The 70101-nt window shown below is 41.5% G+C and overlaps 6 protein-coding genes and 2 pseudogenes across 9 annotated transcripts; 5 read left to right on the top strand and 3 right to left on the bottom strand.

Moving 5' to 3' along the window:
* Positions 1 to 471: 471 nt before the first annotated feature.
* Positions 472 to 4347, bottom strand: gskip (gsk3b interacting protein). The gene is made up of 4 exons (XM_064928240.1): positions 4132 to 4347; positions 3918 to 3966; positions 3014 to 3259; positions 472 to 2901 (listed from the first exon to the last, which is right to left on the bottom strand). Exons 3-4 carry the CDS (start codon positions 3248 to 3250, stop codon positions 2743 to 2745), a joined length of 396 nt encoding a protein of 131 aa, XP_064784312.1. The 5' UTR covers positions 3251 to 3259; positions 3918 to 3966; positions 4132 to 4347; the 3' UTR covers positions 472 to 2742.
* Positions 3718 to 24874, top strand: LOC135507495 (autophagy-related protein 2 homolog B-like; annotated as a pseudogene).
* A 3367-nt stretch (positions 24875 to 28241) lies between these two features.
* Positions 28242 to 30046, top strand: noxred1 (NADP-dependent oxidoreductase domain containing 1). The gene is made up of 5 exons (XM_064928238.1): positions 28242 to 28548; positions 28642 to 28822; positions 29061 to 29215; positions 29328 to 29526; positions 29722 to 30046. The coding sequence occupies exons 1-5, from the start codon at positions 28386 to 28388 to the stop codon at positions 29936 to 29938; spliced, it is 915 nt and encodes a 304-aa protein (XP_064784310.1). The 5' UTR covers positions 28242 to 28385; the 3' UTR covers positions 29939 to 30046.
* Positions 30047 to 30137: 91 nt separating this feature from the next.
* Positions 30138 to 34024, top strand: tmed8 (transmembrane p24 trafficking protein 8). Its single transcript, XM_064928239.1, has 6 exons — positions 30138 to 30258; positions 31261 to 31372; positions 31600 to 31699; positions 31804 to 31900; positions 32146 to 32439; positions 32593 to 34024. The coding sequence occupies exons 2-6, from the start codon at positions 31263 to 31265 to the stop codon at positions 32808 to 32810; spliced, it is 819 nt and encodes a 272-aa protein (XP_064784311.1). The 5' UTR covers positions 30138 to 30258; positions 31261 to 31262; the 3' UTR covers positions 32811 to 34024.
* A 6831-nt stretch (positions 34025 to 40855) lies between these two features.
* On the top strand, positions 40856 to 43046 carry LOC135507494 (uncharacterized; annotated as a pseudogene).
* A 68-nt stretch (positions 43047 to 43114) lies between these two features.
* On the bottom strand, positions 43115 to 46914 carry gstz1 (glutathione S-transferase zeta 1). 2 transcript variants are annotated; one of them, XM_064928237.1, is made up of 10 exons: positions 46658 to 46912; positions 46419 to 46481; positions 46285 to 46336; positions 46115 to 46182; positions 45930 to 46010; positions 45650 to 45775; positions 45324 to 45399; positions 45175 to 45227; positions 43432 to 43481; positions 43115 to 43315 (listed from the first exon to the last, which is right to left on the bottom strand). In XM_064928237.1, exons 2-10 carry the CDS (start codon positions 46434 to 46436, stop codon positions 43189 to 43191), a joined length of 651 nt encoding a protein of 216 aa, XP_064784309.1. In that variant the 5' UTR covers positions 46437 to 46481; positions 46658 to 46912; the 3' UTR covers positions 43115 to 43188. The 2 variants fall into 2 exon arrangements, with proteins under 2 accessions (XP_064784309.1, XP_064784308.1); XM_064928236.1 differs by lacking the exon at positions 46419 to 46481 and having other exon boundaries at positions 46658 to 46914.
* Positions 46915 to 47168: 254 nt separating this feature from the next.
* aldh6a1 (aldehyde dehydrogenase 6 family, member A1) lies at positions 47169 to 59420 on the top strand. 2 transcript variants are annotated; one of them, XM_064928231.1, is made up of 12 exons: positions 47169 to 47327; positions 48015 to 48059; positions 48201 to 48275; positions 50461 to 50622; positions 53650 to 53728; positions 53977 to 54279; positions 54485 to 54606; positions 55337 to 55526; positions 56001 to 56182; positions 56294 to 56473; positions 58362 to 58460; positions 58748 to 59420. In XM_064928231.1, exons 1-12 carry the CDS (start codon positions 47289 to 47291, stop codon positions 58850 to 58852), a joined length of 1581 nt encoding a protein of 526 aa, XP_064784303.1. In that variant the 5' UTR covers positions 47169 to 47288; the 3' UTR covers positions 58853 to 59420. The 2 variants fall into 2 exon arrangements, with proteins under 2 accessions (XP_064784303.1, XP_064784304.1); XM_064928232.1 differs by having other exon boundaries at positions 47172 to 47327; positions 48018 to 48059.
* A 5-nt stretch (positions 59421 to 59425) lies between these two features.
* On the bottom strand, positions 59426 to 69899 carry LOC135508200 (basal body-orientation factor 1-like). Of its 2 annotated transcripts, none has more exons than XM_064928233.1 (11): positions 69727 to 69899; positions 69334 to 69586; positions 69165 to 69230; positions 64918 to 65061; positions 64734 to 64814; positions 64459 to 64529; positions 61995 to 62139; positions 60883 to 61376; positions 60669 to 60773; positions 59788 to 59856; positions 59426 to 59706 (listed from the first exon to the last, which is right to left on the bottom strand). In XM_064928233.1, exons 1-11 carry the CDS (start codon positions 69765 to 69767, stop codon positions 59607 to 59609), a joined length of 1569 nt encoding a protein of 522 aa, XP_064784305.1. In that variant the 5' UTR covers positions 69768 to 69899; the 3' UTR covers positions 59426 to 59606. The 2 variants fall into 2 exon arrangements, with proteins under 2 accessions (XP_064784305.1, XP_064784306.1); XM_064928234.1 differs by having other exon boundaries at positions 59788 to 59853.
* Positions 69900 to 70101: the final 202 nt, after the last annotated feature.

Below are 70101 nucleotides of genomic sequence, written 5' to 3'. Positions count from 1 at the left end.
ATGGGCACTTACTATAGTCATATACTTTATTTAACCTTTTGAGATGGGGAAAAACTTGATTTATTAAGTTGAACATGTGCTCTTCATGACAGAATGTTAAAATTAGATGAAAGAATATATATAGAGTATATTACGCTACCCAAAAGGTACTGATTTGATGGAATGACTCAAGTATTGCTAAATTCTACTCAGTCATCTCCCAAATAGTGTCAATGATTGATCAGAATGAGTCTGTTAATGTTCCTGTGGACAATCAATTCCTAGACTTTATTTACATTGCAGTGCTGTGCAACTTTCTAGATATTTGCTTATTTTTTACTGGCTGCTGTGTTGTCTGAAAAGCTATTAGGCATGTACTGTATTTCCTTTTGGCTGCTAAATATGTTGTAACTCAGTACTTTGGGAGGGGATTCTTTCTTCTTCTGTACTGTCAAACAGCAATGGCTAGATATTAAAACCAAGATGTCTAAATAGTTACATATAATAGTCTTTATTTAATCTTACATTTTGTAGTATTATAGTTTTACCTTTTTGGTAATTTGCCTTCACATCTGATTAACAGTAAGGACAAGCAAATGTCTCAAAATAAAATGCTGTTGTGTGCTGTTAAACTTTCAAAGCTCATAACCAAATAAAAGAACATAACACATGCCTCAGCATTCTCAAGATCCTAAGAATTTATTACACGAGATAACTGGGTTTACTCATTCACCTTGGTAAAACCGATGCACACACATCACTCATTTCAAAAGCAATAAGTGCAACAAAATTGTAGATTACAAGGAAATGAAATGTATTTAACTAGCTTTTGTTGGTCTGCAATCATGTCAGCATCAAACAATGACAGTAAAAATTCTAATGACATTCACAGGGTAAACTGATTTGATATTAAGTAAATTTAAATTACACTACAATGGACGATCATTTATTTCACACACAACTAAATTCTCAACACAAATTACGATAACTGTGGAAAATTACCAGAACTGTAGAACTGATAGGACTTGGAGCCAACATCCTCAAGCATCTTCACAAAATCTGAATTAATTAAAATACTGTTGACTCTCAGTTGTGGAAACAGTAGTAAACACTCATATCTTCTGTGCTTTTTTACTGAGGAACTAAAAGCAGTTTGTTTATCAATGATACATCCTCTTCAACTCATCTTCAGGTGCTTTAATTGTTTGCCTAAAAAGTATGATGGCTTGGGGTACTTAACAGAGAAACATAAATGAGAATATACTATATGACAGACACCAGGAAGTCCTCAATTCAACCACACAAAACTGTAGCTCACATATTTTTCATAAAATGTCTCCCTCATCTGACCTCTTTTCAAACTATCAGGTCAATACCAACATCTGTATTTAGTATTCATAACAGTAATGTGAATAGTAAATGAAAATGTTGTTTGAAATGCATAAATTAGATTTGCCCAAATAACAAAAGCAGACCTTGAAACCCTTCTAATAATGGCCACTTGACTGTTTTGAATAATATTTGACCCTTCTCAATGTTATTCAGAACTCAGGAGTGTTAAATGAAAAGTGACAAAGAAATGTTTAACTACCATGACAACAATGAACACTTCAGTAACTAAGACATGGGTTATGTAAATGATTTGTACTTTACATTATTTTGCCAAAGAGCATACCATGGTCAATCGTTAAGGCAGTTTATGAGTCATAACATCAGAGGGGGTGGTTGATGGATTTTGAAAACAATCCCCACATCTTCTTTCTCTCTCTTTGGCTGTTTCAATGAGAAATGCACTCGCTGATGTACATAAAAGGCCAAATATACTTGTTTCAGTTGACGGCAGAGGACAACTTCATTAAGTAACATACATTTTGAATTTGTATATATTTTTGGTACTTTTTCTCCCCAATTAGTAGTTACAGTCTTGTCCCATCGCTGCAACTCCCATACGGACCCAGGAGAGGCGAAGGTCGAGAGCCATGCATTCTCCGAAACACAACCCTGCCAAGCCGGACTGCTCGCTTAACCCGGCCGCACCGTACAACTGGCGATGGTAATCAGCGTGCATGCGCCTGGCCGGCTGCGACACAGCCTGGGATCGAACCCGGGTCTGTAGTGACACCTCTAGCACAGTGATGAAGTGCCTTAGACATTGGGTGGCCCGTAAGTAACATACTTAAAGTATAATCTACCTATGCAGAAGTAAAGCAGGGTTAATGAAGTGTGAGAGTTCCGGTTCCGGGGGGGGGAGGGTAAACACTGCGACATATTGTCAAACTTGACAGACAGTTCTTTACAAGAGCCAGGAAACCTGAATGTGAATGATGACAGAAGATAATCCTGGTCACAGACTGACACAGCAGGTCTAAATCATTGTTGTGAATAACATGAATATGAAACACCATGCGGAGGGCTCCATATAGCTCCACATTGACATAATTGGTTGATGGTAGGTGGGGGCGGGAGGTCCTGTATATACACAAACTCACTTCCTTCAAAACAGCTCTGCTCTACTCCTCTAAGCGCAAGAAGTATAAATGCCCTGACTTTTGCAGAGGCCGTATCGCAATAAATGCAGTATGGTCACTGCAGACGTCGGATTGACCATGCAGATCCTTTTAGTAGTACATTAGTACTGTAGTAGTAGCTAGATGTCTGGTCAATAACCTGATGAGAAAGGTTGTTATGTTTGTATTCATATAGTACAATTGATGTCCCTACAACCCTTGTTTCACTTCAACATCATTAGCTCCATTTGGTCTTTCATTGTCCATTTTGCTGCAGCCTCTCCAATCGCTGAAGCAGGGCATTCCCAAAAGCTTCTCTGTAGCCTGGGCTGAGGGTATCCAGCAGTGAATAAATAGTCTCAAAGTATTGGGTGCTCAAGCTCTCATCCACCTGGTCAAAGGCGTAGCCAACCACCTGTAAGATAAAAATAGAGTGTCAATCATATACCAGCAGGTCTACACAGAATAACAGTTGAACAGCACAAATTAAATAATGGCACAAATTAAATACTGTTGATATCCCTCACCCTTAGTCCAGCTTCATTGAGCTCAAGGCAATAGCGATTGCCCTCTCTTGTTTCCACATTGATGTAGGCCACAGCCAAAGCACTGTCCAAATTTGAGGACACATACATTTCGGACACGGCGAATAACACATCGCTGACCACTGCCTCTGCTTCCAACCTCATGTCCTTCACGTGATCAATACAGTCTTCATCGAATAAGGAGACAGGCGAGTCCTCTGGTTGGTAGTCTATCTCCATCTTCTTTACCTGACACACACAAAAACACCAGACACAACTGTGAGGTTAAAGGTGCAATTAGAAAATGAAGTATAGTAGCTATATGCTAGATAAGAACAACTGTTTTAACTACAAGTGTTTTATCATACAATAATACATGTGTTTTTGTGGTCATCGGATACATTGTAAACTAAGATGTAAAGCTTCAAATGAACGTTCCTCGCACTATGTCCAAGGAGGTAGATGATACAAGCAGGTTCCACCATCATGGAATCCACCTAACGTTAGCTCAAGGGTTTACTATTTTTGGTGGGTGGGCCCAGTCCGTGATTTTTAACAAACATTAGTAGGGCTTTGAAGGCTGGTGTGTTGTGATTGTTTTGAATTAATTAATGAATAATGTGAAAACTATTGTGATGAGTTAGAGTATGACTAGCGCTAGTATCCAATAACACAGTTATTACTGTTTACCACTTATCATTCAGTGACAAGACAGTCCACCATCAACACCATGTTAGCTTGCTAGCTAGCTTACGGTCAATAGCAGCCATTATCCGTGGCTATGGGTTCTCTTTTTGGTAGGAATTGTTTTTACAATGACATAATCATGAATATATGTAAACGTCAACAGTATCAGGAAATATTGTCATTTTTGTCAAATTAGTTTTTCTAGCTGCGTTATACTCACCTCCTCCGTGGTTGTTTTTACTGTACTTCCGGGTGATCAACAAAGATTTCTGTCATGAAGATTTCAATTTATATTGCTTTATCAGCATGACTTAACAATGTAGATATTGCCAAAGCGTACTTTGGAAATTATTCATTAACAATATCAATAACAAAATAATGTAAAATAATAATAATCAAGATTGTCACAAACAGGACAATCAGTAACGACTCACAATTCCAGTTATCAAAATATTCTGATCAATGCCAGTTGTTCTGTTTGAACACCACCGTAGTTAAACATTGTGATAACACCTTCTCTTTCAACATTGCAATTATTCAGAAGTCATGCGAAAAAGTTAAAGTGGAATGGCTTGTGGATGAAAATGCTTTGCTCGAAGCATAATGCGCAGTAAACAATTTTAGTTGATTTACCCAGAAAGGGTGTGGAGTTTGAATGTGTACTTCCGTCTGCCTTTTTACGTACAGCGGAACGTGGAAAGACTCAACGTTGCGGAGTCATGAAACTGTTTGTAAACAATTCATACAGAAGGTGAGAAATTAAAACTATTATGTGATTAAATTGCTATATAGAACCGATTATATGATATGTAACATACTGCCTTACCATGTCAGTTGAGCTATATTCAAGATGTCAAAGAGGTTCATGCTAGCTCGGTGCTAACTAATAAACAATCACAGACGAGAAACAACAAGTCGATGCTGTGGGGATTTAATTTGATAGCCATTGACATACCCTCCAAGCCTGTCGTACTAACTATATCCTTGATATCAAACTGTAAGATTATTTGGGGGCTAGCAGTATTGTCAAACCATTAAAAGAAACATATATGTCGGATTTTTTCAGTTATTGGTATGGACAGGATTATCAAGTGAGCAGACACCCGGCGTTAGCAAGCAATGACGTGATGCCAGAGACCGTTTTGGCTAGCTGATAATGCCACGCATTCGGTTTTGATTTTAGCCGAAGCTTAGAATTAAGAGTTAGGGTGGTGTAACTAACATGCAGCTGCTAACAGTAATGCTGTCTACCTCTCCTAGGAGTGACAATAATATTGCTACTGTACATGGTAATTTACTGGTACTGAATAACTTGTCATCTAGTGTGGTGATCAAATGTATAGTTGAGCGTTTAAATGTTATGTTCCATCTCATTGGCAGGTACGGCAAACTGAAGTTGAAATTATTGCCACGTATCTCCTTCTCTCTGTGTGTAAAAGGATGTTTTCCTGTCTTTTGGAAGTCATCAGAATGACAAGACTGATACTACCGATGCTAAATGATTTATAGATAAATGTATAGTTATCCAACATCCCTTTTCTCCATACAACATATTTGTTGAATACTGAATTCAACAGCCATTTGGAAGCCACCACAATTATCAGACCAACATGACTTGGCCATTTTCTGGATCTATAAAGAAGCGGGCATGCAGATACCTTTTGCATCGGTATTTGGGCAATTTCCTACAAGAGAAGCTGAGCTTAGATCAGCTTAGTTTAGACCTCTATCAAGGCACTGGATCACTGGCACAAGTGCCGTTGGACAAGTGGGTAAGTTCAACCTTTGTTATGTAACTAAGCAAATATTAATAATGGGATTTGTATTGACATACATACTGACAGTGTACCTTTGCCTGAGAGCTTTTTCTCCCCCCTCAGTCTTTAAATGAGATCCTTGATTCAGTGGATGCCCCCTTCAAGGTAATAGAGGGCTTCATCCAGACCATCTCTCTCCCGTACCATGGGCGTCCCTGCTGCAGGAGAACTGTGCCCTGGAGGTCAAGGGGTGGGAGATGGTGTTCAGACCCAGACCACGTATGGGTGAGGGGACACCTCAATCAAGAGACCCCCTCAATCGCCTCCATCTCTGTCTCTTCATCATCATCATTGCATTATGGCAGCTACTAGTGCACACACAGCTAACTAGCTAGCGATTTCACATCGACTACAGATAAATAAACCATGTTGACCCTTGTGTGCCACTAGCCTCAGGTATGGAAACCATGTATTGGTCCAGCTTCATGACGAGCAGCATGCAGCTTGCCAAAGAGTGTCTGAGCCAGAGACTAACAGATGACTTGGGGGAGAGCTTCCAGCCATTGGAGGGATTGGAGAAGTTTGCAGAGACCATAGAGGCGGGTGTAGTAGATCATTACCATAAAACAACACTTGAGTGGGCTTTCTTTCCAAGCATCAGAGGATTGATAACAATGTCTTATTTGTCATTTCTTTAGTTCTGAGAAGGGTCAAGGTGACTTTTTTGGACACTGTTCTCAGAATCTAACATTTTCCAGAAAATTCCAAAACAGGAATCGGTCTTGTTGCACATCAACAAGTAAGTTGAGGTTACAAGTAGGGAACTACTTGCACATTTTATCTTGAACTAGTGCCTAATACCTTTAACTTGGGTATTTCTGATTTTATTTAGTATTTTCCATACATTTACACTCTACATGAGCTCTTACATCCTTATCTGTGTTGTGTTGTTCAGGATTGTTTACTGTGATGAGACTGGTGAAAGCTCCAGTGTAAATGTGCACCAACCCACCACATATGCACATAAAAATTTGCAGCTGGAGGGAGTCACCGTCTTCTGGGACGAGTTTTCAGAGGAGGCCAGAGCCGGCTTCAAGTCCTCACCCACCCCAACAGTGAGTCTACATTAAAATAATCCTCTGTGTAGTTTGGAAGCAAAGAGAATCTATACTAACGCACCCCCTTTTTGCACCCCCCCCCAGGAGACAGGGGCCAAGCTATCCCCCAGCTGGAACCCTAGAATCATCTGTGAACCACACCCCCAGTGCTCAGAGCCTGTTTCCTCAGCAACACTCTTTAAACTCATGTAGATCGGTCACCTTAGTGGCAGAATTGAACTGTCCCTTGTCCTGAAACAGAACTAAACCATGCCTGGAGCAAAGGTTAGTACAGCATTCTCACATGATTGAAATGGCACAGCAACTGTGAAACTTGGACACACTGAAATGCACAACATGTCTATTGTCTTGGTCAGTATTAAACAGTATTTTTGTTTTTCAGTTGGATGTTGATGGACAGGCAAGTTCACCTACTCTTGGACATGTTTGGGTTTTTTTCAGGCTCAGGTTGGTTTAATTATGGTAATTGAATGATGATATCTTAAAGGGAGTTGCGTCAGACGTTGGTGAGTGAAACACTAAAATCGTCTGCTTTTGTGTGCGAAGCTGGGCCGGAGTGGGGGAAGGACAAGAGGAACCGTCCCATGCAGCAGGAGGATGAGTATCGGCTCCATATGGAGTCCGACCCTGACCTCTTCTTGAGCCAGACCACCAGAACTGTGTCCAGCCGAGGTTCGGATGAACTGTTACCAGCAACTACTATGTTTAATAACCTGGTGATTTGGATTGAGCTTTTTGTTTTTGTAGGCCCATATCTTGATATCATTTACAATTGTTTGATCTAGCTTCTTTGTTGTTGGCACAGAGGATGTCTTCTTCTCCATGGCTGACATGAACATGGCTCATAGCCTGTCGTCCCTCCCTCCCCTGGGGGAACCGCCCACAGTGGACTTGGACCTGTCACTCAACAGTAACTACTCCCCCTCCCTAGGAGAGTCTACTGGCAATACCACGGTATGCCTCAATATACAGTATTTATTGTCCATTGACTTGTTAAGCAGCATAACCTAACCTAATGGTATGAGGATTGTAACATAGTACATTTCTTTGTTCTTTTGTCCTCTAAGATCCTCTGGGACGATTACCTGGATGTGCCCAGACAGAGGGAGAAGCAATCCCAGGAAAGCCCATTCCTGACACGGGACTCACCACTCCAACACAAACTGCTGAGACAGACCTGTAATACTGCATTCACACAGGCAGCCCAATTGTGATATTTTTTTTCACTGATTGGTGTTTTGACCAATCAGATCTGAAAAAGAGCTGATGTGAAAGTTCTGATGTGATTGTTCAAAAGAAAAATCGGTGGAAAAAAGGTCAGAATTGGGCCTAAGAACCAGCATCATGTACTCTCACTCACTACCATTTAGAATACATTGAGCAGATGGATAAACATTCTTTTTTTAATGGAAGAAAGCTGTTTGAGTCGGTATTCCTATTCAGACAGTAACTTCTTAATCTAACATTGTTTGACGCCGGAGAAAACAGAAATGTCATGGTAGTGTTTATGTTTACAAGTCATTAATTCACACATTTTGTCTTGTGTGTCAGCCCACCCAACCAAAGCCCACAGTGATGAGTCCAGGCCAGAGCTGATCTTCAGGCTGACACTGGGGAACCTGGCTGTATGTGTTCTCCACATTGACCCCCTGCCCCCGCCGGATGCTGTCCCAGCCCCCTTCTCCCTATGGCTGCTGACTTCTTTAGGATTGTCTGCTCTCACCAGCTCCATGCAGACGGATTCATCCAGTTTAGGGCAGCTTTTGATGAAGCCTGCCCCTACGACCACCTCGGGTGATCTTATTGACATTGTCTGTTAATATGTTTGAATCTCCTTTACCTCCTTAGTAACTTGACTGATTCAACCCCATTTTGCATATGTCAAATCAAATTTTATTACACATGCGCCGAATACAACCGATGTAGACCTTAGTGAAATGCTTACTTACAAGCCCCTAACCAACAATGCAGTTTAAAATAAATACATTTAAGATTACATTAAAGAGCAGCAGTGAAATAACAATAGCGAGACTATATACAGGACGAGTACCGGTTATTTTAGGTAGTGTGTACATGTAGGTAGAGTTATTAAAGTGACTGCATAGATGACAACAGAGAGTAGCAGTGGTGTAAAGAGGGGGTGGGGGCAATGCAAATAGTCTGGGTAGCCATTTGACTAGATGTTCAGGAGTCTTATGGCTTGGGGGTAAAAGCTGTTTAGAAGCCTCTTGGCCCTAGACTTGGCGCTCTGGTACCGCTTGCCGTGCAGTAACAGAGAGAACAGTCTATGACTAGCGGGGCTGGAGTCATTGATAATTTTTAGGGCCTTTCCCGGACACCGCCTGGTATAGAGGTCCTGGATGGCAAGAAGCTTGGCCCCAGTGATGTACGGGGCCGTTCGCTCTACCCTCTGTCGTGCCTTGCGGTCGGAGACTGAGCAGTTGCCATACCAGGTGGTGATGCAACCCGTCAAGATGTTCTCGATCTCATATGTGTCCTCTATCTCTCCAGGTTTGTGGCTCTCCAGTTTTCGCCGAAAGAGATCAGGGTGCCTTGTGAGGATCAGGCGACGAGTGGCTAATCTGCCCTTGCCTTCTGACCTGCTAGCTAACGTTCAATCGCTGGAAAATAAATGGGATGAACTGAAAGCACGTATATCCTACCAACGGGACATTAAAAACTGTAAAATCTTATGTTTCACTGAGTCGTGGCTGAATGACGACATTAAGAACATACAGCTGGCGGGTTATACACTCTATCGGCAGGATAGAACAGCAGCCTCTGTTAAGATACGGGGCTGGGGCCTATGCATTTATGTAAACAACAGCTGGTGCACGATATCTAAGGAAGCCTCAAGGTTTTGCTCGTCTGAGGTAGTGTGGTCTACAGCTTATCATGAGATACTCTATCTAGCTAGAGAGTTTCTGTATTTTTCGTAGCTGTCTAGATACCACCACAGACCGAGGCTGGCACTAAAACCGCACTCAATGAGTTGTATACCGCCATAAGCAAACAGGAAAACGCTCATCCAGAGGCGGTGCCCTAGTGGCCGGGAACTTTAATGCAGGGAAACTTTAATCCGTTTGACCTAATTTCTATCAGCATGTTAAATGTGCAACCAGAGGGAAAAAAATCTAGACCACCTTTACTCCACACACAGAGACACATACAAAGCTCTCCCTTGCCCTCCATTTGGCAAATCTGACCATAATTCTATCCTCCTGATTCCTGTTTACAAGGAACAATTTAAAGCAGGAAGCACCAGTGACTCAGTCTATAAAAAGTGGTCAGATGATGCAGATGCTAAACTACAGGACTGTTTTGCTAGCACAGACTGGGATATGTTCCGGGATTCTTCCGATGGCATTGAGGAATACACCACATCAGTCACTGGCTTTATCAATAAGTGCATCGAGGACGTCGTCCCCACAGTGACTGTACATACATACACCAACCAGGCAACATTCGCACTGAGCTAGAGTCCCGGTTTCAAGGAGCAGGACTCTAACCTGGAAGCTTATAAGAAAAGCATCAATACAGGACTAAGATCGAATCGTACTACACCGGCTCCAACACTCGTTGGATGTGGCAGGGTCTGCAAACTATTACAGACTACAAAGGGAAGCACAGCCGAGAGCTGCCCAGGGACACGAGCCTACCAGACGAGATAAACTACTTTTAATGCTAATTATTGCTTTGAGGCAAGTAACGCTGAAACATGCATGAGAGCATCAGCTGTTCCAGACGACTGTGATTGCGCTCTCCGCAGCCGATGTGAGTAAGACCTTTAAACAGGTCAACATTCAGAAGGCCGCAGGGCCAGACGAATTACCAGGACGTGTACTCAGGGCATGCGCTGACCAACTGGCAAGTGTCTTCATAGACATTTTCAACCTCTCTCTGTCCTAGTCTGTCATACCTACATGTTTCAAGCAGACCACCATAGTCCCTGTGCCCAAGAACACTAAGGTAACCTGCCTAAATGACTACCGACCCGTAGCACTCACGTCTGTAGACATGAAATGCTTTGAAAGGTTGGTCATGGCTCACATAAACACAATTATCCCAGAAACCCTAGACCCACTCCAATTTACATATTGCATCAACAGATCCACAGATGATGCAATCTCTATTGCACTCCACACTGCCCTTTCACACCTGGACAAGAGGAGAATGCTATTCATTGACTACAGCTCATCGTTCAAAACCATAGTGCCCTCCAAGCTCATCACTAAGCTATGGACCCTGGGAATAAACACCTCCCCTGCAACTGGATCCTGGACTTCCTGACGGGCAGCCCCCAGGTGGTAAGGGTAGGTAACAACACATCCGTCACGCTGATCCTCAACACGGGGGCCCCTAAGGGGTGCGTTCTCAGTCCCCTCCTGTACTCCCTGTTCACTCATGAATGCACGGCCAGGCAAGACTCCAACACCATCATTAAGTTTGCTGATGACAACAGTGGTAAGCCTGATCACCGACAACGATGAGACAGCCTATAGGGGGGAGGTCAGAGACCTGATTTTTGTGGTGCAAGGACAACAACCTCTCCCTCAACGTGATCAAGACAAAGGAGATGATCGTGGACTATAGAAAAAGGAGGACCGAGCACGCCCCCATTCTCATCGACAGGGCTGCAGTGGAGCAGGTTGAGAGCTTGAAGTTCCTAACTAACATGGTCCAAGCACACCAAGACAGTTGTGAAGAGGGTATAACAAAATATCTATTCCCCCTCAGGAGACTGAAAAGATTTGGCATGAGTCCTCAGATCCTCAGAAGGTTTTACAGCTGCACAATCGAGAGCATCCTGGCGGGTTGCATCACTGCCTGGTATGGCAACTGCTCGGCCTCCGACCGCAAGGCACTACAGAGGGTAGTGCGTTCGGCCCCAGTACATCACCGGGATCAAGCTTCCTGCCATCCAGGACCTCTATACCAGGCGGTGTCAGGGGAAGGCCCTAAAAATTGTCAGACTCCTGCCACCCTAGTCATAGACTGTTGTCTCTGCTACCGCACAGCAAGCGGTACCGGATCGCCAACTCTAGGTCCAAGAGGCTCCTAAATAGCTTCTTCCCCCAAGCCATAAGACCCCTGAACAGCTAATCAAATGGCTACCCAGACTATTTGCCTTGCCCCCCTCCCCCAGAACGCTGCTGCTTACTCTCTGCAATTATCCATGCATAGTCACTTTAATAACTCTACCCACATGTACATATTACCTCAATTACCTCGACACTGGTGCCCCCGCACATTTACTCTGTACCGGTACCCCCTGTATATAGCCCCACTTTTGTTATTTACTCCTGCTCTTTAATCATTTGTTATTCTTATCTCTTACTTTGTTTGTTCTTGGTATTTTCCTAACTGCATTGTTGGTTAAGGGCTTGTAAGTTAGCATTTCACTGTAAGGTCTCCACCTGTTGTATTCAGCGCATGTGACATACACTTTGATTGGATTTGATATTGTAACTGATGTTCAAATCAATTTTGGGATCTAGGCATACATGTGCATATAGAGATGCATTTATGTTTGCTCTGTCTGTCATACCTCAGCTCCTGACATTTGACACCCCTGTCACCGCTGAGGCACCATCTGCCATCTGCCTCCACCTGCACTACAAACTGTCTGAACGCAGAGGGCCGCAGGTAAGAGCACATCTTAGTGAGATTAGAAGCTACAATGAATGCACTGTGATTGGATTCCCAGTTCAGCAAACCAATTTGCAACACTCAAGTAAATTAAACTTAATTTTGCATCACTTATGCATTAATGTCAAAGGGAGATTTGTGTGGGAATTGAAATTACATGTGTGGATCTCAAGTTAGGATTCGGCCCACATTGTATGTAACTAATTCTGTACAGTGCCTGATACAGTACCCCCTTACACTCCTTTGTCCAGGGTTGACAGGTGCTTTTTTACCATGCCCAGGAAGGCTGACTTTCAGGTGGAGTTGGGGGCGGTCCGCTCTGAAGTGGATATCAGCATTGTGGACCGCCTCAACTCTCTGCTGCAGCCACAGAAGCTGGTCACCGCGGAGATAATGCCCTCTCACATATACACGTCCTATAATAAACATGTCAGCTTGGTGAGGACTGTCTTCACACTACTTTGTCTCAAGGCTCTTTCAGGGTTTTTCATCAGTATTATCAGCACTTTTACATTGTAAAGATTTTTGTAAATAACTACAAGTTGCCTGTTGTTGCAGTAAATATGAAAAACATCACATCAAATGCTGTTTTCTGCTTCCACCCCACAGCACAAGGCCTTTACAGAGGTCTTCCTTGATGACAGCCGTACTCCGGCCAACACCCACTTGTCGATAACAGTCAACGCCCGTGTTGAGCCTGGTGGTGCACTTCCCTATCCCAGACCTGCGCTCGGACCAGGAGAGGGGCCCCTGGTTTAAGAAGTCCTTGCAGAAGAAGGTTCTGTACCTGGAGCTGGAGGACCTGGAGGTGAAGACAGAGTTCACAGGGGGATGCTCCCCTGAGCAGACCAAGATGGAGCTCACCTTCAAGGAGCTAGTCGGTATGAGTCATCCAGCTGCTAACGGACAGAGTAGCCTCAAAACCAGAACCACTTTTGATACACATTTTTCATCAATTTTCACAGGGAAGTTTCAGGAAAAGGAGGACTAGCCTGAATGCAGGTTCCTCAGGGTCTCCCACACTATGGATGGAAACATGACCATCTCTGACAGTGGGAAGTTTGACTGGCCCAGGTACTGTACATCTGTCCATGTAGTACTGTACATCTGTCCATGTTGTACTGTACTGCTTCATGTCATACCTACACCTTAATCCTTAGATGTTGTGAAACTCCTTACTAACCCTCCCCTTCCAGAGTGGTGCTGAAAGTCAACCCACCGCTGTCCACTCCATCCTGGAGCGTGTGACTGCTGAGGAGAACGAGGGGGCTGAAGACCAATCCCCAGGTGAGGAAGAGGAGGTGGGAGGGGGAGCCCACTCACTGAATGATGTCTGTGACTTTGGGAAGGCTGAACCCTCCCCCTTTTCCTCACGCCGGGTTATGTATGAGAATGAGGAGGTAGGAACACATCATTATTGAAACACTCATTTTAACATAATTATTGATCAACAACAAATTTGTCACATGCACTAAATAAATCAGGTGTAGACCTTACTGTGAAAGGCTTACTTACAAGCCCGTAACCAACAATGCAGTTAAGAAAATGGAGAAATGAATAAACTAAAGTAAAAAAATATATTGTAATCACAATAAAATAACAATAATGGATATACAGGATATACAGTTGAAGTCAGAAGTTTACATACACTTAGGTTAGAGTCATTAAAACTCGTTTTTCAACCAATCCACAAATTTCTTGTTAACAAACTATAGTTTTGGCAAGTCAGTTAGGACATCTACTTTGTGCATGACACAAGTAATTTTCCCAACAATTGTTTACAGACAAATTATTTCATGTATAATTCACTGTATCACAGATCCAGCGGGTCAGAAGTTTACATAGACTAAGTTGACTGTACCTTTTAAATAGCTTGGAAAATTCCCTAAAATGATGTCACTTCTTTAGAAGCTTCTGATACGCTAATTAACATAATTTGAGTCAACTGGAGGTGTACCTGTGGATGTATTTCAAGGCCTACCTTCAAACTCAGTGCCTCTTTGCTTGACATCATGGGAAAATCAAAAGAAATCAGCCAAAAATGTCAGGAATTGTGAAAAACTGAGTTTACATGTTTTTGGCTAAGGTGTACAGTTGAACTCCAGTTTTTCACAATTCCTGACATTTAATCCTAGTAAAAATCTCTGTCTTAGGTCAGTTAGGATCACCACTTTATTTTAAGAATGTGAAATGTCAGAACAATAGTAGAGAGTGATTTATTTCAGCTTTCATTTCTTTTATCACATTCACAGTGGGTCAGAAGTGTACATACACTATTAATATCTGGTAGCATTGCCTTTAAATTGTTTAACTTGGGACAAACGTTTAGTGAAGCCTTCCACAACCTTCCCACAATATGTTGGGTGAATGTTGGCCCATTCCTCCTGACAGAGCTGGTGTAACTGAGTCAGGTTTGTAGGCCTCCTTGTTTGCACACGCTTTTTCAGTTCTGCCCGCAAACTTTGTATAGGATTGAGGTCAGGGCTTTGTGATGACCACTCCAATACCTTGACTTTGTTGTCCTTAAGGCATTTTGCCACAACTTTGGAAGTATGCTTGGGGTCATTGTCCATTTGGAAGACCCATTTGCGGGTCAAGTATTAACTTCCTAACTGATGTCTTGAGATGTTGCTTCAATATATCCACATAATTTTCCAGCCTCATGATGCCATCTATTTTGTGAAGTGCAACAGTCTCTCCTGCAGCAAAGCACCCTCACAACATGATACTGCCACCCCCGTGCTTCACGGTTGGGATGGTGTTCTTTGGCTTGCAAGCCTCTCCCTTTCCTCCAAACACAACGATGGCCATAATGGCCAAACAGATAAAAAAAATTGTTTCATCAGACCAGAAGACATTTTGTCCCCATGTGCAGTTGCAAACCGTAGTCTGGCTTTTTTTATGGCGGTTTTGTAGCAGTGGCTTCTTCCTTGAGCGGCCTTTCAGGTTATGTCGATATAGGACTCGTTTTACTGTGGATAAAGATACTTTTGTACCTGTTTCCTCCAGCATCTTCACACGGTCATTTGCTGCTGTTCTGGGATTGATTTGCACTTTCTCTATGAGACAGAACGCGTCTCCTTCCTGAGTGGTATGATGGCTGCGTGGTCCCATGATGTTTATACTTGCGTACTATTGTTCGTACAGATGAACGTGGTACCTTCGGGCGTTTGGAAATTGCTCCCAAGGATGAACCAGACTTGTGGAGGTCTACCATTTTTTTTCCTGAGGTCTTGGCTGATTTCTTTTGAATTTCCCATGATGTCAAGCAAAGAGGCACTGAGTTTGAAGGTAGGCCTTGAAATATATCCACAGGTACACCTATAATTGACTCAAATTGTCAATTAGCCTATCAGAAGCTTCTACTGCCATGACATCATCTTCTGGAATTTTCCAAGCTGTTTAAAGGCACAGTCAACTTAGTGTATGTAAACTTCTGACCCCCTGGCATTGTGATACAGGGAATTAGAAGTGAAATAATCTGTCTGTAAACAATTGTTGGAAAAATGACTTGTGTCGTGCACAAAGTAGATGTTTTAACCGACTTGCCAAAACTATAGTTTGTTAACAAGAAAGTTGTGGAGTGGTAGAAAAACGAGTTTTAATGACTCCAACCTAAGTGTATGTAAAGTTCTGACTTCAACTGTATTTTCTCACTGTTGGTCTGGGTTTCCTCTGCAGGAGTTCCTGATTGCAGTGGGAATGAAAGGGGCCACACTCCAGCACCGTGGTTCCCCCCCAAACTGGGCTGGTATAACCAGGTAAACTCAACACCTGTTAATCAAGGTGTTGTTTGTGTACAGTTCAATGCCACAACTTATCTTAGTCATACATCTTAAGCATCCCTTTGAACAGATTAACCATACTTCTGACTGATCAGTGCTTCTTGGTTGTGTGTAACAGATCATAGACTTCCTGAATGTGTCTGATGAGCCTGTGTTGGGTTACACCCCCCCTGCCTCAGTCACTACCCTTCATCTCCACTTGTGGAGCTGCCCACTAGACTACAGGTGCTGTTGATTGACTACAGTGCATTCGGAAAGTATTCAGAACCCTTGACTTTTTCCTAATTTTGTTACATTACAGACATATTTTTTCCCTCATCAATCTACATAGAGTACCCCAAAATGACAAAGCGATAGTAAAGTTGTAAATATTAAAAATAAAAAGCAGAAATACTTTATTTAAGTATTCAGACACTTTGCTTTAACACTCGACATTGAGCTCAGGTGCATCCTGTTTCCATTGATCATCCTTGAGATGTTTCTACAACTTGAGTGGAGTCCACCTGTAAATTCAATTGATCTGACATGGTTTGAGAAGGCACACACCTGTCTATATAAGGTCCCACAGTTGACAGTGCATGTCAGAGCAAAAACCAAGCCACGAGGTCAAAGGAATTGTCCATAGAGTTCCAATACAGGATTGTGTCGAGGCACAGATCTGGGGAAGGGTACCTAAACATTTCTGCAGCATTGAATGTCCCCAACAACACAGTGGCCTCCGTCATTCTTAAATGTGAGAAGTTTGGAACCTCCAAGACTCTTCCAAAAGCTGGCCTCTGGGCCGAACTGCGCAATCGCGGGAGAAGGGCCTTGGTCAGGATAGTGACCAAGAACCCGATGGTCACTCTGACAGAGCTCCAGAGCACAGAGCTTCCTCTGTGGAAATGGGAGAACTTTCCTTAAGGACAACCATCTCTGCAGCATTCCACCAATCAGGCCTTTCTCTTCAGTAAAAAGCACATGACAGCCCGCTTGAGTTTGCCAAAAGTCACCTAAAGGACTCTCACACCATGAGAATTAAGATTCTCTGGTCTGATGAAACCAAGATTGAACTCTTTGGCCTGAATGCCAAGCGTCACGTCTGGATGAAACCAGGCACCATCCCTACGGTGAAGCATGGTGGTGGCAGCATCATGCTGTGGGGATGTTTGTTAGCGTTAGGGACTGGGACACTAGTCAGGATCGAGGGAAAGATGAATGGAGCAAAGTACAGACAGATCCTTAATGAAAACCTGCTCCAGAACACCTTCCAACAGGACAACGACCCTACACACACCGCCAAGACAACGCAGGAGTGGCTTCGGGACATGTCTCTGAATGTCCTTGAGTGGCCCAGCCAGAGCCCAGACTTGAACCTGATCAAACATCTCTGGAGAGACCTGAAAATATTTGTGCAGCGACGCTCCCCATCCAACCTGACAGAGCTTGAGAGGATCTGCAGAGAATGGGAGAAACTGCCCAAATACAGGTGTGCCAAGCTTGTAGTGTCATACCCAAGAAGACTCAATGCTATACTCACTGCCAAAGTACTGAGTAAAGGGTCTGAATCCTTATGTAAATGTAATATTTCAGTTTATTATTTCTAATAATTTGATAATCTTTAAAACAAATCTGCTTTTTGCTTTGTCGTTATGGGGTAGTGTGTGTAGATTGAGGGGGAAAACAATTGAATTATTTTTAGAATAAGGCTGTAATGTAACAAAATGTGGAAGAAGTCAAGGGGTCTGAAATACTTACCGAATGTACTGCATGTCACGTTCATGACTTAATTCATCATGTATTTTCTATGTATTCAGTGTTTGTATTTTAACATGCTATATTCCCTCTGCAGACCCCTGTATCTCCCACTCAGGTCTCTGATGGTAGTGGAGACATTTAGCATCTCCAGCAGTGTCTCCTTAGACCACTCATCCTCCTCTCTCAGGTACTGTTGCAGCACTGGTCATGTCATTGAAATAAAATCATCAGTGGCGTTTGACTGGATGTTTCTGTATTTTGTGTTGTTTCTAGGATAATTTTGGATGAAGCAGCTTTGTTCCTCTCTGACAAGAGCAATGCCATCTCTGTAAATCTATTGCGAGGTGAGATGATTTCTGTTACATTTTCAATTTGAATGTCAAAGATCCTTTAGACGCTCTGACCAGTAACCCATTTGCGTTATCGCCCAGACTATGTGCAGGTGGTAAACATGGGAACATTAGAGCTGAGGATCACTTCGGTCAAACCTGGAGTGGACAGAGAATTGGTAAGAGCTGACAAACTCTGTTGATCTATGAGAAACCTGTTTCCAACAACAAGACGGCACCGTTGAGCCAATCTTCTCACTGTGTGTTTTGACAGACTGAGCCCAGATTTGAGCTACGCTGTTTCAGTGATGTCATCCACATGAGAACGTGTTCAAGCTCCTGTGCTGCTCTGATAAACCTCATCCAGTATGTGGCCAGCTATGGAGACCTACAGCTCCCTCCTGGGCCGGAGACCAAGAGCACCAGCACCAAGCAGAGCGCAAAGGTCAGCTTTTATACCCCTCGGATACATTTATGACTCATCATAGCCATTACGCTATATCAAACTGTTGCCTTGAGTGATGAGCAGTGAATGGTCAGTGGAGAATTTGTTGTATCTGTATATTGTGAGGCACATTTATGACACAAAAAAAAGCCATTACAATTACAGTATATCAAACTCTTTTGTTGAGAGAGTAGAACAGTCTGAACTGTGATTCTAAATACTGTTGTGAGGATATGGACTCTGCTGTCTGCTGAGTTAAAATGTTGTTTATGTCTGGCCAGCCGGAGGCTCCAAGCCTCAGCATGTTGGATAACTAGTACATTTAGTCTGTCTATTGCATTGGTGTGAAAGGTGTGTTTATTGTCTCAGGATCGGGACGAGGAGCCAGTGGTGAATAAGTTGATCCCAGACTCCATTGAAATCAAAGACAAACACTTTGGCCAGCCCCTGGACAGCAGCGACTCCAGCAGGGGAGCCCTGAAGTTCCCCGTCCCAGAGGTGCGCTACCTCATCAGATCTCTGTCACCTGGCACCTCTACGGAGGGAAGGACTTTGGGAGTGCTACATTCACCTCCTCTCCTGTTAGAAGTCGGGTAGTGAGTGTGTTTGTGCTTTGGACTGTTCAACTGTTCTTTATTACAACAACAATACTAGGAGATGTGATTGAACTGAGATTGTGTCAAACGACAGGATGGGGAAAGAAAGAAAAGGATGTAGAGTAATGGTGAAAAGGTGCAACAGATGATCAAGTGTCCTTTGTTAATGTTTGGGATATGTTGAAGGTGTACTCCACACAGGACCAGCCTAAAGTCCCGGCAGTTGTTCATCATCCAGGACCTGGAGATCAGAGACAGACTGGCCATCTCCCAGATGAACAAGTTCCTGTACCTCTACTCCAGCAAGGAGATGCCCCGCACTGCCCACTCCAACATGGTGAGAGACATTATGCATATAGAGAGACTCTGAATGATTGGCTATGAAAAGCCAACTGACATTTACTCCTGAGGTGCTGACCTGTTGCACCCTCGACAACCACTGTGATTATTATTATTTGACCCTGCTGGTCATCTATGAACATCTTGACCATGTTCTGTTATAATCCACCCGGCACAGCCAGAAGAGGATTGGCCACCCCTCATAGCCTGGTTCCTCTAAGTTTCTTCCTAGGTTCTGGCCTTTCTAAGGAGTTTTTCCTAGCCACCGTGCTTCTACACCCGCATTGCTTGCTGTTTGAGGTTTTATGCTGGGTTTCTGTACAGCACTTTGTGACATCAGCTGATGTAAGAAGGGCTTTATAAATGCATTTGATTGATGTAGAGTAATGTCCATGTGATTGTGGTCACATTAAAGACGTGATAGTGGTTAAGGCATGGTTATGCTGAATGTGTTTGTTTGTGGTTCTCTGTAGCTCAGTTGGTAGAACATGGCTCCAGCAACGCCAGGATAGTGGGTTTTAATCCCAGAACCACTCATACTTTAAAATGTATGCACGCGTGACTGTAAGTCACTTTGGATAAAAACATTTGCTGAATATTATATATTTTTCTTTGTTTTCTTGCAGCTAACAGTTCAGGCTCTGCACATGTGTCCAGAGACAGGTCAAGCACCCCTGGAATGCTGTCTGCGAATCTCACTCTGCGAATCTCACCCCTTCGTCTCAACATCGATCAGGTGAGCCAGAGATAAACGTGATACCGGTTTTATCCAGTTAATCATAACTCTTTCTGAGGTTTCCAAAAGATTTCAAGGCATGGAAATGTAATGCTTTCACATGCTCTCATTTAACACATTTTCAGTTATACCATTGATCCCTTTGAAATTACCTTGGCTTTTTTATTTTCTTGTAGGATGCATTGTTTTTCTTGAAAGACTTCTTTTCCAACTTTGCTGCTGAAGTTGAGATATTTTCTCCACCTGATCAAGAAGGTAAAAGATCCTTGGCTAGAGGCTTGTACATTATGAACAATGTAGCATATTGAGTAGATTTGAATCATTTCATGATTTGTCTCTGAGCAAAATGTTGACCCTCGATGATGCATTTGTTAGTCTGCAGCCCTGTGCGTTTCAATGAAGAAGCCATCTGCCCCAGATTTGTCCTGCAGCTTCACTAAACATGGAGGTGGGAGCCAGGACTCTGCGCCCATCATCTCTGTGCCTGCCCAGAGCCGCTGCAGCATCAACGGCCTGACCTTATCCAGTAACAGCAACACAGGGGAAGCTGTGGCTGCCACTGCATCATCCTTCACTGGCCAGCCCATCTTCTTCAGGTAGGTGTCCCTTACTATGTAGAGGTGGACAGGCACCTGATATCATTTGGGTTAAGGCATAACGTATCTTCATCTTACTATATGTGTTCTACACACAAATAATGAAGTGTTTGAGTTTTGCTAGCAAATTATGAAATATTTGTTTGATTTCCCTCAGTTTTGGTTTACCTCTGAAGTTCCTATTCGCCTGGATTACCATGGAAAACACATTTCAATGGAGCAAGTATGTTGTTTTAACAATCTCTAAAAACATACTGTATACAAACACATTCAGTTTTGTGATCGGGGATTCCAGTGTTGACAGACTTGACAACTGGTGTTGAGCAGCCTACATATTGTGCAATATTTTGGTTAACCAGCGCTGATGTACAGTATTCAAATGCAGAAGCTCCATTTATGAAGAATGTGCATTTCTTACTCTCACAGTAGAATATTTTGCTGATGTTTCTTGCACTGCTCCTCTGTTTCAGGGAACATTTGCTGGGACTGTGATTGGGTTGACACAGTTGAATTGCTCCGAGCTGAATCTAAGGAGATTATGCTACAGACAAGGGTAGGTTTAATCAGTACAGTCCCTTCATATTAGTATGATTTGTTATGACAGGACGTACCAACACTTAATTGGGTTATTCCTGATGTTAAATGATACACAATCGATTACGTCTAGTATAAAAAATACAGTATGCCAAAACCATAAGAACATTCTTGGTTTTCTTCCAGACTGTTGGGAGTGGATAAGCTCTTTTCCTATGCAATAAATGAGTGTCTGAACGACATTAAAGAGAACCAGCTTCCAGGACTGTTGGGTGGCGTGGGACCTATCCACTCGCTGGTACAGTTGGGTAAGTAGGACATGTGTAAGTTGATAAACTGGTGTTGCACTGTAATGTATTTACCTATTAAATCAGACAGTATTTTGCCTGTTCCTAAAATTACTGTTTTTTTGTAAGGAGATTCTGTCTAAGCCTCTCAGAACCACACAATATATTATGACTAAGGGCATGCTTGTTTTGGCCAATTGGTCCACAATGGAAATGAGTCTAAGCTTTTGGTTCAATCTAAAGACTATTGTTATACATAGACTGAGTGTACAAAACATTAGGAACACCTTCCTGATATTGAGTTGCACCTCCCTTTTCCCTCAGAACAGCCTCAATTTGTTGAGGCATGGACTCTACAAGGTGTTGAAAGTGTTCCACAGGGGTGCTGGCCCATGTTGACTCCAATGCTTTCCACAGTTGTCAAGTTGGCTGGTAGCGGATCTCCCCTCCGACTTGCGTGTTCTCTCATCCCACAGCTCAATTGGATTGAGATCTGGTGACTGGGCAGGCCACTGCAGTAAGCTGAATTCACTGTCATGTTCGCGGAACCATTCCTTGACAATCCTAGCATTGTGGCATAATCCTTCTGAATGTTTTGTTATTCGCAGGTGGATACACCGCTGCCATGAAGGGATGCACCGGATTGGCAATGATGTTCCGATATCATGTGGCATTCAAACATTGCTCCACTTTTATCAAGGGGACCAATGTGTGCCATGAAAACAAACCTCAAACCATCTCCACCAGCCTGCAACGTTCACACATGGCATGAAGGATGCATGTACTCATTCTCCATACCCTAGTCCTCCTATTAGTGTGAAACAGCAAGAACCAGGATTCATCAGACCAAGCAAAGTTTTTCAATTTCTCCAGTGTCTTCGTTCCTTAGCCCACTGCAAATACAGTTTCTTGTTTTTTCGCTGAAGGAAGTGAAACTAAGGTCGTCAGCTGCCATATCCCATTCGTGTCAAGGTATGACGAGTTGTGCATTCTTTTATGGGTCTTTGGGCAACAATTTTGTACTGGCCTGTCAGTTGACTAACTGTAGCCCATCAGTTGCTCTGCACAATTCGTGGCAGTCTCCTTTGTCCTCTTTCGTCAAAGGCCCATTTTCGACCACTGGTCGAATGTTTTGTACACCCAGTGTATATCTGAGAGTATGTTAATGTGTAGATGTCTTAATAAACCAAAGTCAAATTAGAAATCCTGATCTAAATCAGCCTTTTTTGCATTAACCAAATAATAACACACTTTTCCTTTTCCACCTCGTGTTTAGTCCAGGGATTTAGGGACCTGGTGTGGCTGCAGATAGAGCAGTACCGGAAGGATGGTCGGGTTGTATTGCGATTGCAGCATGGTACTGCCTCCTTTGGAACCTCCACAGCTATGGCTGCTCTGGAACTTACCAAACAAAATACATGTATAGGTTGTAACTGTCCTGCATCTCTTTTCAACTTGTGTGTTACAAATTTATCAGGCTCCATGTAATGCAAAACAATTTGTTTGCAGGCAGCAGCAGAGACGGCCTATGACATGATATCTCCAGGATCTGATGAGGGAGACAAAGAGAATAAAACAGTTCTCTCATTACAGATTGTCCCATCAGCCAGTTGATCTCCGGGAAGGTGTAGCCAACGCTTAGTGTTGTAAAAGAGGTAACTTGCATGATGCTAACATTTTGCATCTCATCTTCTTGTAGTGCTGCTTGGTGTTACACACTACAAGATTGAATACATGATGAAGTTACCTGTCATGACTGTAATAAATCATGCTCAATATTCATGTTCCTCACAGGGAATCACGGACACTGCTCTGACAATCTATGACACGGCCACGCGTGAGCACGAGCAGCGTGGAATGACCGGGGCAGTGGGTGGGGTCCTTTGACAGCTCCCCCCCATCTGTGGTCAAGCCTCTCATCATGGCCACTGAGGCCACCTCCAATGTGCTGAGGGGGCATGAGGAACCAGATTCACGCCAGGAAGAATCCCAGAAATGGTGGCCGACGGCTTTCCAATGACTGAACTGATGGTTGTTCAGAATGAGGGCAGTGTATTTTCCTTCAAAGAAAACATCCCTCAACTGTTGCAAGGCCCAATGAGTATTACAAGCTGGAAGGATCTGGTTCTGCAGATGTAATTATTTGAGGTAAAATGGAGTGCCGCTGAAAAGTCAGTGCTGGTGTAAATGAAACACAATTAGACTTGTGGCGGTTGGAGCTAGTGTGAATCAGCTTGTTACCTTTTATATCACATTTTCTCTTGCAGTGCCTTCATGGTAATATTATACTGTTGTTAGACAAAGGGACCCGTAGGAGCAGCTAGTGTGCAGAGTCAGAGGTCTCTGTGCCATACTGTATATCATAATTGATTACCTTAGCTATAGGATTAGCTTGTTTTCAATGTCTATAATCTTTCCATAATGGTAACAGTAGTGCATCATATCCTAACATGGTACAGAGATGAGGACAGCACATCTGTAGTTTGTCATATTCAACATTCGCTTATCCTAATTTGTGTCAAATAACACTAATATCTCAACAAGATGCTGTAAGCTATTGAAGTGTATGTCCCCTAACATTTTATACAGTGTACCATGTATATGTGTGGGCTTTATAACTAACTATTCTATGTAACATTTCTTACAGACAGCATCCTAAAATATATTCTCAGTGTTGTGGTTAAAATGTATAGATCTGCATTTTCAATTACAACTGATGTTGTAACTGTGACCAGTAAAATGGGGGTGTTAGACTTTTTGCTGATTATGGCTGTTTAGTGACTCTGAAATACATTATGAGAGCATTGCAGGCTACTGTCCTGTGGCACAATTGTCTATGTAGCCATTTTTTTTGGTCATGTTTAAATTGACATTTTATAAATATAAAATTGAGAAGCAGTCTGTGCCCATCTATATTACACATTTCACATAAATGTCACTATACTTTTCCCTAAATCCTCTTGCGCTGTCTGCTATTTAGTCTTAAATATCATGCCCATGTTTGCAATATTGTTTGTAGGCATCTGTGCTTATTTTGGAGATGGCTGATATAATTGTGATGCAGCCTTTAAATATGCTCTACAACCCTGAGTTGTTTTGGACAGTGGTTCAATACAAAAATGGCTAACTGTTAATGTAATGGGAATTGTAATGTATGTGATAAGAGAATATTGTTTATTGTACATAACTGTACATTTGATCTTCACAATGTATTAAAATCATGTGATATTCTTTAAAAGGGGAAATAAACGATTTAATGTCCACTGAAATATCATGCCTCGAGAAGCCAAACGTTATTCCGTTTATAATAATGCTCATCAGTGGAGGCAAAAAAATAGGACACACCCACAGGTTGGTTACCATAGAAACAGTGGGGAAGCAACAAACGGGACAGAGTTTGTAAGTTTGTTGCACTCGCATACCTTTCTGTAAATAATGATACAATATTGTAACATTACACTGTCATGTCATACAATGCGTCGAGTAAACACTGAAATATTGATGTTATCCTCCACTCTGCAGAACTTTTCCGATGATGTTGGACTTCACTGTAAATCTTAACAGCCTTGGCTTCGAGTGTGGATTAAGTGAAAATGAAAAAAAATTCATATTCCTTCGTGCACGCGCTAATGGATTGACTGTATGTGGATGTGTACATGCAGCATTCTTGTGCAAACTTGCATATTCATTGAGGTATGCTTGGAAACTCACAACACGATATCCCACACAATACAGTACAACACTCTCGGCCAGTGGTCACCAACCTTGTCTGAGTCAAGATCACCTTCGCACCTACTGCGCTCTACTGCTCAGAATTTTTATTTTATTTTTTACATTAACCTCACACACAGTTTTGTAAGAATAAGGTTTGGGTAGTAGGCCTAATACATTATCACAGCATATTGGCTATATGATTGGCCTGCCAATATTGTTAATCAGACCATATTATATTTCAATTCTCGAGCTTTGATACCAAAATAGATAAGTGTAAGCACTGATGCGTGAATTGAAATAATTCGTTTTTTTATTTTACTGGATTTATGGTATCTGCATCTGATGGTCAACGACATCAAATCACGACGTCGGTGATCTTCAGGTCGAAAAGTCGGAGCTCGAGAAAGATGCCCGGGTGTCCGATTTGGAATTCCGAGTTGGATGACCTTTCAAAACGATGTCTCTCCTTTCCTCCGGTGAGACTGACCAGAGAGAGAGGACACCGTCTTCCACCTGATGGCAAAACTCGAGTTGCACCGCATCTGCCTCATGCACAAATTCATGTTGTTCCTATAACCAGATAAAGTTAAATATTCCTTAACATTAAAATCTACACGACGAGCTGCTAATAATAATAAAACGCAGGGCTATCGAAACTTGGCTACTCATTCATTGCAGCTGGAAGTACGGAAGTAGTACGGAGAAGGGCGTTTTGTAATAGTGTTGAATAAAAACAGTGACAGTGCTGAATATAAACATGAACTCACTCATAAAAACAGCAGCTCTTTGCTGTATTCGTTGACAGTCTCTCTGTGTTCATGGTTATAAAAGTTATTAAATCTTACGTAGGCTAGTAGCCTATGTGGCCACGGTGATTTGAGCTATCTGATTGGGCAGAGCATAGATGCGCTCGATTTAGTCACAGATTCGACCGGTCTGTCGGATAGGTGGAGTTTGTTTCATGGGAACACTTTCTACCCGGTGCGCAGGACTTTTGAATCAAGTGCATCTACCATAACAGCTCGACATGATTTTTGAAAAGGAGCGCAAGCCTTTATCGTTCTTTGGCTTTTCTACAGAAATATTTGGTGATTGTCTATGAATGCCTTGAAGATTGACCAGTTGGCGACCACTATGTCTAGGCAATAATTTTGTTAGACCTATTTAGAAAATAATTATATATATATGTATTATATACACAGTTGAAGTTGGAAGTTTACATACACTTAGGTTGGAGTCATTAAAACTCGTTTTTCAACGACCCACTGGGAATGTGATGAAACAAATAAAAACTGAAATAAATAATTATCTCTACTATTATTCTGACATTTCACATTCTTAAAATAGTGGTGATACTAACTGACCTATGACAGGGGATTTTTACTTGGATTAAATGTCAGGAATTGTGACAAACTGAGTTTAAATGTATTTGGCTAAGGTGTATGTAAACTTCCGACTTCAACTGTATATATATACACAGTACCAGTCAAAAGTTTGGACACCTACTCATTCAAGGTTTTTTATTTTACTTTTAAATTTAAACTTTTTTTCTACATTGTAGAATAATAGTGAACACAAACTACGAAACTATGTAACCAAAATAGTGTTAAATAAATCAAAATATATTTATATATGAGATTCTTCAAATAGCCAGCCTTTGCCTTGATGACAGGTTTGCACACTCTTGGTGTTCTCAACCAGCTTCATGAGGTAGTCACCTGGAATGCATTCAATTAACAAGTGTGCCTTGTTAAAAGTTCATTTTGTGGAATTTATTTCCTTAATGTGTTTTGAGCCAATCAGTTGAATTGTGACAAGGTAGTGTGGTATACAGAAGATAGCCCTATTTGGTAAAAGACCAAGTCCATATTATTGCAAGAACACCTCAAATAAGCAAAGAGAAATTACAGTCCATCATTACTTTAAGACATGAAGGTCCGTTAATCTGGAAAATTTCAAGAACTTTTAAAGTTTCTTCAGGTGTAGTCACAAAAACCATCAAGCGCTATGATGAAGCTTGTTCTCATGAGGAACGCCACAGGAAAGGAAGACCCAGAGTTACCTCTGCTGCAGAGGATAAGTTCATTAGAGTTACCAGCCTCAGAAATTACTGCCCAAATAAATGGTTCATAGAGTTCAAGTAATAGACACATCTCAACATCAACTGTTCAGAGGAGACTGTGTGAATCATGCCTTCATGGTCGAATGCTGCAAATAAACCACTACTAAAGGACACCAATAATAAGAAGAGACTTGCTTGGGCCAAGAAACACGAGCAATGGACATTTGACCAGTGGAAATCTGTCCTTTGATCTGATGAGTCCAAATTGGAGATTTTTGATTCCAACCACTGTGTCTTCGTGAGAGACAGAGTATGTGAACGGATGATCTCCACATGTGGTTCCCACCATACAGCATAGAGGAAGAGGTGTTATGTTGTGGGGGTGCTTTGTTGGTGACACTTTCTGTGATTTATTTAGAATTCAAGGTACACTTAACCAGCATGACTACCACAGAATTCTGCAGTGATACGCCATCTCATCTGGTTTGTATTTAGTGGGGCTATCATTAGTTTTTCAACAGGATAATGACCCAACACACCTCCAGGCTATGTAAGGGCTATTTGTCCAAGAAGGAGAGTGATGAAGTGCTGCATCAGATGACCTGGCATCCACAATCACCCGACCTCAACCCAATTGAGATGGTTTGGGATGAGTTGGATCGCAGAGTGAAGGAAAAGCAGCCAAGAAGTCCTCAGCATATGTGGGAACTCCTTCAAGACTGTTGGAAAAGCATTCCTCATGAAGCTGGTTGAGAGAATGCGAAGAGTTTGTAAAGCTGTCATCAACTTACTACTTGATTCCATACGTCTAATTTCATAGTTTTTATGTCTTCACTATTATTCTACAATGTAGAAAATAGTAAAAATAAAGAAAAACCTTTGAATGAGTAGGTGTGTTCAAACTTTTGTCTGGTACTGTATATATGAGATAGTCTAACAGTAAAATCCATTTTATTTTTTGTTGAGAAAGCATTGGCCTACCAAGACAAATTGAAGACATAGATATGGTTTTACTGCCATCAAATATATCAAAAAAAGGAAAAGGTCTGACTGTTGGTGTGCTTGGAGGGGGACACATTGGAAAACAGCTGGTCCAAGTGCTTCTTGAAAAGAATGGCCTAAAACCGTCACAAATCAACATTTCCACAAGGAGGCCTGAAACTCTAGGTAATTGAAAAATAAAATGAAAGGAACAATTGGCATGAACTACAAATATAACAATGTATTGAATGTAATATATTTTCATCTTTTAAATAACAGAGGAATTTGTGAAGAGGGGTATCATGTGTTACTTTGACAACCAGCGATTGGTGGCCTGGGCAGATGTGCTGTTCCTCTGTTGCCTTCCCTCTCACCTACCCAAGGTGTGTGCAGAGCTCCAATCCCACCTACCAAAGCACTGTCTGGTGTACAGCTTCCTCTCTGCCGTACCTTTAAACAGGTAAAAACAAATGTATTAAAATCCCCTAAACCCTTGTGTTATTGGCACTTGTGTTATTGGCACTCGCATTAACATCTGCTAACTATGTGTATGTGACAAATCAAATCTGATCTGATTTTAAGTAATATTACCTGCTATTCAAATCATTGTCCCCCAAAAAAATCCTCAAAAACTCATATTTTTGTATTACTCCATCCACACCCGCTGGATTTTATATTATGTTGCATTTTTTTTAAAGATTGGCACAGCTTCTTGGTCACAGCTTCATTCTCAAACCACAGTATGAGTTTGTGGCTTGTGACTCTGTCAACATGTGGCATTCCCGAGGTCATGTGACCGCGGCTTTGAAAGACCCAGAAGTAATAGATGCATCCTGTCCTCTTGCCATGAGAGGTAGGTAATTCTTGTTGTGAACACTTACTGCATATTTACTGTACGAGATGTAAATGTCTGATGGTGTATTGAGACATGCAAGATAAGATATCTGATACATTTTCATATTGAGGTGGGCTCTGTCTGGATCCAAAGTGGCTGTTTGGGTTGTTGTACAGTCTCTTGAACATGTGCACCGCTGCAAATGTGGGATCCACTGAAGCTCTTGGCCTGATCAATGAGCTGTTCCAGTTAAAAGGTCCAGGCACTGTGGCATTCATCCTGAACAATTTTATCCATTCCTCCTATGCATCTTCCCTGACACCAGATGAGTGAGTTTTCATTTAGCACACATTTTGTACAAAGGGTTTTTCTTATGAGAAAAGTTAACTTACATATTTAATGTAACCTGTGTTGAAACTCAAACACACAGGAATAGAAATACAAACATATATATATTTTTTTAACACAAATTAATGATTAGGCTAACTAACCATACTTTTTAATTTGTCTCCCATGTTGTCAAGGTCTTTCCCCTGGATTAATTTAGTTGATGTTCAGTCTAAGGAGACACCATTATCATGCTTCATATCAAGAAATAACAGTATGCAGGGTTGTCTCTCTGCTCTATACAATTCAGTAATGGTGGATCCACTGAAGGGAAAGAAAGAGCCTGGAAAACCCAAAGATGGAACTCTGTCTGTCATAACACCAAGTCATTGTAAAAAATCTGATTTTGTGTGATGTTGATTTACTCTGTTAACTGTTAACAGAATAAAATAAAGGGATTGAGTATATTTTTTTTATCAGATCAATTAATGTACCCTTCAAAATGTATAACAATCTCAGGTTATCATCAGGGCATAGGAATAAGGATGGGGACCATCCACATCCGCTAATACTCGTTAAATTACGGAAGTACCAAAAATCTGTTATTTTCCCTACGGGGATGTTTCTGCGCAGTCTGAACTGAGTTGACAGATAACGTTAGCTACATTTCCGGAGAAAACCTTGAAACTAGCCAAGCAGGAATCCAAAAACTCATTATCACATGATTATCTGAGGTAGGTTTTTTTATTTACAACTTGTTGACAAGTGACAATGTGTCAAAGAATGTCAGAAGATCATCCGACAAGCTAGCTAGCAATTTTCACGAACGCGATACTAGCTAGGTAGCATACGTCCAGCTCAGCAGGGCGCAGTCATTGCTCCGCAGCTTGCTACTAGCAACCAAATTGGTTTCAAATGTTGAAATTATGTGACCAAAAAAGATAGCTAGCAATGTAACTTTGTAACCGCGCGCGCATTAGTCGGATTTTGACGTTAGCAAGGCAGCATCGTATTAGTGGAAACCGTTCTCAGGGCAGACCTGGTTGTAGCTGAGTCGCGTCGGGGACAATTTTAGCTAACGCTTTTCCTAACCTTAACCTAATTATCATAACCTGCTGTGTATGTTATCCTATCCTGTTACGAAAAGTCACTTCTGCTGGTCAAAACCGGCAGACGCCCAGAGAACAGTCTTGGTTTCCAATGCTATAAAGCATTTTTTTGTATGTTTCATTCTGTATTTGTTTTTCTTTGATGCATGATCTGAATGCCTTCCTGACATTCTCCTCTAATATGATGGTAACCTGCATTTTAGTGCTGAAGACAATAGGGAGGAGGGAATACAGTAAGCGATTTAGGGTGCGTTCCTAAATTCTATGTGGAGTGCCAGGGTGGGTTCAATGTGCCCTCCGCGTTCGCAAATTAACTGGCTAGCTTGCTAACTACTTCCAGACACAGATGAGAGAACACATCACTCTGACCATTTTACTCGCCCTAGATGAGCTGGTTATTCAGAGCGTTGGTGACTAACTGCTGCTAGAAACATTTTTATGACGCATTTTTTTTGCTGATGTTTACTGACACCGGACATAGTCAACGGATGTTGAGCGTTCGTAAATTCGTCAGTTATTCTGAGCTCTGGCACACAGACGAGTGCTCTGAAAAGTGAAGATAGCCAGAGTGCATTTACGAACGCACCCCTAGAGCGAGACTGAAACGTGTTTATGCATTCATTTTAGCGATGGAGAAATTAGAGGCTACATCGGAGCTTCAATCCAGATTGACAGCGTTATCGGTTTCCTCTTTCCCCGGGATAACGTCGAAAAACTGGGAGACCAATCCTCTAGACAGGTAACTCACCTGTTGCTGATATACCTGCTCTGATATTTAGCTTTTTAGCTACTGTACTTCATTCCTGAAACATGTGATATAACTAAATGCAATTGAAATACATTACAAAAATGTTTAACATTTGTAATGCTTTGCCAGTTAAGTTTTTACAATGCTTTGTGAGGCATACATTTTATGTTGAATTGTGATTAAAAGTTTTATTCGCATTGTCATCTGTCTGTGTATAGGCTCCAGAGCACAGATCTCTCAAATAACTCCAACCACCCAATAAGCAACCCTGATATGGATGTAAGGAATGACACAGAGGGGTCCAACCAGCCAGCTGAGGTAAACATCATGTCTGCCTAAAAAATGACATGGCAATTAAATTAATTGGCAATAATGATTATACTGCAAGCACCTATAGACTTGTTGCATGTGTGTGTTTTCAGGTTAATCAGGAGGCTCCTGGTGGGCAGCAGGCCATGGGGGGAGATGTTGAGGAGAACAGCCGAAGTGGGAATAGTCAAAACCCTGGAGAGAGAAAAGGTGACGCACTAATGTTTCACAATTCCTGACACTTAAGATAACTCGTATCTTTCATCCATGTTTTGGAGTCTGTTTGTATCGCAACTTACTGATAAAATAATAATCATGCTGAAAATATACATATTACATATAATATACAAAGAATCTCTAATTGTGTGATACTCTACTATCACACACATTTTGAACACTCTGCTCAGGTTTGGTTCCCATGTTGTCCTCACATATAATCTATGGTTGTGCTCTAGTCCAAATGCCCCCGCTAAAGCCTCCTTCCACGTGGACGTCCATGGCAATGAAGGAGCTTAAGGCCAAGCTGCGACTGGAGAAGGACAGTGTGGTGGCAGTGTACAGAGGAGACATTATGACAGTACATGTGCCAACTGTCCCTGAGGGAAAGCGGGTGTGCTGGGAGTTTGCCACAGATGGCTATGACATAGGCTTTGGAATCTACTTTGACTGGACCCCTGTTACCAGCCGGGCCATCACGGTCCACATCAGCGAATCCAGTGATGATGAAGATGAAGAAGATGAACTAGAAGGTCAGTAAGCATCTCTTTTGGTTTGAAATTTGTTTAGTTACAACACATTTTGTTATGTTTCATAATCTGAAAATTTTGGAATGTGTTTGATAACTGATCTCAGATCTGTAATTTGAGGTTGTTGTCCTGAAGACTATTTGTTGTCTCCTGCAGGACCTGTCAACACAGGGGATGTTGAGAAGGGGTCCAAATCATTGGCCAACTCCAACCTAGGGGAAATCTTACCTGTGTATCGTCAGGACAGTCACATGGCAGTGCAAGGTGGTAGTCATGAGTATCCAGGCGAAGGCACTTACCTTCTGAAGTTTGATAACTCCTACTCATTATGGCGAAATAAGACTCTGTACTACAGGGTGTATTACAGTGCCTGAGGAAACAGTCCACTATTGCATATGAATGTATGACTTCGCTTCAAATAATTGATATCTATTTTTGATTCCATAGAATAATTTAGGGTTAATTATAGGTGCATATATTTTTTATCACAATCAGCTGGTGTTGCTCGCTCTAAGGCTACATTTAATGTGAGAGGACTAGAGAATTATGGAGCACTTTTTTTTGTTTTACTGTGAGCAAGATTTTATGAAGCTTTATGTTTGTGCTATGTTCTGGTGTGTTTAAAAGTTTTGTGCAGTGAGTTCAGGCAAATTGCCCATATTTTCAAGATATATATTCTATATATAGTATAGATTTTTATTCAGACACAATTTCAGTGGTGGCAGCAATCAGGGAACACTGATAGAAAGATGATTTGCTCGGTCAAAGCTTAAGCAGGAGAGGTGCTCCATAGAACTGGGAGGTTTTCTTTTTGTGTCCACACATTGTTTGATGTCATATAATGTTGGTGTGTACTTCATGTATTTCAATTTCTTGCCAAACATTTTTTTTAAATGTCAACTTCAATTGTATGATGATCCAAATGCAGTATCTTAAACAATATTCCTGTACAACAATTCCATTATTTTTCTGCATATTGTGATTGGAATGAGCAATTATGTTGATGGAATGAGTAATTATGTCGATGAAAGTGTATTAGATGCTTCTCTGAGTCCATTCCTAAAGCAAATGGTTACCGCCTGTCTTATTGACAAATAAAAGCCATCCCTGGCACAAAAAGCTCTTATGTAAAATTGGATCAACATTTACATTGCCAAATCCCTATATAGTTAGCAGGTTGTCAGGTGATGGGTTGATCTTGGTGGACAATCACATGAGACTATTGTAGATACAGAAATATTTTGAATCTGTTAGTATGTGTGACTTGGATGGTCCCTTTTTAAAGTAAAATGTTATGTACCAATCTCTGTAAAGTAAGATCATTTTGAGTGTGTGTCGTTTCTGTGTTGTGTAGCGCTGTATGCACCTAATCATGTTCTAAATTTGATTATAGCCGCCCACACGTAATTTCCAAAAATGTTTGTACCTCAAATGTCTGTATTGTGCATGTTTCCAAAGATCATGACTTGTGCTGCTAAAATATAAGGCAACTGAAAATAAGTTTCAGTTTTGTACTATACAGTATGTGTTTCTGTTTGTTATAAGCTTTCCTGAAAAGTTTTCACAATAAAGAGTCTCATTTGCATTACGGTATGTTACATTTCTACAGCTCTGCCACATTTATGTCATGGTACTATGAAGTAGCCACGTATAGAGAGCTTGGTCTCAGCCAATTAATATCCTGATCAAAGCTTTTGGGGTGCATGTGTTTGTTACAGTAATGGCTGGCTTTATGTGAAAGCATTGGTGTTAACCTAAGTGCAACATAACCCTCTGAACTGAAAGCATATACATGACCAAAAGTATGTGGACACTTCGAACATCTCATTCCAAAATTATCGGCATGAGCTGCTATAACAGCCTCCACTCTTCTGTGAAGGCTTTCCACTAGTTGTTGGAACATTGCTGCGGGGACTTGCTTCCATTCAGCCACAAGAGCATTAGTGAGGTTGGGCACTGATTTTCGGTGATTAGGCCTGCTCGCAGTTGGCGTTCCAATTCATCCCAAAGGTGTTCGATTGGGTTGAGGTCATAGCTCTGTGCAGGCCAGTCAAGTTCTTCCATACCAATGTCAACAAACCTTTTCTGTATGGACCTCGCTCCTAAAAACCAATGAGGAGATAGGAGAGGTGGGACTTGTGCGCATGTTGATTTTGTCCACCCACACCAGACACAATCAGGACACGCAGGTTGAAATATCAAAACGAACTCTAAACCAACTATATTAATTTGGGGACAGGTTTAAAAGCATTAAACATTTATGGCAATTTTGCTGCTAGCTAATTTGTCCTAGGATAAAAACATTGGGTTGTTATTTTACCTGAAATGCATCATCTACTCCAATAATGAATCCACAGATAAATGGGTAAAGTTTGTTTCTAGTAATCTCACCTTCAGGCTTCCTCTTTGGACTTTATATGGCGGTTGGCAACTAACTTTGAGGTGCATTACCACTGCCAACTGGAATGGAGTGTGGACCTCAGTTCATCTTTCAATCACCCAAAAGAATATATGCTCTTCAAAACCAATGAGGAGATGGGAGAGGCAGGACTTGCAGCGCATCATGTGTCACAAATAGACCCAAGTCCTATTTTAGCGCCTGGCTACCCAGACCCTCGTTGAAACACGCAAGCAGTGTGGGTGCAATGATTTATGTGTACATTTATTTTGCGACGCGAGCGGTGTGGTCAGCATGCAGGCATAAGCTACAGACAAACACAATTGCATTTGAATATACAGGATTACCATGATGAGATCGTGAGGCCCATTTTTTTTAAAGGTATCTGTGACCAACGGATGCATATCTGTATTCCCAGTCATGCAAAATCCATAGATTAGGGCCTAATGAATTTAGTTAAATGGTCTGATTTCCTCATAGGAACTGTGACTCAGTAAAATCTTTGAAATTGTTGCATGTTACTTTTATTTTGTTCAGTATATATTGAACATGTACGGAATGACAAGCTGGAGACCATACCTCACAAACAGCAAAATCTTCCCATACACTCCTCTTCTCCATTTCTCTGTTGCCTCTTGGACAAGGTCAGCATTCCAATCTCCCTCTCAAGTAATGCACCTTCAAAACAGGCAATATAGACCTTATTATATTCAGTGGCTTGCAAAAGTATTCACCCCTCTTGGAATTTTTCCTATTTTGTTGCCTTACAACCTGGAATTAAAATATATTTTTTGCGGGGTTGTATCATTTGATTTACACAACATGCCTACCACTTAGAAGATGCAAAATATTTTTTATTGTGAAACAAACAAGGAATAAAACAAAAAAAACAGAAAACTTGAGCGTGCATAACTCTTCATTTTTGTAGACCCACCTTTTGCAACAATTACAGCTGCAAGTCTCTTGGGGTATGTCTCTATAAGCTTGGCACATCTAGCCACTGGGATTTTTACCCATTCTTCAAGGAAAAACTGCTCCAGCTCCTTCAAGTTGGATGTGTTCCGCTGGTGTACAACAATCTTTAAGTCATACCGCAGATTCTCAATTGAATTGAGGTCTGGACTTTGACTAGGCCATTCCAAGACATTTAAATGTTTCCCCTTAAACCACTCGAGTGTTGCTTTAGCAGTATGCATTGGGTCATTGTCTTGTTGGAAGGTGAACCTCCATCCCAATCTCAAATCTCTGGAAGACTGAAACAGGTTTCCCTCAAGAATTCCCCTGTATTTAGCGCCATCCATCACTCCTTCAATTCTGACCAATTTCCCAGTCCCTGACAATGGAAGACATTGCCACAGCATGATGTTGCCACCACCATGCTTCACTGTGGGGATGATTTTCCTGGGCTGATGAGAGGTGTTGGGTTTGTACCAGACATAGCATTTTCCGTGATGATCAAATAGCTACATTTTACTCTCATATGACCAGAGTACCCTCTTCCATATGTTTGGGGGGTCTCTGCCTTTTGGCGAATACCAAACCTGCTTGCTTATTGTTTTTTATAATTAATGATTTTTTTCTGGCCACTCTTCCGTAAGCACGGCTCTTTGGAGTGTACGGCTTAAAGTGGTCCGATTGACAGATACTCCAATCTCCGCATGGGAGCTTTGCAGCTCCTTCAGGGTTATTTTCGATCTCTTTGTTTCCTCTCTGATTAATGCCTTCCTTGCCTGGTCCATGAGTTTTGGTGGGCGGCCCCGCCTTGGCACGTTTGTTGTGGTGCCATATTCTTTACATTTTTTAATAATGGAATTAATGGTGCTCTGTGGGATGTTCAAAGTTTCGGATATTTTTTTTATAACCCAACCCTGATCTGTATATCTCCACAACTTTGTCCCTGACCTGTTTGGAGTGCTTTTTGTGCATATGGAACATTTCTGGGATCTTTTATTTCCGCTCATAAAACATGTTGCATTTCTATTTTTGTTCAGTGTTGTTATTGTGACACCTGTCACATTATGAATTAAACACTGACCAGATACTCCTTTCCTCTTGGCAGGTATGTGGAATGATGAAAACAGTACCTACATAATGTACCAGTATCTTCAACTGTTATTCACCTCTTTCCTCAAAAAGAATGAAGCCAGTTTCATCAGCAATACTCAGCTTGTACCAAGAAAACACTCCAGCCCAGTTGAGCACAACAGCTCTTTCCCAAACTCCTCTCAACACCTCTGGGAGTCAGAGGGTGAGTTACAGGGGTTCCAAAGGCAGGGGTTTCTACTAATTTGCTATGGATTTATCTAGATCTCTCACTACTTTTGATTTTCTGAGGCATTTATCCATATAGTGGTCTACATTGTCAATCAATCAATCAATCAATCAATCAATCAATCAATCAAATGTAATTATAAAGCCCTTTTTACATCAACCGATGTCACAAAGTGCTATACAGAAACCCAGCCTAAAACCTCAAACAGCAAGCAATGCAGATGTAGAAGCATGGTGGCTAGGAAAAACTCCCTAGAAAGGCAGAAAACTAGGAAGAAACCTAGAGAGGTTTCTCCGGGTGGAGATTATAACAGAACATGGCCAAGATGTTCAAACATTTATAGATGACCAGCAGGGTCAAATAATAATAATTTAATCACAGTGGTTGTAGAGGGTGCAACAGGTCAGCACCACAGGAGTAAATGTCAATTGGCTTTTCATTGCCGATCATTCAGAGTTAGAGACAGCAGGTGCGGTAGAGAGAGAGAGTCGAAAACAACAGGTCCGGGTAGCAAGGTAGCACATCTGGTGAACAGGTCAAAGTTCCATAGCTGCAGGCAGAACAGTTGAAACTGGAGCAGCAGCACGGCCAGGTGGACTGGGGACAGCAAGGAGTCATCAGGTCAGGTAGTCCTGAGGCATGGTCCTAGGGCTGAGCTCCCACTAGAGAAGAGAGAAAGAGAGCGAGAGAGAGATTGAGGGAGCATACTTAAATTCCCACAGGACACAGGAGAAATACAGAAATAACAGATTGACCCTAGCCCCCCAACACATAAACATAGACCCTAGTCCCCCGACACATAAACTATTGCAGCATAAATACTGAAGGCTGAGACAGGAGGGGTCGGGAGATACTGTGGCCCCGTCCGACGATACCCCCGGACAGGGCCAACCAGGCAGGATATAACCCCATCCACTTTGCCAAAGCACAGCCCCCACACCACGAGAGGGATATCTTCAAACCACCAACTTACTACCCTGAGACAAGGCCAAGTATAGCCCACAAAGATCTCCCCCTTGGCACGAACCCGAGGGGGGCGTCAACCCAGACAGGAAGATCATGTCAGTGACTCAACCCACTCAATTGACGCACCCCTCCTAGGGACGGCATGGCAATTGAATGAAACAGGAAAATAAAGTGTATGTATGATTCACTCTTTGCAGATTACAACCCCCATCTCCTCACATCTAGGAAACAGCATTTGCTAAGCCTAGCTCAAAGCTGACAAGACAGAAATCAATCTCTTTACTTGAGGGTGCTGCAGCACCCCCTGATAAATCACAATTCAAATATAATTAATATACAGTACCAGTTAAAAGTTTGGACACACCTACTCAGTCCAGGGGTTTTCTTTATTTTTACTATTTTCTACATTGTAGAATAATAGTAAAGACATCAAAATGCTGAAATAACACATGGAATCATGTAGTAACCAAAAAAGTGTTATACAAATCAAAATATATTTTATATTTGAGACTTCAAAGTAGCCACCCTTTGCCTTGATGACAGCTTTGAACACTCTTGGCATTCTCTCAACCAGCTTCATGAGGTAGTCACCTGGAATGCATTTCAGTAAACAGGTGTGCCTTCTTAAAAGTTAATTTGTGGAATTTCTTTCCTTCTAAATGTGTTTGAACCAATCAGTTGTGTTGTGACAAGGTAGAGGTGGTATACAGAAGATAGACCTATTTGGTAAAAGACCAAGTCTATATTATGGCAAGAACAGCTCAAATAAGCAAAGAGAAACAACAGTCCATCATTACTTTAAGACATTAAGATCAGTCAATCCAGACAATTTCGAGAACTTTGAAAGTGCAGTCTCAAAAACCATCAAGCGGTATGATGAAACTGGCTCGCATGAGGACCGCCACTGGAAGGGAAGACCCAGAGTTACCTCTGCTGCAGAGGATAAGTTCATTAGTTACCAACATCTGACATTGCAACCCAAATAAATGCTTCATAGAGTTCAAGTAAGACACATCTCAACATCAACTGTTCAGAGACTGTTTGAATCAGGCCTTCATGGTCAAATTGCTGCAAAGAAATCACAACTAAAGGACACCAATAATAAGAAGAGACTTGCTTGGGCCAAGAAACACAAGCAATAGACATTAGACCAGTGGAAATTTGTCCTTTGGTCTGATGAGTCCAAATTGGAGATTTTTGGTTCCATCCACCGTGTCTTTGTGAGACACAGAGTAGGTGAATGGATGAACTCAACATGTGTGGGTCCCACTGTGATGCATGGAGGAAGAGGTGTGATGGTGTGGGGGTGCTTTGCTGGTGACACTGTCTGTGATTTATTTAGAATTCAAGGCACACTTAACCAGCATGGCTACCACAGCATTCTGCAGCTATACGCCATCCTATCTCGTTTGCACTTAGTGGGACTATCATTTGTTTTTCAACAGGACACAGGACACATTGGTGAGAAACATCTCTTTTCAACAGCCTCCAGGCTGTGTAAGGGCTATTTGACCAAGAAGGAGATTGATGGAGTGTTGCATCAGATGACCTGGCCTCCACAATCACCCAACCGCAACCCAGTTGAGATGCTTTGGGATGAGTTGGACCGCAGAGTGAAGGAAAATCAGCCAACAAGTGCTCAGCATATGTGAGAACTCCTTCAAGACTGTTGGAAAATAATTCCAGGTGAAGCTGGTTGAGAGAATGCCAAGGGTGTGCAAAGTTGTCATCATGGCAAAGGGTGCCTACGTTGAAGATTCTAAAATATAAAATATGTTTTGATTTGTTTATTAACACTTTTTTGGTTACTACATGATTCCATATGTGTTATTCTACAATGCAGAAAATAGTACAAATAAAGAAAAACCTGTGAATAAGTAGGTGTCCAATCTTTTGACTGGTACTGTATATAACAAAAAAATAATACTATTAAACAAATCACACCAAATTAGTGCACTAGGCCTTTATTACTCCTCTATGAGCGGAGAAAAATACTAATCAGCTGTCGACAGCACCCAAAACATCTTCCCACGGTCATGAAGTAGGGGAGAGATAAATTGCACCTGTGTGTTTATCTTCATGGTATTTGAAGGATAAGACCCCCAGACGGATAGTGATTGGGAAGGGGTCGCTTCGCATGGACCCCTGAAGCTGTTATTACCCCTGAGAAGGACACTGCTTAAGCATCTAGTGTCATGCCGTGGGTGTAGCTGGTGCATGAAGTCAGGTGCAGGAGAACAGAGATGAGTGAACAACGCACTTTACTTAAGAAAATAGCACATGTGACAGTACCATTGTGCGAAACAATAACGGTTGCCACAAAACACGGGTGAAAACAGCACCCGGACAAAACCAGCCGGAAACGTACCGACCTAAATAAATAACAATCACACACAAAGACATGGGGTAAACAGGGGGTTAAATACATGACCAGTAATTGGGAAATGAAAACCAGGTGTGTGTGAAAACGAGACAAAACAAATGGACAATGAAAAATGTATCAGCAATGGCTGGAAGACCGGCGACGTCGACTGCCAAACACCGCCCGAACAAGGAGAGGCATCGACTTCGGCAGAAGTCGTGACATCTAGTCCCAAGAAAAGGAAGCTATCTAGAGAGAACAGTGTTGTGGAGAAGACTGGAAAGATGAAGACAAATTGCAGAGCCGGTCAGAATTCTCAATCAAATAAGTAATTGATTTCAAATGCCAGATATTCTGTTGTATATAAAACATTAAGGATATTTTATTTTCAGTTTGTCCATAAAAGCGCTGGAGCCATAACATGTGTCTGAGTGATGCCGAGATGGTCATTGTCATTGGAGGAGCGTATGACCAAACCCGCTGTGAGGACTCCCTATGGAAAATGGAAATATGTGAGATGAGTCGACTGTTTACTAATATTGATAACTTGTGTAAAACAACTGGGAGAGATTTTGTCCTGTGCCATCTTATTAAAATGCCCTAGTTTTGTCCTGTGCCATCCAAGCTGCTGTCCTGGAGACAAGGCCAACAGTAACGCTCTGAACATTTTTAACCCAGATTTTGAGCTCTGGTACCAACTCATTGTGGAGGGATCTGACCTCTACCTAGGATTGTGTCAATGTTCCTTGATTATATTTCTGTAGAGGCATTGGGCTATTACAATACTTTGCTTAATGTATTTAACCATTACAGGACGACAGTGTTTATTTAATAAACACATTTTATGTTTACATAAAACAGGCTCTAAACAGTTGTTTTTTGTCCAACCGGCTGCTCATTTTTGGGGCAGGAAGACTACAATCTACCTGAACAACCTTAACATTTTTCATCTTGGTAAGGCTGTGACAAAGAGTGGTGATTTGGATTACGCTACACAAAGCTAGTTACAACTTAATCTTCAAATGCAATTTTCTTTATTTTAGCAAAAGGCTTTATGGAGTACACAGCTGTGAAATATGAGATCATGCCATCACTGCCTCGAGGGTGAGAACATATTTATTCAACCTTGTAATATGAAAACGCAATGCCTATCTGATTTTTTTCATCTTTTGGATATCTAGGACATCAAAAAGTACTTGCTATGATGAAAAACAATTTCTAAATTGCCACACAGACCAATATTGTGACTATTATTTTTCAAATGACTGATATAATTCTATGCCATTTGTTAATCTTATATTTATTACTGTAATCCACACAATGATGTATGGATTGATGTAGAAATGCCTTTTTACTTTGATAACGTAGGCCCTATCTCGTCTGTGTGATCAGATATCATGCAGCACTGCCAGTATCAGACAACAGGATGCTGGTCAGTGGAGGTTGTAGTGCTATTGTTGCCTTGCAGGACATCCATATCTTCAACGTGGGTGAGTACACCCTCAACCAGCCTTATCTTGTTTTCCAGAAAGTTAAAATGGTAATCCAGCATCATTCATTTTCAAATTCTATGAATAAAAATACTCTGTTTTAGGTTATTTTCAGACACCAGTATGTGGAGTTCAGTGGTATCCCCTCTGCTCTGCGCCAAGCCTCGTGTCAGACACAGCATGAACCACCTGGGAGGTTCTGTCCTCCCAGGCACTGTCAAACAGAAGCAGGGCGAGCATACCAACACCCACAGCACTCTGCTGGTGTTTGGGGGCTCAGACTGCGCCGAGATCTTCTTCAATGACCCAGCGAAGTGCACAGTGGAGATCCCTGGAGATAAGAGACTGGACCTTAAGGAGAGACTATAACAGCCTTATGGGGAATAAGGGGGAAAAATCTGACTTTATATCCATGTCTGGCTTACAAATTCTGAATAATATGAGTGAATGTATCATGGGCAGAACTAATACAGGGACTGTTGAGTCCTTTTTATTTGCTCTTCTGTGTAATGGCTCTGTTACATTAGGCTTGGATGTAATTAAATCTTCAGTAACAGTTTTATTGTGGCCACTGAAGGCTGTAGTCTAGCCTGATTTGCTCTTTTCTGGAGGGGGATGTTGATTGTCAGTTATGGTGCAAGTTATGCCTTTTTAATCACACTGTTGTCAGGTGTCTGACATTACATTATGGGTTGTTAACTTTTTTATATTGATTTTTAAGTGCTATTCTCCCCATCTGAGAAATGGTATAGGCACCAGATCTAACAAACAACATCTCTTCTGTGTTCTAGATATTTTCTCACCAATGTGTGTTGAAAGAAAATAACTTTCTATTTAATTTACATTTTTTAAGCATGGGTTAATTAACTGCTGCATGATATTAGTTGAACTTCAGCTATTTTACTAAACCAATTATTAAATAAAGAGCAGACAGCCATTTCCACTTCCCTCATGTGTATACCAGTGGGCTGGTATTGGGCACTTTCATGTTGTCTATTGTATTTATCTTCACAAATCCACTATGTTCCAATGTCATGTTGAGCATATGTCAAGATGGGGGAACGTGCTGTATCAGAGGTTAAAATGTACATATTCAAACTCACCTTCTCATCATACAAGTAATACATGGTCTTAACTCAAACATGTTTTATTCTAATCTTATTTCAAGTCACGAGATCGAAACCAAATGATTCATATCAAATATTTTTATTGAAGTATTCGATCATGATGGGACTACTGGCTCTTGTAGATGTCAGAGGGGTTCTCATGTACATATGTCAGCAGGTGTGTCTGGTTGGCAAGATGGATGACTCACTTTGAAAGCATCTACCTTCATTAAGGTTTGGTTTAGCCTTTTGATAGTTGGGAACTGATCAACGTCCACTTTGAACCTGTTTGGCAAATGTAAAAAGTCTCTTCATTTGGGTTGTATGTTCAGTGTAAAATTTGTCTCATGCTGTGGTGTTTTTCTGTTCCAGTTCTGACTGAATGATGGAGAGTGCCTTACCGTTCAGCATTATAGACTTGAGGGACGAGACAGATGTCTGCCATGGAGATCTAAGAGGTAAACATTATCAATAATTCCTCAACTTAAAGTGAGGTCTACTGTAGAACAACGTCACACATCCATACTGACTTTACACACATTCACATACAATCATCATATACAGTGCCTTCAGAAAGTATTCACACCCCTTGACTTTTTACACATATTTTGTTATTAGACTGAATTTAAAATGGATTAAATTGAGATTGTGTCACTGGCCTACACACAATACCCCATAATATAAAGTGGAATTATGTTTTTAGACATTTTTAAAAATTCATTAAAAGATTTAAATGTCTAGTCAATAAGTATTCAACCCCTTTGTTATGGCAAGCCTAAATAAGTTCAGGAGTAAACAATGACTATCCCTTTGAGCATGGTGAAGTTATTAATGACACTTTGGATGGTGTATCAATACACAAAGTCACTACACAGACACAGGTGTGTTTCCTAACTCAGTTGCTGGAGAGGAAGAAAACCGCTCAGGGATTTCACCATGAGGCCATTGGTGATTTTAAAACAGTTCCAGAGTTTAATGGCTGTGATGGGAGAACTGAGGATGGATCAACAACATTCTAGTTACTCCACAATACTAAGTGAAAAGTAAGCCTGTACAGAATAAAAAATATTCCAAAACATGCATCCTGTTTACAAAAAGGCACTAAAAGTAAAACTGCAAAAAAATGTACTAAATACAAAGAGTTATGTTTGGGGCAAATACAACAACACACCCCTCTTCATATTTCAACCATGGAGTTGGCTGCATCATGTTATGGGTATGCTTGTCATCGGCAAGGACAAGGGAGTTTTTTAGGATAAAAAAAACAGAATAGAGTTAAGCACAGGCAAAATCCCTGAGGGAAACCTGGTTGAGTCTGCTTTCCAACAGACGCTGGTAGACAAATTCGCCTTTCAGCAGAACAATAACCTAAAACACAAAGCCAAATATACACTGGAGTTGCTTACTAAGACGACATTGAATGTTCCTGAGTTGCCTAGTTACAGTTTTGACTTAAAATCGGCTTGAACATCTATGGCAAGACTTAAAAATGGCTATCTAGCAATGATCAAGAACCAACTTTACAAAGCTTGAAGAATAAAAAAAATAAAATGTACAAATATTGTACAATCCAGGTTCGCAAAGCTCTTGGACTTAACCAGAAAGACTCACAGCTGTAATCGCTGCCAAAAGTGATTCTAACATGTATTGACTTAAGTAAATTAGATATTTCTGTATTTCATTTTCAATACATTTTCTAAAATGTCTAATCATTTTCATTGTCATTATTGGGTATTGTGTGTACGTGAGAAAAATATCTACCTAATCCATTTTGAATTCAGGCTGTAACAACAAAATGTGAAATAAGTCAAGGGGGTATGAATACTTTCTGAAGGCACTGTATGCTGCTGCTACTCTTGTTTATCATAAGTCACCTTACTCCTATCACTCCAGTATCCCCTGCACATTCTAAATATGGTATTGGCACTGACCCTGTATTTAGCTTACTTTCTTGTGTTCTTATTTCTATTTCTCATGTGTTTTTGTACTACTGATATTGATTACTGCATTGTTGGGAATGAGCAAGCAAGAAAGGCATTTCACTCTACTAGTGTGTGTGTGTGTGAAAATAAAAAAACCTAACTTGAGATACTTAGCTTAACACTGCCACTGTGTTTTTATGTGATGAACGAGTGTCCTCTCACCTCATCCCCTACGCAGTACTTGCTTGCCGTCTCTTTCAGAATGGGCTCCAAGGCTGAGGAGAAACACACAGTGACATGGAGTCAGGCCTGTAATGGCTGTCTGGAGATGAGCTGTAGTGGCATGTTGAACGTAAGGCTATTTTAGCCACCTTCAAAACCTCTTTGGATGAAATGCTGCGCCCACTGCAACTTCTCTGCTCCAATCTTCTGTAGCACATACAAATTCTGGAATAGAAAATGATCAGACATGACTGAGTACCTCTACAGTCATCACCATCATAATTGTTGCAATGGTCATTCAAACATGATGTCAGCATGTCTGAGGTTCTGCCATTGGATTTTGCTTTCCTTCCATACAGTAAACCTAGTTTGTTTTGCAAACAAGGTCAGAGATCTGGAGTGGACTGGTGTGCTTTCAATTTGTTGTATTCCTTTCTCTCGTTTGCCCACATTCTTTGTGCTGTAATACCCTCACCTGCACAGGCTGGATCCCGGAGGCGATGAGGTCAGAGATCATGCGCACCTGGGCACGCTTCTTTGGGTCTGCAGGGAGAAGCCTGGGTCCTGGTCTGGTCTCCTCAATGTACTGGATCACTGCCAGCTGAGTGTGAGTGGATAGGTCTTATCATTATTGTCAGTAGTCAATGTATATTTTGGGAATATGGAGCTAGATTTGAGGTTCTTTTGACTTTTATCAGTATCTCAGAAGTACATAACTGTTAACAGTGACAAACCAATAACAATATTGGACTCACCGACTGTGACAGGGTGATGCCATCAATTTGAACAGCAGGCACTTGTTGCATAGGGTTTAATGCCTTGTATTGGTCTGTAAGCTAAAATATACAATAGGTACAGTGTGAGGACATATATCTAATATACCATTATAGAGGTTAATTACCTCTACCTGATGAAAAAGCATGATGTATGAGGAAGTTACCTGCTGACCCCCATCTTTGATAAGATTGACTGGGACTTGGTCAAATTCAATACCTTTCAGAGCAAAAGCTGGAAAAAGCAAAGTAGGTTATTTCTTTCCAGGGTCAAAGTCAGACAATGTTCTAATGCTGTAAAGTAGGCAGAGACGTAGAAGACTACATAGGAACTTACCAATTCGAACCCTCCAAGAACATGAACTCCTGAAATATCCATGAAGAATGGGCTAAAAGGGAGAAAAATAAATCAGTTCACGTGATAACAATACAATATTATCATATCTTACTTAACTTTGTTCATTGATTCACCTTTGTTTGAGTTGCCATAGTATTCAGACAGATCTGGCGTTCAACGACAGCAAGTTCCTACTGCTAATAAAAAAAAGCTCAGTTTCTAGCGGCCAATAGAATGCTTTCCCAAATACCCCTCCTCCTTTTTCTGGTCTATGACTAAGCACTCTCGCAGTAACTTTCTGCAAATTATTCCACATTTTAGTATCGCACACGTGTCTACTTGTTGCAAGCAAGAATTGGTAGAATAGGCATACCTTTTTGAGGCATGCAAGTGAGAGCCGCATTGCAGGTTATAAGTAGGCTAGAGACAATAAGCTATTACTGTTGTGCAAATAAACTACTTTGACTATGACATGTCACAGAATCTACTCTGATTCTTCGATCACGGCTGGCAGTTATGCGATTTTGCCTATGCGCAATGATACAAACTGGCAATCGTTTCCTGTATCACGCGTATTATAAATTCCACCGTGTTTCATAAATGTAGCGCCAACTCATTGTAACAATGTAGCTATATTATAAAATGGGGTGATAAAGTCTGTGACAGACATTACGTAAATGAACCAGTTGAGTTGTCAAAAAGACTGATCCGCGTTGTATCCAATGAAATACTTGCGTTGAGATCGTTTTTTCTAATAAAGGCGGTTTATCTTTAATTGTACATAGATATTGGCTAATACCATTGTAGTTTCAGCCAGTAATATGTATATTTTTGTGAGCGGTCATATTCTAAGCCAATAACTGACCAGATATTTCTAGACCCTTCCTTTTTTAAAATCCATGTAGGTGAGGGAGTAGGTTTGAAGTGCGTCTCCTGGCCACGGTCCTGCAAGAGGGTTTGGGACATTATTTTGGGATAAATCAAGCAATAAACACATTTTCATCATGGCAACGACTGTAATGAGGTCACTGTTGAAGAAAGGGGTAAGAACTCATATTATAATGCTTTACCCAAGAGTTAATGAAGACACTAACAGCTTTCGAAAGCACAGGAGGCTGCTGAGGGGAGGACAGCTCATAATAATGGCCAATGGAAACCGTGTGTTTGATGTATTTGATACTGTTCCAGCCTTTACCACAACCACGACCTACCCAATTAAAGTGCCACCAACCTCCCATGTTCAAAATGTTTCACATTGTTTACAAAGTGATAGATGCCAAATGGCTTGGCTCTTGTCTTGTTCTCAACTATTCTCCGGGTCACTAAATTTAAGGAACAATTCCTCCTTAGACCCCTGCTCTTTGTATGGGGAAAAAGTATGTGCTTATCATATGCAGCTGCCTGTCAAGCTTTGTGCAGCTCTATGACTCCTATGTGTGCTCTCCAGCTACATTGTTTAATTGATACATTTTGGGCTATTATTAATCCCTCCAACAATCACTGTAAAATTGATCCCCAGGTACAACTTCATGGCCCAGTTGCACTTCAATGATATTTGGGATTGCCATAGTTGTACATTAATCTTCCGTCCTAACAGAAGGCCTGGAAGTAGGTAGTAGGCCTTTGATTCTAATGCTATATAGCTGACATTTGATATGATACTATTCACAATAAATGCATGAACTCGTGGATTAATTATTCTTTACAGCTAACCACTTGCTTCCTCTCAGCAGGTACCTCTTCAGGTCAGGCACATGTGTTACTCCTCCTCAGTGGTTAGTAAGAACAGTTTAATAATAGAGTTTAATTATGGTGGCTGTATATTACTACAAACAGATTACCACTAGAGGATTAACTGTCACACAGATCTGTATTTCTGATGGAAATTGAACATGTTAAAAATTGTCTCCCCGCAGCCCACCACAAAGTTGTTTATTAATGGGAAGTTCGTTGAATCCAAGACTTCAGAATGGTTAGATATTCACAATCCGGTAAGTAACTAGGCCTTAAAGAGCTCAAATATAGTTTACCTAAATTAAATTGTGTTACCCATTGTATTTTATTAGTTAATGCACAGAATAATGCACAAACACATTGGATGGGCATGCACTGCTACATTAAGGTCAACTTAGCTGGTTAATCAGTTACCTGAGTTTTGACCAGTTTATCCAGTTTCTGCACAAAATTGTGCACGTTTTCAGCAATGCCAAGGTTATAGGTCCATTACTATTATGTAAAAGAAAAAGAGCTAGACTTTTATGAGACTTTTAGGAGTATACATATACAGTACCAGTCAAAAGTTTGGACACACCTTCAAGGGTCTTTCTTTATTTTTACTATTTTACTATATCTACATTGTAGAAAATAGTGAAGACATCAAAACTATGAAATAACACATATGGAATCATGTAGTAACCAAGAAAGTGTTAAACAAATCAAAAAATATGTTATATTTTATATTCTTCAAAGTAGCCACCCTTTGTCTTGATGACAGGTTTGCACACTCTTGGCATTTTCTCAACCAGCTTCACGAGGAAGGCTTTTCCAACAGTCTTGAAGACGTTCACACATGCTGAACACTTGTTGGCTGCTTTTCCTTCACTCTGCAGTCCAACTCATCCCAAACCATCTCAATTGGGTTGAGGTTGGGTGATTGTGGAGCCCAGGTCATCTAATGCAGCACTCCATCACTCTCCTTCTTGGTCAGATAGCCATTACACAGCCTGGAGGTGTGTTGGGTCATTGTCCTGTTGAAAAACAAATGATAGTCCCACTAAGCGCAAAACAGATGGGATGGCGTATCGCTGCAGAATGCTGTAGGAGCCATGCTGGTTAAGTGTGCCTTGAATTTTAATTCAATCACAGACAGTGTCACCAGCAAAGCACCCCCACACCATCATACCTCCTCCTCCATGCTTCATGGTGGGAACCACACATGCGGAGATCATCCATTCACCTACTCTGCATCTCACAAAGACACAGCGGTTGGAACCAAAAATCTCACATTTGAACTCATCAGACCAAAGGACAAATTTCCAACGGTCTAATGTCCATTGCTCGTGTTTCTTGGCCCAAGCAAGTCTCTTCTTATTATTGGTGTCCTTTAGTAGTGGTTTCTTTGCAGCAATTCGACCATGAATGCCTGATTCATGCAGTCTCTTAATAGTTGATGTTGAGATGTGTCTGTTACTTCAACTCTGTGAATTATTTATTTGGGCTGCAATCTGAGGTGCAGTTAACTCTAATGAACTTATCCTCTGCAGCAGAGGTAACTTTGGGTCTTCCTTTCCTGTACTGAGAGCCAGTTTCATCATAGCGCTTTGTTGGGTTTTGCGACTGCACTTGAAGAAACTTTAAAAATTCTTGAAATTATCCGGATTGACTGACCTTCATGTCTTAAAGTAATGATGGACTGTCATTTCACTTTGCTTATTTGAGCTGTTCTTGCCATAATGTGGACTTGGTCTTTTACCAAATAGGGCTATCTTCTGTATACCAACCCTACCTTGTCACAATACAACTGATTGGCTCAAACACATTAAGAAGGAAAGAAATTGCTCAAATTAACTTTTAACAAGGCACACCTGTTAACTGAAATGCATTCCAGGTGACTACCACATGAAGCTGGTTGAGAGAATGTCAAGCGTCTGCAAAGCTGTCATCAAGGCAACGTGTGGCTACTTTGAAGTCTCAAATAAAACACTTTCTTGATTACTACATGATTCCATGATGATGTGTTATTCTACAATGTAGAAAATAGTAAAAATAAAGAAAAACCCTTGAATGAGTAGGTGTGTCAACTTTTGACTGGTACTGTAGGTGTGCAATAAATTGGTGTGCTGTTTTCTTGAGATCTATCTCAAGTTGTTATAATTCTCAAGAATGCTTTTGCATGAAAGTTCAAAGGTCAGTTAGCTGGCACTTTGCTCCTTCGGCCTTCCTTTGCTTTCAGTTTACTCATATCATCGGGATTTAGAATGAGATTAATGCTCTCTCAAGAGTCAAAGACATTGCAATATTTTTGATGAAATGGCCCGATCTGATGGTTTTGTCAGTGTGTGTCAGATCATAATGTGTTGAAGTTATCTGAGCACACCTCATACCAATCAAATATGTTTTTTTTATAATCAGGTTACAGTTCACCCACTAATGTGTTCTTCCCTCTAACTGTTACAGGCCACCAATGAGGTGATAGCCCGCGTCCCCAAGGCTACACAGGAAGAGCTGCTGGCTGCTGTGGACTCCTGCTCACAGTCCTACCACTCCTGGTCTGAAACCTCCATCTTGGCACGCCAACAGATCTTTCTGCGCTATCAGCAGCTTATCAAGGACAACATTGTAAGTCTGTAGCAGGGACAGTAATTTGTTGTACATATGGTACAATACCGCTAGAAGCAAAGGTCAAATCTCATAATTCTCCGTTGCACGTTTAACATCATGCACTTTTGGTTGCACATTTTTTTTCTGTCATGTTTTGGGGTTCAAAGACCTCCTCTGTATGCCATGTCATTTTAATATTTTGTACCATACAAATTCAGCATGGATTTGATTAATATGAACCCTACTCTCAATGGCACACTTTTAGGCATGATAGATACTAGTTCCTTAGGTGATAAGAAAGAAGAAACACCACAATGCCTCCATACTATTCCTATGTTGTAAATAATATTTGTTGGTCTGTGGTGTGTAATGAGGAGCAAACAGACGTTGAACGTGATACATTTATGAAATTGCTTATCGCAGTTACTAATAAGCATGAAGCATGCACCCATTAATTAAGAAAATGACTGTAAAAACTGTTAAATCCCCATGGATTGATGAGGAATTGAGAAATTGTATGGTTGAGAGAGAAGAGGCAAAATGAATGGCAAATAAGTCTGGCTGCGCAAATTGAGCAATTATGTGACAAAACTGAATAAAAATAAGAAAAACCTACACTATGAAACAAAGATAAATTACATAAACAATGATAGTAAAAAGCTTTGGAGCACCTTAAATGACATTTTGGGAAATAAAGGCAAACTCAACTCCATCATTCATTGAATCAGATGACTCATTCATCACATAACCAACTGATATTGCCAACTACTTTAATATTTTTTTTAAATTGGCAAGATTAGCAAACTTAGGGATGACATGCTAGCAACAAACGCTGACACTACACATCCAAGTATATCTGACCAAATTATGAAAGAAAGGCATTGTAATTTTGAATTCCGTAATGTAATGTTTAATGGAAGAGGTGAAAAAAATGATTGTTGTCTATCAACAATGACAAGCCACCAGGGTCTGACAACTTGGATGGAAAATTACTGAGGATAATAGTGTACGATATTGCCACTCCTATTTGCCATATCTTCAATTTAAGCCTGATAGAAAGTGTGTGCCCTCAGGTCTGGAGGGAAGCGAAAGTCATTCCGCTACCCAATCAGTCGGTTAACAACCCTAAGTAAAGTTTAGGAAAAAATTGTGTTTGACCAGATACAATGCTATTTTACAGTAAACAAATTGACAACAGACTTTCAGCATACTTATAGGGAAGGACATTCAACAAGCACAGCACTTACACAAATGACTGATGATAGGCTGAGAGAAATTGATAATAAAAAGTTTGGGGCCTGTTTTGTTAGACTTCAGTGTGGCTTTTGACATTATTGACCATAGTCTGCTGCTGGAAAAACTTGTGTGTTATGGCTTTACACCCACTGCTATATTGTGGATAAAGAGTTACCTGTCTAACAGAACACAGAGGGTGTTCTTTAATGGAAGCTTCTCCAACATAATCCAGGTAGAATCAGGAATTCCCCAGGGCAGCTGTCTCGGCCCTTAACTTTAAAAAAATCTTTAAGTAAAGCCAGTGACATATCTATATATAAGGATGACTCAACACTATACACGTCATCTACTACAGCGACTGAAATGACTGCAACACTGCACAAAGAGCTGCAGTTCGTTTCAGAATGGGTGGCAAGGAATAAGTTAGTCCTAAATATTTCAAAAACTAAAAGCATTATATTTGGGACAGATCATTCACTAAACCCTAAACCTTAACTAAATCATGTGGAAATTGAGCAAATCATTCACTAAACCCTAAACATCAACTAATTATTGTAATAAATCATGTGGAAATTGAGCAAGTTGTCAAAAGTAGTCAAAACATATTGATACGGGGCCTCCCGAGTGGCGCAGTGGTGCTAGAGGCGTCAGTACAGATCCGGGTTCGATCCCGGGCTGTGTCACAGCTTGCCGCGCCCGGGAGACCCATGAGGCGGCGCACAATTGGCCCAGCATCGTTCGGGGAAGGTTTGGCCGGCTTGGATGTCCTTGTCCCATCACGCTCCATTGACTCCCTGTGATGGCCGGGCGCATGCACGCTTACTTCAGTTGCCAGCTGTACAGTGTTTTCTCTAAAACATTGGCGTGGCTGGCTTCGTGTTAAGTAGTGTGTCAAGAAGCAATTTGGATTGGCAGGGTTGTGTTTCGGAGGATGCATGGCCTCTCCCGGGTCCAGCGATGGGACAAGAATGTAACTACCAATTGGGGACAAAAAGGGGTGAAAAGAACAACAACAAAAAAGTAGCTAAGATGGGGAGAAGTCCGTCCATAATAAAGTGCTGCTCTTCCTGTGAACAGTAGTGTAGAACAGTAGTCCCACAAAATTGCAATTGGCACAAAACAAGGCAGCACGGCTGGCCCTTGGATGTACACAGAGAGCAAACATTAATAATGTTCATGTCAATCTCTCCTGGCTCAAAGTGGAGGAGAGATTGACTTCATCACTACTTGTATTTGTGACAGGTATTGACATGTTGAAAGCACAGAGCTGTCTGTTTTAAATTACTAGCACACAGCTCAGACACCCATGCATACCCCACAAGACATGTCACCAAAGGTCTCTTCACAGTCCTCAAGTCCAGAACAGACTATAGGAAAAGTCTGTCAGATTTAAATAACAGATAAAACTACACTTTATTTAACAGTGAGGACTGTTAAGCAACACAAACATAGGCGCAGACACATGCATACACACACACAATAACATACATACATATACACATATACATTCACATGGATTTTGTGTTGTTGATATGTGGTAGTGGAGTAGGGGACTGAGGCCACACACGTAGTGTATTGTGAAATCTTTTATGAATGTATTGTAATGTTTTTAAAATTGTATAACTGCCTTCATTTTGCTGGACCACAGGAAGAGTAGGGGATGGGGATCCATAATAAATACAAATGCAAATAAATACAAAATACTATTTATTTACAGCAGCTGTTGCTTAGCTTGATTTACTCAATTTAAATTGAACTGAATTGAAGTGTGTGTTGGCTCATGGTGTGTGTGTGTGTCTTGTGTTCCAGAAAGAGCTTGCCAGGAGCATTACTCTGGAGCAGGGCAAGACCCTGGCAGATGCAGAGGGGGATGTGTTCAGAGGATTGCGTAAGTCTCACGTACACTGGCTTTTCCAAAGGGCAATATTTAGAGAGATGTTTTATTAGCCTCTGTACTTGTTGCAGCCAAGAAAATGGTTAATCAGAGCATTATTTCAGCGTCTAGGTCACTAGTATAAAAAGCCATTTGGTCTGTCACTTATGTGACTCAGTCTCCATATGAGGGATTGTCACACACATTCTGTGACTGACCCGGTGTTCTCTGTACCTGAATGACACCTACTGTCTCCTCTCCAGAGGTGGTGGAGCACACATGCAGCATCACCTCCCTGATGCTGGGGGAGACTCTGCCCTCCATCACAAAAGACATGGACACCTACACCTACCGCCTGCCCATCGGGGTGTGTGCCGGCATCGCCCCCTTCAACTTCCCCGCCATGATCCCTCTGTGGATGTTCCCCATGGGCATGGTGTGTGGCAACACCTACCTGCTGAAGCCCTCAGAGCGGGTGCCAGCCTGCACCATGCTGTTGGCCAAGATGCTGCAGGATGCTGGGATGCCAGACGGGACCCTGAACATCATCCATGGCCAGCACGACGGTAAGATAAAAGCTAAATGTCCCATCACCTGCTGATCTCTAAGCTATATCTGGAGACATTGGTGCTGTGATGTGAATCATTGAATTATCATTGTGTCTCTATGCTATGATTCACATTCATTTACAGTGTGATGAGATAATGGAGAGATTATGGATGGCCTGTCAGTGCTCTATGCAAAATGAATCCCTGCCCCACTCTTTCCCAGCTGTCAACTTCATCTGTGATCATCCGGCCATCAAGGCTATCAGCTTTGTGGGCTCTAACCAAGCCGGAGAGTACATCTATGAGAGGGGATCTAAAAATGGCAAGAGAGTACAGTCCAACATGGTGAGTTTGTGCTATTAATGAACAGAGGGTGGCGGTGTTGGCTTAAAAACTATTGTTGAACGTTATCCTCTTTGTTTCTCTTTTCTCCATTGGCTGATTAGCTGTACAGATGAAACAGGGATTCAGATCCAGAGAGCCCAGACACTTTGTGGAAAATATTGAGTGGAAATTTGTAATTTATTTTATTTGGCACATACCCACAATAATGATCTACAAATGAAGTGCATTGACGTAATATAAAGTACTTACAATATTGTACTTTTATTGTTTGGTCACTAAAGTTCTTTAAGAGGATAAACTTTCAAGACTCTGATCTAATTTGCATGCAACCACATTGAAGGCATGGTGTAAAGCCTCGATCAGACCGACAGCGTTGTTGCATCAATGCTGCATAATACATTTTGCAGTCAAACTTTTTCCATTATGTAATCATTTAAACTGGATATGTGTGCAACAAAAAACATTCACCTTTTGCTACTATTTCTGTCAAGTCTATGCATACAATTTGATATATCCAATGTATGCACCACACAGAACTCACTGCAACTGCCTCTGCAATGCAGCATTCCATTGGAAATGAATGTACTTTGGTGTACCAAAACGCAATGAAGTTGTCGGTTTGATCGAGACGTAATGGGAATTGGATCCCTTTTCCCTGGTATTCAGACTATGGGTATTCGGATCAAGGGACAGAAGGCTAAACGATTCCCACCCTTATGCTCTGCTGTAGGGAGCAAAGAACCATGGTGTGGTGATGCCCGACGCAAATAAGGAGACCACTCTGAACCAGCTGGTGGGTGCAGCTTTCGGGGCAGCAGGGCAGCGCTGCATGGCCCTCTCCACGGCCATCCTGGTGGGCGAGGCCCGCAGCTGGCTGCCTGAACTGGTGGATCGTGCAAAAGCTCTGCGAGTTAATGCAGGTATCCCAACCTCTCACCCGGCCCGCACCTCCCGCCCTATCCATTCCTAAGGAGCCCTCTGCTCACTCTCTTGAGGCCACCCACGAGCCTTAACCACACCTCTCGCTCTACCATAACTTCAGATGGGGCTCAACTGGAAGAGAGGGCTTGTTGAGTCACTCATGCTGCAAATTTGCGGCAACATTTACGGCCGAAGCTTAAGAGTAGCTCAGAGCATCAAGTCTTTGAGAAGGGAAGTTGATGGGGAGGAGAAGAATGAATGATTCCCCTTATTTGCAGTCATAAACACTCTAATTTGTGTGGTTGCACAGGAAACACCTAAACAGCCATTTTAGAGGGAGTGGCTTTGGGGGCCCCTCGCCATGGCTGGGCTTTTGATTTGTATGTGTCTGCGGGTGAAGGGGTATTTGTGTGTACATGTGTGGCTGTGAGGGAGAATTCTCAATGCAGGTTGTTTTTCGGGAACCCTCTCAGGGGACCAGGCAGGTGTGGACGTTGGGCCCCTGATCTCCCCTCAGGCCAAGGAAAGGGTCAACAGCCTGATTCAGAGTGGGGTGGACGAGGGAGCTCAGCTGCTGCTCGACGGCAGGAATGTCAAAGTCCAGGGCTATGAGAATGGCAACTTTGTGGGGCCCACCATCATTTGCAATGTCACAGTAAGTGTGTTCATGCAGGTGACAAATATTCTCGTTGTACTGCCCAAAAGTATGCTGATCTTATTTTCTGACCATATCCTGAAATTATGTCATTTCCTTTTTGTCTCCTAGCCCCAGATGAAGTGCTATACTGAGGAGATCTTTGGGCCTGTCCTGGTTGTACTGGAGGCTGAATCCTTGGATGACGCCATCAGCCTTGTTAACAATAACCCTTATGGCAATGGTACAGCTATCTTTACCACCAACGGAGCCACAGCACGCAAATACACTCACGAGGTGGATGTAGGCCAGGTGAGTGTCTGTGGACCAATGTGTGTGTCCCTATTTCCTGGGAGAATGGAGGCATTCATACCCTCTACCGTGTCTATACCTTAAACAAGGAGGACATTGCACCTTTATTCTAAAACATGCACTCAACAACCATTATTTTCCATGGCAAGTATAGCCTTATTTGCTTCTGCTCTAAACTGAACACTTCTGCCCCCCTCTTCCCTTCACCACCCATGTGGACTTCAAATAGCAAATATGTGCCTTTTTTAAAATCAAAACAGGGGGACATAGAAATACATTTTCCTAGTAAGATTACAGTAGGGGAAATCTTAAATTAACTGCAAAAGGGATTCATTTGGACCTGTTAAATGTTTCAGGCTTACAATGCCTTCAGAAAGTTTTCATACCCATTGACTTATTCCAAATTTTGTTGTTACAGCCGGAATTCAAAATGTTTTTAAAATTCACCTGTTTACAAACAATACCCCTTAATGACAATGTGAAAACATGTTTTTAGAAATGTTTGCAAATGTATTAAATAAAATACAGAAATATCTCATTTACATAAGTATTTACACCCCCGAGTCAATACTTGAATCACCTTTGGCAGCAATTCTGGGTAAGTCTCTAAGAGCTTTGCACACCTGGATTGCACATTATTTAAAAATTCTTCAAGCTCTGTCAAGTTGGTTGATCATTGATAGACAGCCATTTTCAAGTCTTGCCATAGATTTTCAAGCCAATTTAGGTCAAAACTGTAACATTCAATGTCATCTTAGTAAGCAACTCCAGTGTGTATTTGACCTTGTGTCTTAGGTTATTGTCCTGCTGAAAGGTGCATTTGTCTCCCAGTGTCTGTTGGAAAGCAGACTGAACCAGGTTTTCCTCTAGGTTTTTGCTTGTGCTTTGCTCTGTTCCATTTATTTGTGTCCTAAAAAAACTCCCTAGTCCTTGCCGATGACAAGCATACCCATAACATGATGCAGCCACCATGCTTGAAAATAGGAAGAGTGGTATTCAGTGATTTGTTGGATTTGCCCCAAACATAACGTTTTGTATTCAGGACATACATTTATTCTATTTTTTATTTAACCTTTTTTTAAACTTGGCAAATCAGTTAAAGAACTAATTCTTATTTACAATGATGACTTATAAAGTAAATTTCTTTGCCGCATTTCTTTTGCAGTATTACTCTAGTGCCTCATTGTAAACAGCATGTTTTGGAATATTTTGTTCTGTACAGGCTTCCTTCTTTTCACTCTGTCATTTAGGTTAGTATTGTGGAGTAACTACTTTGTTGTTGATCTATCCTAGGTTTTCTCCTATCACAGCCATTAAACTCTTAACTGTTGTAACTGTTTTAAAGTCACCATTGGCCTCATGGTGAAATCCCTGAGTGGTTTCTTTCTTCTTTGACATTATTGGGTATCGTGTGTAGGCCAGTAACACATATCTCAGTTTATTCCATTTTAAATTCAGGCTGTAACACAACAAAATCTGGATAAAGTCAAGAGGGTGTGAATACTTTACCTTGTCTGCGTGCCTCCGCTATGCCCTGTGTTTGCTGTTTTTTCCATCCCTCAGCCAAAGGGCTTGACTCCCGTGTCCAAAATTACTCCTGCATTTTCAAACATTCTCAACCAACCATGAGTTTCCAGTGGACTTAAAAACAAACAAAAGTGGCCTCAAAAACAAAATGTTTTGTTTAGTTCTCCTGTCCCTCTTGCATGCAATGCTTTCAACACTGTGAACACAAGCAATGGTTTTCGGTTTGTTGTGACTCATTTTTCATGCATTGTTTGTTCTTCGAACTAGCATTTAGTACACCTTCTTCTCCCAGAGTTACTCATTCAGTTGCTCTGAAGGGCTATTTGTTTCCAATGCGGTAATGGAAGTTTGTGTTTTGTAGATTGGGGTGAATGTTCCCATCCCTGTTCCTCTGCCCATGTTCTCCTTCACTGGCTCAAGAGGCTCCTTCAGAGGAGACACCAACTTCTACGGCAAACAAGTGAGTATCAGTTGACATAAGGTAACAAGGTGTTTGAAGACATACTGTAGTTAGTATGACTGGTCCTAATAAGGGGTTGTACTGCTGGGTAAAGTCCACATGAAGGTTGGGGCCTCTACACAGTGAGTTTTACGATGTAAAACACTCAGTCCTCTTAACTAGTGATGGCTGATCAAAGCCAATTGTCTTGAGTCCAGATTTTCAGCTTCATTTCATGTTATGTAATATGGTCATGATGCCATAGTTACAGAGCATCCTATTATAGATGTCTTCTCTGCTTTCTAAAGGGCATCCAGTTTTACACACAGATCAAAACTGTTACTTCACAATGGAAGGCCGAAGACTCAACCGTGAAAACCCCTGCAGTTTCCATGCCAACCATGGGACGCTAAAGGGTCTGGAGAAAGAACATTCCCACTTCCCCATGTCTTTTGTGAAGCAACATTTTAAAACTACTGTGCTGTCCTATCGCCATGAGTTGATAATTACCCATAGTCATTTTACAAGCCTTAATGTAGAATTTGTACCCAAGATGTGATATATTTTTTCAATGATATCTCAAGATTCATTCACTCACTGTGGATCAATAGTTTGGCTTCATCATTGAATGACAGTTCCTTTGCTATATGAATGTTTCTACTAATTATGTGTCTGTGTATCTATGTTACGATTTTGGAAACAATGCAACTGTGGAGCAGTTAAAACAGTGTAAAGTACTCACATATATTATCTTTGTATGCAACATCTGTGTTCAAAATATACTGCCTCACCAGCATTATGATGTTGATGAATGATGAATGTAGCTGCCAAATGTGACGCCACTATTAATCATACATCATTCAGTGCATCTGAATGTTTGAGATGCGTTTTATGCACACTTGCTGTGGTGCAGTTATTCATGTATTTAATTTAGACCTGAACAGGTTGCATTTGAATAAAAAGCCATCAGTTTAAATTGAACCCTTTATCGTCCATCTGTCTCTGTCTCCTGTTTGCACCCTGTCTATCTAAGTTCAAGTAAGCTTTCAATTCATGACAATGAGAAAATACCATAGACACATTTTTCACATTACCATCCATATAATTCTGGAGACACTTCATATAGACCAGCACATTTCTCAGACCGACTAACACTGCACGGATAGGTCATGTGGTCTGGATATCCGGCAGGGCGCTGGGGTTCGAGGGCAGGTTGGACACAGGCGCCTGGGTGATGAAGGTCACATGGGATGTCTCCTCTGTAATTCTGCAAGACATGTCATTATGTAACAAAAAAAAAATCAACAAGTTCTGATAAATCCCAATCAGGAATCTTTTTGTGTCTTACCCGGGATCAATGTTGTTCTGGTTCCTCTCTGGGGACGCAGACAACGCCAAAGGTTGACTCAGTTTCCTGCTAAATAAGTTGCAGAGTTGCATTGAAATGCTGTACATTTAAAAAAGGCATGTTTTACCATACTGTGGCACCTGTTCTCTCTAGCTGTTGACTGCAGAAAGGCCTTGTAAGGGTTACATCAGGTCATGATTCATACTCTACTGGGTTGCTGTAAATTCATCCTACGTTGCCAAATGATGTATGTTTGCAAGACTAGAATCCAGAATAATATTGACATTGCCATGAATGTACATCTCTGCCCTACAATACCCCCTTATACATTCAGATCCCCTGTCCTCAACTTGAAAATCATGTTGCCGGCGGTCCCCTGACCACAGGCGTTCAAAAACGAAATAAACCCCTTGTGCGCATGAAGTGGGGCCAAGAGCCTGAAGGCAAATCTGCGTGGCCAGATGTTTGTTTTCAAGCACACGACTCTGTGGCCGGCCCTATTTTTACTATTGTGCCCAGACTCTTTCTTCATTCTTTTTAAGCCGCTGGACGGAAAAGAAAATTGGTTTAAACCTAACTGATGTTTTATGGTATCCTCTTTTGCTGAGAAAAGAGCTGTTTAAGACATTAAAAAGGAGTCACAAATAAAGGCCCTCTCCCAGACTGCAGCACAGCTCATGCTTCTGATGGTGTCACTGTGTTTTCTTCTCAACACTTTATTGCGCTAGGGGTTTCGTTTTCATGTTTAATGATTCCAATTTGATGGTATCATTCTAAACAGAACGCAGTAGAAATAGAAATGAGATAATAGGGATGCTAACAATGAGCATGTCTGCTGGCAGACAACACAGGACCCACACAATGTAGTAGCTAGCTGTTACCTTGCTTTCTGTCCGTTCATTTTGGCAAACAGTAGTCTAAGCACTTTCTCCTTCTGCTCCCATGTGAGTTCAGAGATGTCAACCTTGTTGCTCTGGAGATTATTCCTGAAACACAAGTGTAGTGGAAAAATAGATTTCCAAGTAGGAACAGTTTCTACCATAGCAATGAGGAAATGTATGGTAAGTGGTGGTAAAGACCGCATGCAGGCCTTACCACTTCTCTGCCTCTTCCAGGTCGGTATAGACACTGTTGCTGCTGTGAGGGGTTTTGTGGAAGGTGCGGATGCGGGGGTACTCCTTCTTGCCTGACCGAGCCTCACTCATCCTCCTGCGGTAGGCCTCCAGGGCTTCCTGTCTGTACTGCAACCGGCTGGCCTGGATCTCTTGCTTCACCTGGCCCAAAGCCTCCTGAAAGAAGCACTCCAGCTCTGTGCGCTGCTCCACGATGCTGCGTGCCAGCCGCTTCACTCGCCCCATCTCCTTCTCCCTCATGGCCAGCACCTTCTGCAGCTTATCCAGCTCCACCTGGCCGGCCTGGGTGCTGACCAGGGCTCGGTTCTGCGTCTCCTCCTTGTCTCTCTCAAACTCCCCCACCATGAGCCCCAGGGCCTGCTCCAAGGTCCCCACCTTCCCCCTAAGCTCTGCTATCTCCTCATTCTGGGCCCTTACCTGGGACACATTCTCCTTCATCATCAGCTCACTGGTCTCCTAGGGGTGGAAAATATAGGAAGGATTGAGGGGTTAGTCTTAAAATAGGGTTGAGATTTTAATGAAAATATACATAAGGCATTCTCCAAAGTAACGTAATTCATTAAAGACATTAAATGGCATGTTGATAAATGGATCATGTTTTGCGGGGCTTAACTATCAAATGGAAGAAGGATTGAGACTGAAAGAATGATTGCCGAATGGAAGAATGATTGGAAGAAATACTGAGCTGGGGTGACTTCATAGTATCCTTGCTTTATCGACATAGTCAGGGATGAGATTATGGTATACTGTATTTATTTGCCTTAGAGAAAAAGTGCAAAAAATGCTTTGGGGGGAAGCCAATGACTTGGAACCCAGAAGCCAGTGGAAACTCACCACACCTACCAACCACGAGATACTGACTCGTACTGTAGAGGTGAGAGGAAAGAGGGGCCGCAAGCAAAACAAACACGGGGTCACCAAAAACAAATAAAACAGGGGAAATACCATCTAAAATACTGTATGTCCACAGGAGATCTGCCACATAAATAAATACAATTTATTGGTTTTGTCCAGGCGCTGCCAGTACATGAAAATGCCCACTGCTCTGTTTGACGTGCCATGGTACCAGTGTACCTTATGCAGTGCCAGGGAGGTGTTTTCCTCAGCCAATGACACAGTCATCTTCCTCAGGTCATCTACCTCCTTCATATGGCAGCTGAGTGCCTCGCTGAGACGAACGTTCTCCTTGAATACTGAGCGTGACGCATCATCCAACTGACTGTTAGTTTAGGAAACAAGGAATGCACAGTTTTTCATGTTAGGTACCAAACTGAGGTATAACTGGCACTTCCACCTCTGTTATCTGTCAGTCTAAAGTAACTTCGACAACATAAAGGTGGTGCATTGGGTTTGGTGGCGGGATAGGGAGCGGTCTGGTGATGTAGTAGACGAGAGAAAATTATAAGTGACGTTAAATTCCAAGCTTATAATGCTGGGAAGGATCTGGTTTTAATTTTCCTTTGAGTCACTCTCTCTTAGTCACCAAATTGAGACAAACTGGGTCAATGTCAGCTTTGTCTGAAAACACAGGTTACGTGCATTTCAACTTTATACATGGCCAAGGATTTAAGTCTACAATTGGCAAGTAATCGATGATAAATGCCACATTCAGTGTCAATGTTGAAGAGAGTTTATAGACCATAAAAGAACACAGAATTCAAAGTATATCCCTAGTCTGTCCTCATATGGCTTTAGAACTAAACTCAGCAAAAAAAAGAAATGTCCTCTCACTGTCAACTGCATTTATTTTCAGCATACTTAACATGTGCAAATATTTGTATGAACATAACAACTGAGACATAAACTGGACAAGTTCCACAGACATGTGACTAACATAAATGGAATAATGTGTCCCTGAACAAAGGGGGGGTCAAATCAAAAGTAACAGTCAGTATCTGGTGTGGCCACCAGCTGTATTAAGTACTGCAGTGCATCTCCTCCTCATGGACTGCACCAGATTTGCCAGTTCTTGCTGTGCGATTTAACCCACTCTTCCACCAAGGGACCTGCAAGTTCCTGGGCATTTCTGGGGGGAATGGCCCTAGCCCTCACCCTCCGATCCAACAGGTCCCAGACGTGCTCAATGGGATTGAGATCCGGGCTCTTTGCTGGCCATAGCAGAACACTGACATTCCTGTCTTGCAGGAAATCATGCACAGAACGAGCGGTATGGCTAGTGGCATTGTCATGTTGGAGGGTCATGTCAGGATGAGCCTGCAGGAAGTGTACCACATGAGCGAGGAGGGTGTCTTCCCTGAGATTGCCTGCAATGACAACAAGCTCAGTCTGATGATGCTGTGACACACCTTCCCAGACCATGACAGACCCTCCACCTCCAAATCGATCCTGCTCCAGAGTACAGGCCTCGGTGTAATGCTCATTCCTTCGACGATAAACCCGAATCCGACCATCACCCCTGGTGAGATAAAACCGCGACTCGTCAGTGAAGAGCACTTTTTGCCAGTCCTGTCTGGTCCAGCGATGGTGGGTTTGTTCCCATGGGAAACGTTGTTGCCGGTGATGTCTGGTGAGGACCTGCCTTATAACAGGCCTACAAGCCCTCAGTCCAGCCTCTCTCAGCCTATTGCGGACAGCCTGAGCACTGATGGAGGGATTGTGCGTTGCTGGTGTAACTCAGGCAGTTGTTGTTGCCATCCTGTACCTGTCCCGCATGTGTGATGTTCGGATGTACCGATCCTGTGCAGGTGTTTTTACACGTGGTGTGTCACTGTGAGGACGATCAGCGGTCCGTTCTGTCTAGCACGGTCTTAGGCGTCTCACAGTACGGACATTGCAATTTATTGCAGTCCTCATGCCTCATTGTAGCATGCCTAAGGCAAGTTCACGCAGACGAGCAGAGCATCTTTCTTTTGGTGTTTTTCAGAGTCAGTAGAAAGGCCTCTTTAGTGTCCTAAGCTTTCATAACTGTGACCTTAACTGCCTACCGCCTGTAAGCTGTTAGTGTCTTAACGACCATTCCACAGGTGCATGTTCATTAATTGTTTATGGTTCATTGAACAAGCATGGGAAACAGTGGTTAAACCCTTTACAATGATTATCTTTGAAAGACAGGATCCTGAAAAAGGGACGTTTCTTTTTTTGCTGAGTTTATATAGCACATAGGTCTTCCCCACACTCTGCTCCAAACCAGAACCCCCTTCCTGCAAGGCATTCTGGATCTGCTGGGGATGTCATCATTGGCTTAGGTGATATACACTACTATCTTGAAGAAGACAGGGTCCTGTGTGGCTCAGTCGGTAGAGCATGGCGCTTGCAACGCCAAGTGTCGTGGGTTCGATTCCCGCTGGGGCCACCCATATGTAAAAGTAGTGGCCCCAGCCGACTTGTAAGTCGCTTTGGACAAAAGCGTCTGCTAAATGGGATATATTATATTATTATTATAAGACAAACTGGTGTGGTCAAGATAATAATCTTGTTTTCCCTCACAAATTATGTATTTTGCCTCTTTTTTTCCTTGACCTGAAGGTGCAGTTTGAAGAATAAAATTAGCATGTAATTGGTCAGCGGAGACACTCACACAATGGCTTCATTGTGGGCCCTCTCAGCCAGCTGGGCGATCCTCTGCTCGGCCTCTTTCTCTAGGCGAACCTGCAAGGGAACACACAGTACTCACTGTTTCTCTCCCGCCTCTCTATTGATCAGTTAGGCCTTTTACACCTGAACATCTTTACCCATTTAATCCAATACTTTTTGATTAGCGCAATCCTAGTTTTCCCCAAGTTTATTTTACACCTCCTTGGAACTGTAAGTGCATGTACAAAATAATGTGTCAATTTGAAACTATCATCATACCTTTTCACTGAAGAATTTGTGCTCCATTCTAGCTAGGCTTTCCTTGTGCTCTCTGTCTGCAATGTACATGCTTTCTTTAATCTAGAAAGTAGAGAGTTGATGATCATTGACAGAACTGTGAACTACACAATCAAGAGTGGTACTTCAGGGTGTCAAGCATGATTTCTGTCCATGTTGTTCTCACACTATTGAGCTCCTGCTCCATCTGGGCTTTCTTTTTCCGAAACTCCTTGATAGTCTTCAGTTCACCCTGGATCATCCTGAACTCATTGGATCTCTTCTCAAACTTCTCCTCCAGCTCATTGATTTTAAGAGTGTATTCTGCAACCTGCAACAACCAATAATTTACAGTTGAAGTTGGAAGTTTACATACACCTTGGCCAAATACAGTTAAACTCCGATTTTCACAATTCCTGACATTTAATCCTCGTAAAACTTCCCTTTCTTAGGTCAGTTAGGATCACCACTTTAATTTAAGAATGTGAAATGTCAGAATAATAGTAGAGAGAATTATTTATTTCAGCTTTTATTTCCTTCATCACATTCCCAGTGGGTCAGAAGTTTACATACACTCAATTAGTATTTGGTAGCATTGCCTTTAAACTGTTTAACTTGGGACAAATGTTTTGGGTAGCCTTCATCAAGCTTCCCACAATAAATTGGCTGAATTTTGGCCCATTCCTCCATAACAGAGCTGGTGTAACTGAGTCAGGTTTGTAGGCCTCCTTGCTCGCACATGATATTTCAGTTCTGGCCACACATTTTCTATAGGATTAAGGTCAGGGCTTTGTGATGGCCACTCCAATACCTTGACTTTGTTGTCCTTAACCAACTTTGACACAACTTTGGAAGTATGCTTGGGGTCATTGTTCATTTGGAAGACCCATTTGCGACCAAGCTTTAACTTCCTGACTGAGATGTTACTTCAATATATCCACAAAACGTTCCTACCTCATGATGCAATCTATTTTGGGAAGTGCACCAGCCCCTCCTGCAGCAAAGCACCCCCACAACATGATGCTGTCACCCCCGTGCTTCACGGTTGGGATAGTGTTCTTTGGCTTGCAAGCCTCCCCCTTTTTCCGCCAAACATAATGATGGTTACTATGGCCAAACAGTTCTATTTTTGTTTCATCAGACCAAAGGACATTTCTCCAAAAAGTATGATCTTTGTCCCCGTGTGCAGTTGCAAACCAGTCTGGCTTTTTTATGGCGGTTTTGAAGCAGTGGCTTCTTCCTTGCTGAACGGCCTTTCAGGTTATGTTGATATAAGACTCGTTTTACTGTGGATATAGATACTTTTGTACCTGTTTCCTCCAGCATCTTGAATGAACCAGACTTGTGGAGGTCTACATTTGCTGTTGTTCTGGGATTGATTTGCACTTTTCGCACCAAAGTACGTTCATCTCTAGGAGACAGAATGCGTCTCCTTCATGACCGGTATGATGGCTGCTTGGTCTCATGGTGTTTATACTTGCGTACTATTGTTTGTACAGATGAATGTGGTACCTTCAGGCGTTTGGAAATTGCTCCCAAGGATGAACCAGACTTGTGAAGGTCTACAATTCTTTTTCTGAGGTCTTGGCTGATTTATTTTGATTTTGCTGTAATGTCAAGCAAAGAGGCACTGAGTTTGAAGGTAGGCCTTGAAATACATCCACAGGTACACCTCCGATTGACTCAAATGATGTCAATTAGATTATTAGAAGCTTCTAAAGCCATGACATCATTTTCGGGAATTTTCCAAGCTGTTTAAAGGCACATTCAACTCAGTGTATGTAAACTTCTGACCCCCTGGAATTGTGATACAGTGAATTATAAGTGAAATAATCTGTCTGTAAACAATTGTTGGAAAAATTACTTGTGTCATGCACAAAGTAGATAACAAACTATAGTTTGTTAACAAGAAATTAGTGGAGTGGTTGAAAAACGAGTTTTAATAACTCCAACCCAAGTGTGTGTAAACTTCCAACTTCAACTGTAGTTCCATGTCTTGGATTTTGGAGACATAGAAAATAATGTAACTCTATACAGCAGGTGTAAATAGTGTATACACCAATATTGTTAGCTACATATACAATGAACATTTTGAGAATGTACACCATCTAAGTGTGTATCCACTTCATATTTGTATGTGACATGGCAGTTGCCATTTCAGAAATAGAATCGATTCAGATTATCTGAAAAAAAATGACCATAGCTTCCAGGAATAGGAGGAAAACAACCACTTATAATAGTTGGGAAGAAAATCAAAAAGTTCAAATGAAGTATGGCCTTTACAACCCAACCCAACTTCAGGAACAGATCAGTCAGAGAGGCTGAAATCAGAGTTTCCTGCTATGCTGTGCTGCTATGTAACTGCTGCTAAGTACACAAGTTATTGAAGGCAAGCAAAACATGTACCCACAATCATGTATATAATGACACAATTATAGGTTACCAACCATTTGATTATATTGTTATGCCTAATTGATATTCTTTAGATAACTCTATAAATGTCATTCTATAAAATTACGACAGGGATTAATTAAATGATCAATAGCTTTCTTTAGAAAGCTCCCATTCCATCATCAAATGGCCAGATTTGTGCTTAAGTTTTGCTTATGGATGCATCTCTATTTTCTTTTTCTAATGCAGTGTTTAAATCGCAATGAAAATATGGCACTGATCCAGTGAAACTCTTGATGATATACACTGAGTGTACAAAACATTAAGAACACCTTCCTAATATTGACGTTGCATCCCCCCTTTTGCCCTCAGAACAGCCTCAATTCATCAGGGCATGGACTCTACAAGGTGTTAAAACCATTCCACATGGATGCTGGTCCATGTTGACTCCAATGCTTCCTTCCCACAGTTGCGACAAGTTGTCAGGATGTCCTTTGGGTGGTGGACTACTCTTGATACAAATGGGGAACTGATGAGCATGAAAAACCCAGCAGCATTGCAATCCTTGACACAAACTGTTGTGCCTGGCACCTCCTACAAAACCCAGTTCAAAGGCACTTAAATCACCCTACGAATGGCACACATACACAGTCCATGTTTCAATTGTCTCAAGGCTTAAAAATCCTTCTTTAAGCTGTCTTCCCCATTCACCTACACTGATTAAAGTGGATTTAAAAAGTGACATCATTAAGGGATCATAGATTTCACCTGGAATCACCTGGTCAGTCTTTGTCATGGAAATAGCAGGTGTCCTTAATGTATTGTACACTCAGTGTAGTTGTTTGGTTGGTTGGCTGACTTGTTCCAACATTCAGACTCACATGTCAGACTACTTTGAGACAAAAGCCACTGCGCTCACGTTCTTTGAGTGCTTTTAATGCAATGGTTTCCATTAGCTAAGTCAATTTTCAAGATGAACCATTTTATCACTTCACAATGAGCAAAGGGAGTTGAGGGGCATGTCTTGACATCACGTCTTTAGCTCAACCACAACAATATTTATATCCAGAATTAGTACTACATAGGCATATGTGACAGTACCATGCAAAATAGGGATTTTTTTAGTTGGTCCAGACCAAGATTCTTTTATTTCTCAAAAGCTTATTGGGTCCTATTTTTACCACAGTGAAGTAAGAAATGGAGATGGAAAACAGCTGTTCGCCAAAACAGCACATTTCCTTGTTGTTAAACCATTGCAACAGATTGTATTTGTATTTTTTACCTTTATTTAACCAGGCAAGTCAGTAAAGAACAAATTCTTATTTTCAATGACAGCCTAGGAACAGTGGGTTTAACTGCCTGTTCAGGGGCAGAACGACAGATTTGTACCTTGTCAGCTTGGGGATTTGAACTTGCAACCTTCCGGTTACTAGTCCAACGCTCTAACCACTAAGCTACTCAATCAATGCGATGTATTTTTGTCTGTAGAGATCAACTGTCAAAATTAACACGTAAATAAAGTTGCACACCACCACAAACAATCCATATGACACATGAGGGATAGATAACTTAGGCTACAGTATATCAAAACTAGTTTGTATGTTCGAGACCATGTACATTTTAATTACGCTTTTTCTGTAGCTGCATGGCATTACCATATACCATAATTTTAGACCATATGGCTGGAAATGTAGGGGTTTGTTTCTTAGTTTGTTTTCTTTTTTCTATAACTTAGCATATGGACTGCCTGATTAAAAACAACACTGTTGTTCAGACACAATACAGCACCTTTTTTTAGATGCTGTACATGACATCAGACAAACAATGTATACCCTTGAGGCTTGCAGGACAATGAATATGATTTAGATAGACTACAATGCTGGGCAGGGATGTCAGCATGTTTAGTAAAACATGCTAATGTTCCTGGTCCATTTCTGACCTGTTTTTGTAAACTGCCTAGTCACTCCCTGTTCTTTGAAATTATGGAAGACTTTACTTGGAAGGTTACCCAAGTTTGTTCCTTTACAAAGACCAAATACTTACCAGGTGTTCATTTTCTTCAAGGGCTTGTTTTTTTTTACTTTTAAGTTGTCCCTCTAGCCTTGTAATCTGTAAAAAATAAATAAATAAATAATACAACGATACAATGCTAGTAAACCCCCCAAAGACAATACATTATGGATATTATAAATATCTGGGGATAAAAGTTAACCTTTTCTTCTTTCTCAGTATCTTTCCTCTTCAAGAAGGCAATTATGTCAACTGTGTCCTTCTCTGCACGATACTGCTGGTTAGTGAGCTCTTCATTGGCTCGTGCCAACCTGCGGGAAGCTTCACGGTACTCCACGCGCGAGTGTTCAGTGACATCCAGCCTGGCTTCCCAAAGAGCAGCATTGGCCTTTGCCTTCTCAATGTCAGACTCTTTATCGGCTTTTGACTCATGTTTGCCTTCTTTTTTTCCTTTTCTAGACATACAATTTGGACAAAGAATTGTAGTAAATTAGATAGCTTCACAAACAGTGCGTAAAACGAGCTACAGGTAGCTAACATGGCTAACGTTAGCCAATTCAAGCGATAACGACGCAAAGAAAAAAATATATCTTACCCTTTACTTTTCTTTCCATTTTTTCCTTTCTTCTTGGGCATTGTTTCGAATACTACAATTTAACTGTTAAGAATGAATGGGATACGAATAGGCTAGCTAGGTTAGCTTCACTTCAAGGCACTGGGGAAATCGTGTTTACAATTGTTACCATAGAAACGCTGTCGTATGGCACTGGCTGTGTGTGGACATGCTCACAGCCTACGTCAAAATCACCTGTAACAGGTCTGTAATGTTATATGCAACAACAAAAAACAAGTAATGTCATATGTGCACAGTATACACAACTATTCTAGCTAAATTTGACTGAGTATGTCATCACACTAAAACATATCCGAATTCAGTGCGTTCAAGACAACTGGGAACTCGGGAAGAAAA

The sequence above is a fragment of the Oncorhynchus masou genome, chromosome 21 (genome assembly GCF_036934945.1).
Source record: "Oncorhynchus masou masou isolate Uvic2021 chromosome 21, UVic_Omas_1.1, whole genome shotgun sequence".
In the NCBI taxonomy this organism is placed as follows: Eukaryota; Metazoa; Chordata; class Actinopteri; order Salmoniformes; family Salmonidae; genus Oncorhynchus; species Oncorhynchus masou.
Note: the sequence above shows the minus strand (reverse complement) of the source record. Positions and strands in the feature narration are given on the sequence as shown.

What these genes read in the sequence shown, in the direction of transcription:
- gskip (XM_064928240.1), bottom strand. Translation starts at nt 3,250, where the DNA reads ATGGAGATAGACTACCAACCAGAGGACTCGCCTGTCTCCTTATTCGAT. An exon ending in TCAATGAAGCTGGACTAAGG is followed by an intron (nt 2,902 to 3,013) that starts GTGAGGGATATC and finishes TTTATCTTACAG; the next exon opens with GTGGTTGGCTACGCCTTTGA.
- noxred1 (XM_064928238.1), top strand. Translation starts at nt 28,386, where the DNA reads ATGGTTTTACTGCCATCAAATATATCAAAAAAAGGAAAAGGTCTGACT. An exon ending in AAGGAGGCCTGAAACTCTAG is followed by an intron (nt 28,549 to 28,641) that starts GTAATTGAAAAA and finishes TTTAAATAACAG; the next exon opens with AGGAATTTGTGAAGAGGGGT. An exon ending in TCTTCCCTGACACCAGATGA is followed by an intron (nt 29,527 to 29,721) that starts GTGAGTTTTCAT and finishes CATGTTGTCAAG; the next exon opens with GTCTTTCCCCTGGATTAATT.
- tmed8 (XM_064928239.1), top strand. Translation starts at nt 31,263, where the DNA reads ATGGAGAAATTAGAGGCTACATCGGAGCTTCAATCCAGATTGACAGCG. An exon ending in GGTCCAACCAGCCAGCTGAG is followed by an intron (nt 31,700 to 31,803) that starts GTAAACATCATG and finishes GTGTGTTTTCAG; the next exon opens with GTTAATCAGGAGGCTCCTGG. An exon ending in TGAAGAAGATGAACTAGAAG is followed by an intron (nt 32,440 to 32,592) that starts GTCAGTAAGCAT and finishes TGTCTCCTGCAG; the next exon opens with GACCTGTCAACACAGGGGAT.
- gstz1 (XM_064928236.1), bottom strand. Translation starts at nt 46,687, where the DNA reads ATGCGGCTCTCACTTGCATGCCTCAAAAAG. An exon ending in CCGGGATCCAGCCTGTGCAG is followed by an intron (nt 45,400 to 45,649) that starts GTGAGGGTATTA and finishes TTTCTATTCCAG; the next exon opens with AATTTGTATGTGCTACAGAA. An exon ending in AGTACTGCGTAGGGGATGAG is followed by an intron (nt 43,482 to 45,174) that starts GTGAGAGGACAC and finishes TTTACCTCTTAG; the next exon opens with ATCTCCATGGCAGACATCTG.
- aldh6a1 (XM_064928231.1), top strand. Translation starts at nt 47,289, where the DNA reads ATGGCAACGACTGTAATGAGGTCACTGTTGAAGAAAGGG. An exon ending in GGTCACTGTTGAAGAAAGGG is followed by an intron (nt 47,328 to 48,014) that starts GTAAGAACTCAT and finishes GCTTCCTCTCAG; the next exon opens with CAGGTACCTCTTCAGGTCAG. An exon ending in CATCCATGGCCAGCACGACG is followed by an intron (nt 54,280 to 54,484) that starts GTAAGATAAAAG and finishes ACTCTTTCCCAG; the next exon opens with CTGTCAACTTCATCTGTGAT.
- LOC135508200 (XM_064928233.1), bottom strand. Translation starts at nt 69,767, where the DNA reads ATGCCCAAGAAGAAAGGAAAAAATGGAAAGAAAAGTAAAGG. An exon ending in GCCCACAATGAAGCCATTGT is followed by an intron (nt 62,140 to 64,458) that starts GTGAGTGTCTCC and finishes CTAAACTAACAG; the next exon opens with TCAGTTGGATGATGCGTCAC. An exon ending in CTGGAAGAGGCAGAGAAGTG is followed by an intron (nt 60,774 to 60,882) that starts GTAAGGCCTGCA and finishes CTTGTGTTTCAG; the next exon opens with GAATAATCTCCAGAGCAACA.